The 72,089-nt window shown below is 37.5% G+C and overlaps 1 long non-coding RNA gene across 1 annotated transcript; it reads right to left on the reverse strand.

Annotated features, from left to right (window-relative positions):
• Nucleotides 1–29,343: 29,343 nt before the first annotated feature.
• Nucleotides 29,344–50,049, reverse strand: LOC110676906. Its single transcript, XR_002500818.1, has 3 exons — nucleotides 49,904–50,049; nucleotides 49,047–49,119; nucleotides 29,344–29,765 (listed from the first exon to the last, which is right to left on the reverse strand). It is a non-coding gene; the product is annotated as an uncharacterized LOC110676906 (long non-coding RNA).
• Nucleotides 50,050–72,089: the final 22,040 nt, after the last annotated feature.

Genomic DNA, 72,089 nt, shown 5'->3' on the forward strand with positions numbered 1-72,089 from the left:
CGGAGCCTGGTGGAACAAAATGAACTTTGTTTTACGATTGTTTGAGCATAACGCGATTTTCGGTTCGTTAAACACCATTAGAATGTGTTTTAAATTTTTACAGTGAGACATTTGAGATATTTGTTTTCTTCGCGAATCGAAATTATTATTTTTTATTCAACTTTTCTTCGAAGTAATAACTGACAACATAAAAGTTTGTACCCCAGGGAATTTTCATTTTAATCAAACTACCTCCAGAACCTAGATCAGGACTGTTCTCCATCCTTCATTAAGTCACCCTCCAAATCCTCGATTGAAGGTGCTTGATTAAATTTCATTAGCTCATTACTATTCCCCCCCTCAAACGCAAAAGAAAACCAAGTCACGCATTCAAAAAACACCCAACAACTTACTCGCGAGGGTTACTATACAACCCAAACCGAATTAACACATTTAATTCCTGCAACGCTTATCTGCTACCCACCGGATGGATCGTAAAGCCAACAATGACCTAGGCTTTCCATTTCTTGCTGTCGTAATGTTTATTCTGTTCCAGGAACAGGGTGCAAAAATTGTCGTAAAAAAATGGGAAACCATTTTCCCCGGCTGATGTGGTTGCCTTCGGGGTAAAATAAAATTCCTGCAGATAAAAATTATTAGTCGGTCTTTAGAGCGTGGACGGTGTTTAATGTCCTTGGGAGGGTGCCATGCTGAATACCTTGGTCATTGAGGAAACTAGGTTGTGGGTGGTAAAAACAGCTAAGCTAATACAATAAGTATAGCTTTGAATGCACAAATGTTGGCTTACTTTTATTTAGGTAAAAACACAAACGTAAGTTTGCCTATTTATATCACACCGTTACACTTTTAAATATTTTTCGTGTTTTGGAGTACTATTACTATTCCTTCGCATTAAGCCTCCACTGGGATTGAACATGTTTCTCTGAGAGCTTTCTTTTCCAAAGTTGTCATTTTTGCTTTCATATATCGTATGGCAGTTGTCATTCTATAACAAATACCCGAAAACCATTTATCCAAAAAACGTTTATCTCAAATACATTTACCCGTTTGTAACACTTACTCAAACAGGACATTTACCCGACTGCAACATTACCCAATGTTTTCAATTCTCTAATTAAAACAAACCTTCAGTTACACCAACTGTACATACTTCATCGTTGGACTGTCTCTTGAATTCTCATTTGGCTCGCTCACTAATCAAATAGACCAATAAAGGATGAAACAAAATCTCTTGTTTCGCATTCAGTTGTTGTGTTGCCGAATAAAATCATTCGGAAAGTATACACCATATTGAGTGTAGTACGCACTTACAGCTCGATACTGCATCCCATAAATTGAGTCCTTTTTGTAAAAGTCATACAGCGTTGCCGCGAATCAGCGGCTTATAGAATTTTGAGTGGCCCCTCTTTGAAATATGGTTCAGTGGCCAAGGTTCCATACCATCCATGGATGGGCTATGACAAATTTGCTTCAAATTGTGATCTACACTTTGATATGGAAATGAGAGCAGTGGGTACTTGTTCTTTGTAGGCCTCAAGTGCTGGTGTAAAATAGGTCATTCGCACAATATTTTTTCTTGATTTTTAGGCAATACAGTTACGGATTATTGACGGATTTCACGCCAACTCGACACGCGATTGGCAGCACCCCTTCAGAATTCAATGAAACTTTTTGGATGTCAAAAGTATGTGAAACTAAGATACTTTGCATATTTTGTTTTTTTTCAAAACCGATCTAGACTAACATTTGGAAAGGGTCAAAGTTTTTTTTTACTTTTTTTATAAACCCGTATAACTCAAAAACAGTAAGACCTACAAAAAGTGTTGTATTGGGGACTGTCGTGAAATTTCCTGACGTTTTAGAGAAAAAAAATTGAAAAAAAAAACACATTTTCTACACTGAAAAAAAAAAAAAGATTCAAAACTTTAAAGTCGATTTAAAAAACGGCCACATCAGATTTTGATCATCCTAAAGCAAAAAGTTTCGTAATTAAATTTACTAAAATTCGTCCATACATTGCAAATTGGGCATATTTTAGAGAAAAAAGTTTTTCTAACACCGATTTTTTTAAGTCCAAAATGATTTTTTTATTTTTTTTTATTTCGCTTTAAATATTCTAGTATGATCATATTTTCAAGTGATAAATGAGTTTTATTCACAAAATAGATCCTATTTGTTTTATTGGGAGTAGTTAAAAGAAATAAAACGGAATACTACAGAGTTTTTTTTTAATTAAATTCAATTGATCGCGCACCAAACCGCTTCTGAGAAAATCAACTCCGTCTAACAATCCGATGGGTTTTTTGACATTTTACGGTGCCGGGTGTTCTCTTTTTTCATTAAGCTGTGTTTATTCTTTCTAAATACAGAATCTGTGAAACATCAAACAAGTCTACTTGCGTATTCCGTGCATTGAATAACAATGCAACGCATTTCGACAACTTCTCAAACCAGCAACTGTGTTTTGTGCGCAGCAACATCGTACAATTTTATCAAATGGATTTATATTTGAAATTTCATTATTTATCAGTGTTTTTATATTAAAGACACATCTCACGGAAGCACAAATGAGTTGGATCGCTGAAATACTGGGATTATGACGTCAAAATCTGCCTGAAATGTATTGGTCGTGGAATTTCGCACCAAAATTTAACTATTTGCAAAGGTTTAAAATAATCACTGTTTCAGTACACCTTTGCGGAAACTGAACAGGCTGTATGGTAATGGAGATGATGCTTTGAATACAATTTGAGGGAAAGAACAAGAAAATTTATGTAAACTTGACGATAAATGTTGGGTTTACATATTTCTTCTCATAGCTCTTCAATTTGTTGGTATAATCGTTCTTTTAAGTGGGTTTAGCATACATGATAAACATCTTAGATATCTTTTTGTCTTGTTTGCATCGTATTTCATCAATACTTTTCGGTTGTGAATGGTTTTGCAATCATATTCTCAAAAACAAGATATTTCAATTACAGTGACCCAATGTCACCCCCTCTATGGGGTGAGATTGGGTCATTTTTCATTCACTTGTGGTGCCGCTGTGAATAAATATTTTTCTTTAATTTTTGAACAGTAATTAATGAACTATCAAAGTACATACACACCAAATTTCAAATTTATTGGAGTTTAATTGCGATTGTTATTCAATAAATAAATCGTACATATCCCTTTTTGACCCATTTTCACCCCCAACGACAGTATATTAACTTTACTATGGTAAATCTAGAATTGGTGTATCGTTGCTTGGGAATTATTCTAGTGATATCCTTCAGCAGCGTTATACAGTCATCTCACCCTTACTCGATATTGAAGGGACCATCGAGTTAGGGAGGTATCGAGTTACAGAACACAATAGCAGTGCAACTGCGTTCCAAGGGACCATCGAGTTAATCATGAAAACTAACTTTTACTATGGTTCTCTAACTCGATATCGAGATACGGAATATCGAGTAAGGGAGAGTCAACTGTAATTTTCAGAAAAGTCGCTAATTACCAGTATTTAACCTTGTTTCAAGGAGTCTTTTTTGTTTCGTAGAAAAGCAGACTTTTATTTGCAAATAAAATCATGAGTTATGAGCTTATCAACTTTTTTAGGTAGATAACAATACAAACATATTCATCATTTCTTATTCATCTGGTGTTTAACACAGGTACGTTTAGTAAGTTTTTTTTCACAAAACTTTGTCTAGAAGAGAATTTAATGGGGTATGGATAAGGTTGTTTCTTTTCAATGTTTGCAATACTGTTGTGATACCTTTCAAACCACAAAAATCCGTCTGATTGTTAGACGGAGTTGATTTTCTCATAGGCAGAGGCGAAGTCCATTGATTGCCTGCATTTAAAAAACATAATCACTGTATAATTTCGTTTTTTAACTATTCTCAATAAAAAATTTAATCTATTTTCTGATTCAAACTCATTTATCACTTGAAAAAAACACAATCATATTTGACGGTTTAAAACAAAATCTTTGAAAAAATAAATTTCAGTTTGGGACTTAAAAATTTGAAGTTAGAAAAACTTTTTTCACTAAAATATGCCCAATTTGCAATGTATGGACGACTTTTAGTAAATTTAATTACGAAACTTTTTGCTTAAGGGTGATCAAAATTTGAAATAACCGTTTTTTTTTAATCGACTTCAAGGTTTTGAATAACTTTTTTTTTCAGTGTAGAAAATGTGTTTTTATTTTTTCAATATTTTTTCTAAAACTTCAGGAAATTTCACGACAGTCCCCCATACAACACTTTTTTGTAGGTCTTACCGTTTTCGAGTTATACGGGTTTATAAAAAAAGTAAAACAAAAAACTTTGGGACTTAAAAAATTCGATGTTAGAAACAATTTTTTCCTTAAAATATGCCCAATTTGCAATGTATAGACGACTTTTATTAGATTTAATTACGAAACTTTTAGCTTAAGGATGATCAAAATCTGAAATGGTCGTTTTTTTAAGTCGACTTTAAAGTTTTGAATTTTTTTTTTCAGTGTAGAAAATGTGTTTTTATTTTTTCAATTTTTTTCTCTAAAACGTCAGGAAATTTCACGACAGTCCCCCATAAAACACTTTTTTGTAGGTCTTATCGTTTTCGAGTTATACGGTTTTATAAAAAAAGTAAAAAAAAAAACTTTGACCCTTTCCAAATGTTAGTCTAGATCGATTTTTAAAAAACAAATTATGTAAAGTATCTTAGTTTCACACAGTCTTCACACCCAGAAAGTTTCATTGGATTCTGAAGGGGTACTGCCAATCTCTTTGTCGAGTTGGCGTGAAATCCGACCATTGCCTTGGTACTCTACTGCCATAACAATGGCTTTGGTACATGTTTTCAATAAAAAATAAATAAAAATACGGAAACACGCTATACATTTTCAATTAAGGCTGATACAAATATTAATTTTCTTTTATGTCCGAGACGACTTGGAAGGTACGAGGGGGGGGATAAAAATAAATAAGGAACAAAAAAAATAAAAATAAAAAAAAAGTTTTTATTTTGAGTTTTTATTTTTAAAGATAGTTGTTGAACTTTTTGCAATCCACCTCTGGATCATTATTTAACCTGTTTTTTAATTTAAAAATTGAAAAAAAACCTAATTTTTGTCAAAAAAATTATGAATCTTTTTTTTTCTCCCCTTCAAAATTTTCGGATTTTTGAAGGGGGGGGTGACATAAAAGAAAATTAATATTTGTATCAGCCTAACTAAAAGATTGCTGATAAGAATGAAATTTTTAAAAATCTCGAACAAATGAACGGTACAAAATGAACAACAGATCGAAAAGGTAATGTTCTAATAGGGGGGCTTCCCTAGCCGAGTGGTTAGAGTCCGCGGCTACAAAGCAAAGCCATGCTGAAGGTGTCTGGGCTCGATTCCCGGTCGGTCCAGGATTTTTTCGTAATGGAAATTTTGGGCATATAGTATAATTATACGTACCACACGATATACGAGTGCGGCAAATGGCAACTTTGGCAAAGAGAGCTTTCAGTTAACTGTGGAAGTGCCCATTGAACACTAGACTGTGAAACAAGCTTTGTCCCAGTAAGGACGTAATGCCAAGAAGAAGAAGAAGAAGAACAATATGTTCCAAAAGGATTGGGATTGAATGACAAAAATCAGTTTTTGAATGAAGGAAAACCACAACGCTCAACATTTTCAATCTTTTGTCTTTCGATATTTTATTTTTTCAACGTTGCTTTATCTAAAATATTCCAAAAATATTTGCCTGAAATGCTAAGCTTCCCCCTTTTCAGATATATTTGACAATAAAACAGACACATAGGGTCACCCAAACAAAACTGTCCAATAATCCCATGAATTATGTATTGGCCTGATAGAGTTTCAATGTACCGAATAATGAAGCGCCTAATGACGCATTTGAAGTGGACCCTTTTGTCTAAGTCCCTACGCTGTATGAAAGTTAAAATCTAACAACGAAATGATTCGCACTGCATTTCCAGGTACTTACTCCTACTCCGCAGGGAGTGCACCCGCCAATAATTTAGACACAACAATGAAAAGCCATTTCGAGACGGCCCATTAATTCACCCTCATCCGGAATGATCCCTGTTATCTGTGGCCCTCAAACGAATCCCATTCACCGGAATAGAAAGGCAATTGGAAATTGGTTCGCCATTCAAATTGGCAATAAGAGGGAATTGCAATTTGAGCATTTGGATTCCTTTTTGGTGCAAAAACCGAGTGTCATCCAGAATAAAATTAAAGCCACCGACCGCCACGAGGTTTTTGCACATCATTTATTATCATTCCTTATGGGTCGAGTATCCCTATTAAGGGTATGCGATATGGAACTTTTTCTTTTTGATACGAAACGAAATGATACATGGAACTCCTGTAATTGATAATAACGAAACGAAACGAAAAATAAAAATGTTTCGACAATCTCGGAACAGAACGAATTTTAAGTTTTGTTCTGCGGTATATATTTTTCAACATTTTTTTATCTTTTGAAATATAATCATGTACCCTGCACTTGTAATCATCAACCTCCTTCCCCTTATCTTACACATTTTATTTGGAACCTTTAATGTTCAAGGATCGTAATCAGTGTCATCATCGAAACTTCAAAAGCTGTTTTTCTATTCGAAACTTATATTTATTCTATGAAAATGTCTTCACAGTGACTCGGTTGGCGTATAGACCACAGTGAACAAAATTTCATGTAAACTTCCATAATTTTGATCGAAAAAAACTTCTTTTGAAAATTCTCAAATTGATGACGGATCCTGCCCTCTTGAATATTTTGTATGAATGGCTGTTTATATACTACGTGAGCTATTAAGGGAACGTAAAGTGGACAAATAAAAGTTCAGGAGAACCCAAACTTTTGCACGATGCCTTGAATGTCTGCTTCATTGATTTTGAATTGTTTTCAGATTTCTCCTCCAAAAATTCCTGATTACTCTCCAAAGAATATTAGATTAAGATTCTTATGACAAATTGATTTAAAATTTTGATCGATCCAATGCTGAAGAAATAAGCCATGTTTTTTCAGTTTGTTTTTTGGTAAATGTCACAACTTTAAGTAAAAATTCAGTGAACAAAATTCGAAAATGTTTTTGGAAGAATACCTACGAAGTATGAATAATTCATTGCCTTTCGAATGCGCCATAGAGAATGTCAATTGGAAGTGTAATCACAGAGATGTGAACAAAACACTTTTGAATGTTTTCAAGCGGGTGAACCCTAAGTTTTGCAAGGGAGTGTATATCTGTAAAGCTCCCAAGACTGGTTCAGAGGATTCTAAGCCCCCTTAGAAAAAGTTCAGTCCCTGTCCCCGAGAAAATTTTGTGAGTCAAATATTTACTTTGCTTAACTTTTCGGCTGTCACTAAAAATTTTATAACGCAAATAGTTGTGCTTTGTACTTTGTACAATACTCTTGGTTCATCATATACAGCATGAAATACTTCGCAGTCTATAATAGAGCCCTTAAGCTACTGGACAACTTTTCTGAAGACGCCGTTTTCCTAAGTGGAAACCCAAGTAACAATGAAAGCTGAACAGCAAGAGTATTTACTGAACAATGGCTGATTAATGGTGTACAAGGCTGAACACCGTGACAGCTGAACAACAATTTGAAGAAAAGCTTATTAAACACTCTTATTCAGCAGTAATCTCAAAGCTGAATATCAAGTTGAACAAGCTTTTTTCCATCTAAAATTTTAACCTTTGTTCAGCCATCCTGAATGATATTGATTAAAGGTTATTTAAAGCTTTAATCAAATCAACAGCCATTGTAGAAAGTGTCCAGCTGTAAGTTGACAAAAATATACACACCAACGTTTGGCTAAAACACTAAATTAATGATTTAAAAACTGTTTCATCGAACTCACCGAACAACAAATTTTCACATCCCGTAGCGGACATGCCGTAAACACACATGGGCCTAGCGTTTGTCGAAAAAGAAAAACACCTGAATTCGGCATCCATGAGCTTGAGTAACAACAAGATAGAACAATACACTCGCTCATGAAGATTTCTTCGTCACATTTGTAATTAATTGTACAGAATCGTAATAATTACTAACTTTCGTTGACAACAATTAAACAGCAGTAATTGAAGATTATCGAGAATTCAATTTCAAAACAAAAATCACAACAAACAAAACACTAACTTCAGTGTTTTTGCCTAGCACAGATATCCCGTCTCCAGCCTCAATGCAACCTTTAACATAGCCCTTATTCAGACAAGTCAATAAGTTATTCCCTTGCTTTTAATAATGCTCACACAGTCTCATGTGGAGCAGATGTCAAGGTAAGTGGTTTTAAATCAGTGGATCCCAGTTCAATTCTCAATTGTTAATATTTACTAATCTTCATCTCTAAATTCCAGCACACATCTCCCCTATGTGTTTGAAATTGTAAGTTGCGTTTATAAAATCCAAAGCTATGAACCTGTAAATATTTTAACATTTTTTGGTTTATCGTTGAATAATGGATGAATAAGCGATTGTTAAGCTTTCGAAGGCTGCCATCTGTTCTAAAAATAGAATTATCGTTATTGAAAGGAGGTTGAATAAGCGCATGATAGACCTTTATTCAGCCTTCCATGTAGCTTCAATTAAGCTTAAGGCTGAATAAAATCGCCAGATTTAGATGTTTAACAGCTGTACAACAGTGTATGCAGGCTATGAACAGCTTTTGTTCAAACAAAGGCTGAATTGAATTAGTTATAGAAGCGTTTGAACAGCTTCAAATTGTTACCTGGGGTGTTCCTAAAGTAAGTCTATACTTTCAGTGTCGAACCATTCAAAACGATTTCTGTATGGAAAAATGTTGGATAAAAGATAAGGTATTGTATTTGAATTTTTTTTTAAACAAAAACAAGAGTTTTTGCCGACACTTATTGTGACAAACCATATAAACCATATTTTGTTAAAAAAAATACATAAAAGTGATTATTCTATCGTTGCCATGATTAAAAAGTGTTTCATAAAAAATATACATTAAAAATAAAAGCATGAAACGAGCTCACCAATTTGATCCTTCATCCTTGACGGAGCACCCATAAGCTACTTTATCAGCATACTTGATATACACCGAAACTAAAACTGAACTAGCTTGCTTGGGCCTAAAACTGCACTGTTCAGCAAACGAAACACATGGCAGAAAAACAAACGTCACTTCAGCGACGCGAAAACCGAACTCAACAACAGGAAAGAAGGGACTAAAGGACGACAAACTTTTTCCAAAGAAGGAAAAATTTCCCACCAAACAAACCATTTTCGACCTTTTGTCTTTTCGACGTTTTGTCTTTCGACCTTTTGTCCATAAATCGTTCTTTCTTTTCCATTCCAACTTTTAATATATTGATGGATTATATGCATATATACTGCAAGTCAATAATTGTGTTGTGTAAGTGAATTGCGCAATGAATTGCTTGCGCTCTTTGCGTCTCAGGATTAAATGAAATAAAAAGGCGAATCCTCAAACTTCGAATGCTAAAACAGCGAATGTATTTGGTCGGCATTCTCTTAGTAGACGGTTCCCCATAGCCGTACTAGTGGTTTTTTACCGTCGTTTTGCCTTGAATGGTTGCAAAATACTTTTTTCACATGACGGTTTGGAGCTTTTTATCTTTTTAACATTTAAGCTCCCATGCACCTATAGTATACCTATTGTTCTTATATTAGCACTTCTAAAAGAGACTTTTTTTGATGAAACAAAATAATTGATGAATTAAGAACTTTTTTACATCAATTGAAAGCTCTTGATTCAAACTCCGATCCGGACCATTTGTTTGCTTCGCGGACGACATGGATATTATTGGGAGAAAATTTGAAACGGTGGCAGATTTGTTCACCCGCCTAAAACGCGAAGCAACAAAAGTCGGGCTAATGGTGAATGCGTCGAAAACAAAGTACATTCTGGTTGGTGGAACTGAGCGTGACAGGGCCCAGTGTTACGATAGACGGGCATACCTTCGAGGTGGTGGACGATTTCGTCTACCTCGGATCCTTGTTGACGGCTGACAACAATGTTAGTCGGGAAATACGAAGGCGCATCATCAGCGGAAGTCGTGCTTACTATGGGCTCCAGAAGAAACTGCGGTCAAGAAAGATTCATCCCCGCACCAAATGCACGATGTACAAAACGGTAGTTCTCTATGGGCCTCTATGCACGGATAAAAATCTGATCCCCAAATCATGATTTACAAATCATGAAATTCATAAATTCGTTAGGTCATAATATCAGGATCACAAATCATGGTTCCTGGAGTCATAAACATCATTCTTCATAAGCGTAACATCCAGTGTGAAAACACTAAGTGGTGCACTTTGCTTCACTTCATTCGGATCGATCACTCTTAATTCAAGTTTACGATGTGGTTGAGTGGTAGGGTACGTGGCTATCAATCGGAAGGTTCTTAGCTCGAATCCAGAGAATGCTATTTATTTTTATTTTTTTTTATTTTTTGGCATTTGAATCATGATTCCGAGCAATCAGCAACAAAAACCTAACGCGTGTGTTGCGTTACGGCAATCTGACTCATGATTTCTTGAGTAAAAATCATTGTGTATTTTCATAAGATGAAAACACGCTGGAATCATGATATCATGAGTCATAATCTTGTTTTTGGATTCTGATTTCTACCCGTGTGGGCATGAGACGTGGACAATGCTCGAAGAGGACTTGCAAGCTCTTGGGGTTTTCGAACGCCGAATGCTTAGGACGATCTTCGACGGCGTGCAGGAGAACGGCGTGTGGTGGCGAAGGATGGACCACGAGCTCGCTCAACTCTACGGCGAACTCAACTCAATCGCGAAGGTAGCTAAAGCTGGAAGGATACGCTGGGCAGGGCATGTTGCAAGGATGCCGGACAACAACCCTATAAAAATGGTGCTCGCTACGAATCCGGTCGGAACAAGAAGGCGTGGGGCACAGTGAGCTAGGTGGATTGACCAGGTGCACCAGGACCTGTAGAGCGTGGGTCACAGTCGAGGATGGAGAGAAGCGGCCATGAACCCATGAATTGGCGAAATATTGTTGGCAAGGCTTTATCAATATAATTGATGTAAAGCCAAATAAGTAAGTAAGTAGCGTTAATAGTGATTTATATTTCAGTATATTAAGAGAGGATTTCAGTAGTTTGTCATGATTTTTCTTTTAAGGTCACTTACGTTCCTGCCATTTATCACTAATAATAAGAAAGATATTGTTTCTTAAAAAAGTATCAGACAATGTGAACACATCAAAGTTGATGAACTACTATCCAAGTTTCTATGATCTTTGAAACTCTTCAGAAATTTCACTTTTTACTTCACGAACATTTATTCAAAGTTTTTGTGAACTCCTTACCTTCTTCGCTCCTTCTATGGTGCATTGATTTTTAATGTAAGACAAGCTGCTTTGGATGAATATTTGGCAAAACATCACATTGTTACGTGGTTGACCTATTTTACCAATATGATTATTTCTATTCTTAATTTATTATTTAATATACAATGTTATCATAGCTTTCTTCAAAAGTGAAATTGTCGTCCTGAAAAGGACGACCAAAAGATTACCAACATGATTAAATTTAAATGCGGTCCATACTACAAACTACAAACACCACCCCCTCCCCCTTAAACGTTACGTAATTTGTGGATCGTGTTATACCGCAAAATTTCATTTCGATTGTTATCTTACGGAATCATTCAAAATATCGCATACCCATACTCTATATCACCCACCCAAGCAGCAGGGTGCTTACGCTTGGCCTCGAAATGGAAAAATACATAAACACAAACAGGAAATGTTTACGAGTCCACAGCGTAGTTGTCATCGTCGGTGACGACGAGATCCTGTTGCTGAAGCTTCCCGGTTGAACCATTCCAACTAGGTATTTGCTTGAAGTGCCACTTGTCCTTGTTTTTCTTTTCTTTATAAAATTGCCGATGCACCAACAGCTGCTGGTATTTGCTTAAGCTTTGCTGGTGCACTACCAACCAGCATACTCATTGGGTCTACGTTTTCTGGTGCATCCTTGGGGCTGCTGCTTGTGTAGCACGAGGAAAATGTCCTCAATTTAAACCGGTGACTTTGAGATCGCACGACTGGAATTCTAGAAGAAACCGTTACTATGAAATTATAGCGAGTGCATTTTCTAAAGTGCCCTTCAGATGCATCAACTCACTTTAATAGTCTGGAACGATTCCGAGACTGAAGTTGCAGTTGTGCATTCATTCGTAATGATTGTTTGTTAACCATTTGATTTGAAGATTTTATCTTTTCATGGGATTCGTCATTGGCTTTGAATGTATACATATAGGTCAAGATTCAAAATTTCACAGGAAAGTTCACTTAATTTTTAACTACCGCTTTGACTCATATTCCGAGGCCAACAGGGACTTCAAATCATTTGTTGCAATCATGAAATATTAATAACTGTGTTAGTGCACATACATCTGAGAAGTGAGTTCTGGGCGTAATGCCAAGAAGTGAGTTATGTGGGCGAAATGCCAAGAAGAACTCTCATGTGACTTTGAAAAAATCAACCTGGAACTTTCTCGAATTGAATCTACGATACAAATCAAAACACAATTTGTAGACTGTTGTTTACCATATCATATTTATGATAGAATGTTAATAATCGAAATTCGGCTTTCACACCAAATCGAAAGATCATTACAACACATTACAGCACCGTCAGAATAGTCGTATCGATTCTCAAATTGGCGTGTCAATAATATTTTCCATCAAGGCACTGGCTAAAACTTCCATTATTTGCTTGATTGCTTCGTTTTCCGCTGAAAACCTCATTACTGATATAAACGAATTTTCCACGCCTCCGACTATTCCCGAGAAAACGGTATCATTCCACTCCATTCCTTCAAGTCTTTCCGATTTGTCACGAAAAAATGACACTTCTCTCGATTCCATTAGCACATCCCAAACCCATTCATCCGATGTCGTTCTATTTTCAAGATCGCAGAACAATCTAATTCCTACAAAGCAAAAAGGATAAAACTGTCTGTTTACTCGGACAAAAGCAATCCCCACCGCACAATGCAATGTGCCTGCGGTAGGTACATGTATGTGGCACTGGCAGTTTCATGATTTGCCATGATTCCACTGACTGTGGGTGCCGCCAGCTTCCGGTTACCCGTTAAGGCCCAGCGTTCAGTTTTGAGGGCAGATACGTTGAATGCGTAGCTTCTTTAAATGAGAACATTGCTTATAGCGCAAATGACTTAAAATCTACACGAAATATAATAGCATTACAATTTGATAACTTGTTTACATGCTAATATCTTCATTTCAGACATTAAGAGCTGTTTGGGCACGTCAGGAGTTAATCATCAATGTTAACTTCCTTTTCCCAAACAGCCTAGATAGCCGTGTAGTGTCGGTAGCGGTTGTTTCAATTGGCTAAGAATTAACACTACGGACTGCCTGTTCCGGTGGTATAAGTCCATCTCACAGGTGACCCCTAATTCATGCCGCTTTAAGCTTACCGTGCCTAAGAATGAATGGTTAGGGGGGTCTAAAAAAAACCTAACCGCAAACGGAGCCTGTGGAGTACCAGGGCGCCCTCTACAGTATTGTGCCCTTCCTGTGCTACCCGGAGCAATGGTGCAGGTGACCTTGTGTTTCTCCGAGACAATCGGCTTCCCTTCTTCAGTCTCAAACCTGAGGCTAAATAAGGGTGGGATTATAAGGATGTTGTAAATTAGTTTAAAATTTTTCACCCTTATGGCTTCGCATTATGCGTTTTTTTTTTCGTTGGGGCAGCAGGGACGACAGTCCAGGGGCTTAACGGACCCCCCCCCCCCAGAACCTCTGCGAGTTGGGGAGTTGCCCAGGATGTGGTGAAGTTCGCAGTGGGCTCTGATGAACCTTCATAAAAACCACAAAAATCCGAATGCAACTCTGTCACAGCGACCGGTGCCGCTTAAAGTACCCTAGCCCAAACTAACAGGAGTGCCAACCGGCACATCAGGATTGATACCAGTGAGATCCTGATTATGGCATACTGGTCGCGATACAAACGGACAAGGCATGGAATTACGAGTAGGAGTGCTTCGAGCACATTGGGACCAACGCCAGTACGGCCCCAATTATGTATACTGGCAGCGCACGACAAAGGACAAGTAACGGTATATGTACTGGATAATATGCTTTGAGGCTGACAGCGGCGACATTCTACTCCCTTAGTAGGGTCGGGTGACACTGGCCCGAAACGGCGAGTGGGTTAATGGCGCAGGCTGCCCCCGTCCCGTAAAACCGTGGCAGGCCTTAGAGTACGTTCCAAATCCGTCGCCTGGTTGTTCCAACTGGGCGGGAGTAGGCTCAGATGCCATTACCTGACCTGCGCCGATCCGGTTCTGAACATAGTACCCCATAAAGGACTATGTCAACCCTAGCATGGCCTCCCTGCTTGCATAGATAACCATGGGATTATAAAGGCGACTATTCCAGCGGAGATGGATAGCGGCTCTTAGGGGGACCCATAAGAGATGATCAACCAAAACAAACAACTAGCGGAATGTGAAGGAGAGGCTTCTGGACCTATCAGTAACCGGCTAAGGTTCCCGCCAAGGAAGGAGGCGACCAACTTTATTGAAAACAGTGTGGGCAAAAGCCTAGATACTGTGACGACGGTAGGCACTGGCCGCTCCAGTGCAACATGTGTGGTGACCGATGGCCCGGGACTAATCGAGGCCATGGATCGCAATAGGGAGTACCTCCCTAAAATGCAGGTAGCTGCCGAGCAACTTGATGTCATCATCGAATATGTTAAAAGCAAAACAAATATCAGCAAAGACTTGAAAACAAGTCTACTGAAATTGCGACAATCAGTCCTAGCTGCAAAGCAGGACTACGAGAAAGCCAATGAACAACTGGGCAAGGTAGAAGGCCAAAAAGACACTAGGTCGTGTCAGACCGAAGTGTTTTCCTTCACAGGCAACGCGAATATATCTGATGATATTATTCGATACGCGATGCGGAAGAGGGAAGCTTCCGGGGATGAATACGTGGCGAAAAGACGTATGGTTGCTAAGGGAAAAGTGACCTACGCGGCCGTCCTCCAAAGCGGAAAAGCTGGCACGAGCCAAGCCCCGCGATCAAGAGGACATGGCAACAAAGGAGAGGCCAACACCAATCCTAAGGCCAAGAAAGCCAAGAAAAAGGAGCCACGGGTTAACCGGAACCAGGCAGTGCATCCACAGGAACCACGGGCGCAAGGCAACAGCAACCCGTGGATACGAGTCTGGCAACACTGTTACGGTTGTATTAATCTTCACAAAAGCTCTGAATAATTACTAAAAAGTGAGGTGTTCTTTGGATAATTAAAAGCTGCACAATCGAAATACCGGAAAATCATCAGGCAGATCTTCGATGGACGTGTTATCCAAACCAACCCAACAGCGATAGCTTACTTATAAGACGAATCAGATTGTCTAAGTTTCTCATAAGTCATCCAATGGTGTCCATATTATTTGTCATCATTGTCATTACTGTATGTATGTCAACTTGAAATATTTCGTACGTCGGTTGAATACTTGTTGTCGGAGTTGCGCGTTCGAGAAATACATGTTGTTGTTGTTCCAGTAAGTGCCGTAAACAATGTCCGAAGAAAGCATCATCTGTATCACCTGCAAAAAGGAGGAAAAGGATGCCAAAAAAGTAATTGAGTGTGCACAGTGCCACAAATGTGAACACTTTAAGTGTCGGAATGTACTCGGGAATGCGATCCGCAAACTGAAGGAGAAGACATATTTCTGCTCGATGGAATGTCAGGATTTTTACCAACGAGCGACCTGTAGCTCAACACCCGAGTCACAAGTTATGATTGAGCTACGTAAGGTTCTAACGGAAATTCAAGGAACCCGTTCGGAGGTGCACGATATGAAGAACACAATCACCGAAATGGAACGTTTCCAAAACTTCCTATCGAACCAGTTGGATTCTCTGTTAGTCGAGGTGAAGTCGCTGAAAGTGGAACAAGCTGCCCTCAAATCTGGAGCATTCGAAATGAAGAAAAAACATCAGGAGCTGAGCAATACCGTGAGTGATCTTGAAATTGAAGTGGATCGTTTGAACAGGATGTCGCTTTCAAAAAACGCCATGCTTCTAGGAATGCCGATGAAGAAGGAAGAGAGCGTTAAGCAAATCGTCGAAAAGTTGTCAACCGTCATCGGGTACGAACTGCCAGATGGTGCCATCGCTAGTGCCAAACGTCTATCCCTGAATGAGGCGAAGCAGCGGAATATGGAGCCAGCCCCGATAAAAATTGTTTTTACGAGTGAGCAGTTCAAGGAAGAGTTCTTTCTCAAAAAACGTAATCATGGTCCTGTGCTGTCTACGTCAATTGATCCATCATTATCATGCCCTGCGAGAAAACTGATGCTCAGAGATGAGATGACCCCACGTGGTATGGAACTATAGCGGCAAGTGCGAGAGCTTCAAGAGAGTCTGAACTACAAATACGTCTGGCCTGGACGGAACGGTGTGATACTGGCAAAGAGAACAGATACATCGAAGCCAGAATTCATTCGTTCTCAATACGAACTTCAAGGGTTACAACGAATTGGCGCCTTGGACCTTGATAAATCAAGTTCACCAGATATCCAGTCTTCACCAGTTCAGGAACCAGCAGCAAAGCGACGTTGAATACACGTTACATCGATGTTCTGGATAATAGATTACAATGTATACAAATAAGGCTTTTGATTGTGTAAATTCATGGTTGAGAAATAAAGATTCGATTAATAAAATTACTTCTCTTCGAATAATTCAATTGAACATCAGGGGCATGAACGATGTATCAAAATTTGATTGTATAGGAGAGCTGTTGGAAAGGTACAGGAAAAGGGTGGATATTGTTGTCTTGGGAGAAACGTGGTTGAAGAGAGATATAACAATGTTATATTCGCTGAATGGCTATGTTGGTATCTTCTCATGCAGGGACGATTCGCATGGAGGACTAGTGATGTACATTCGAAATGATTTACATTTCAATCTTTGCACGAATAGATGTATTGATGGTTTTCATCACATCCACGTTACGTTGCAAAACAAGGGCAAACCATTACACTTGCATGCCATGTACAGACCTCCAAGCTTCGACTTTAGGCGGTTTTTGTCGGAAATCGAACACACGATTACTGCTAAAGGAAGTAGAGAAGACTGCGTCCTTCTTGGAGATATGAATGTCCCGTTGAATCTTACTTCAAACAACGCTGTGTGTGAGTATATTAGGCTCTTGGAATCCTACGGTATGTTCGCAACGAACACGATCACAACAAGAGAAGCAAGTGGTAATATTTTAGATCATGTTGTTTGCTCAGGTCGAATCGCGAGTGATGTCACGAATGAGACAATTAAGACTGACTTAAGTGACCATTGTTTCATTGTGTCCCACATGAACGTACTCAATTCTGCGACAAAGCACACTTTCACGAAAAAGATAATAAATCACGACCGATTGAATGAGCTGTTTAATGAGCAATGCGTACGAGTTCCTCTCACCGGCAGCGCAAACGACAAATTAGTGCATGTGATTAGGACATACACGTCAATACTGGAACAATGCACTAAGACAGTGAATCTGGAGGCAAAAATAAAAGATCACTGCCCATGGATGACCTTCGACCTTCTGAAACTGATTCGCATTAAGGATAACGCACTAAGTAAGCATCGCCGTCATCCTGAAAATGTAGCAGCAAAAGAACTATTGGAACGTGTATCGAAGTTACTTCAACAAAAAAAAGCGCAGTGCAAAAAGGATTATTATTACAAGCAACTAGAAAGAGTTGACACCAAGACCGCGTGGAGATTTATAAATCAAAATCTGGGAAAGCATAAAAAAGATAGCAGAATTTCAAAAATCGAACTTGACGGTCAAGTACTAAACGATACAAACAGCATTTGCGGTGCATTCAATAAATACTTTTGTGAAATTGGCCCTTCTCTTGCGTCAAACATAGTCAGCGATTCCAACATATACAAGTTTGGCACTCTCGTACCACAACAAAATTCTCTTTATCTTCATCCAACCTCCACCAATGAAGTCCTTATTCTTATAAATAAACTGGATATCAAGAAATCATCTGGATCTGATAATATACCAGCAAGTTTCGTTAAAACCCATCATAGGTTCTTCGCACGATTAGTAACAGATGTATTCAATGAAATAATTCACACCGGCCAGTACCCTGAATGCCTCAAGCTCGCTCGTGTTGTTCCAATCTTCAAATCCGGTAGCAACAAAGAACTCACCAATTATCGCCCTGTGTCCTGTTTATCCGTGCTGGACAAGCTTATTGAGAAATTGTTGACTTCGAGGATAATCGAGTTTACACAGCGCTTTAACTTGATATATGCACACCAGTACGGGTTTCGTAGTGGATCAAGCTCGCTAACGGCATGCTGCGACCTTGTCGATAATGTTTATGACTCACTGGACCGCAAAAAGATTGCTGCTGCGCTTTTCATCGACCTCAAAAAGGCTTTCGATACTATAGATCATAGAATGATGGTTGAAAAGTTAGATGTTCTGGGATTCAGAGGAGTTACTAAGTCGTTACTGGAGAGCTACCTAACGGATCGCTATCAATTTGTAGCTATTGGAAATAACAAGAGTGTTCCTGGTGCAGTAAGGACAGGTGTTCCACAAGGTAGTAATTTGGGGCCGATATTATTTTTGTTGTTCATTAACGACGTGTCTAAGCTACGGCTGAATGGGAAGCTGCGACTCTTTGCGGATGATACGTCGTTGGTCTATGAAGCAAACAACGTTGATGAACTTCTAAACCAAATAAAAGAAGATGTTATACTGCTGAAGAATTATTATGATACAAATTTGTTGTCGCTTAACCTTAATAAGACGAAGTACATAGTGTTTCACTCACCTCGAAAACGGGTCCCTCCTCGAACTGCTTTGGATATTCAGGGGTGCATCATCGAAGAGGTTACGGAATACTCGTTTCTTGGCCTTAAATTGGATTCAACGATGAAATGGAGTGGACACATCAACGATCTCAAAAGCAAATTGAGTTCAATCTGCGGAGTCATGAGAAAACTTAGCAACTTCGTTCCGAGAAATTGGCTAATCAAATTATACCATGCGCTATTCAATAGTCGACTTCAGTATCTTGTCGCATGTTGGGGATCAGCAAATAAATCAACGTTGAAGGAACTTCAGGTTATCCAGAATAGGTGCCTTAAAATCATATACGGTAGACCCTGGTTGTACCCAACAATCATGCTCTATAAGGAATCATCTGATTCAATGCTTCCGATTAAAGCTATGTACGAGTATCAAACACTTGTTCAAGTTTGGAAAATTCTAACCCAGAGCTCAACACATCACAACACAGAACTAAGAAGAGTCCCACGTATTCGAGAATCTAGGCAGCACGGTAGTCTTGTTCTAGGACGTCCGCACACAGAATTCGGCCGTAAAAAGTTCTTTTACACCGGAAGTAAACTGTACAATGATCTTCCCCCAGTATGTAAACAGTCTCGAAGCCTCAACTGCTTGAAAGCCAATCTGAGGAAACATTTGAAAGAAAACTTGTCAAAATACATCTTATAAGGAGTCACCTGCCACTATGTTCCAAAAAATTGTCACTATCAAATCGTTTACTTGCCATGTGTCTGCTCTTTTCTTCTCCACCAGCCGCCTCCCGCCACCACCGCCAACAGCCCACCACCCATCACCCACCACCCACCGCCAACCGCCCACCGCCTCAACTCATCACAAATCGCCTATCATCAACCTGTATCAACGATTGTTGTTAGATTTTAGAAAGAAATTGTTGTAAAATGATTTTAATATGCACTTCCTTCAAAGAGAAAATAACATTCTCACTGGAAGTGTCCATGTGTTGTATATTAAGATCGAAAAGAAGAGGAGGTTTTATGCCTCTGGGAGAAGGATCTCGCAAAGAATTTCCACTCCCAGGGGCTTTTCCCTGCTCCAAATAAAGAAAAAAAAAAAAAAATAAGAAAAAACAGAGGAAACCGAAAACGGAGCCCAATGAGAGAGCTAAACCGAAAACAGCGAAACGTAGGAATTTAGGCGAAGCCCTCGTTATCAAAACGGAGGAAGCAAAATACGCCGAGGTTCTGAAGGCGATGCGAAGCACAGAGAAGCTATCGCCATTGGGCGCAGACGTGCGAAGCATAAGGCGAACTAGGATTGGTGAAATGATCCTAGTCTTAAAGAAGGACGCCAAGGAAAAGGGTGCAGTCTATAAGCAACTGGCACAAGAAGTACTTGGTGACGAGGTTGATGTAAGATCCCTTACTGCTGAAGCGACTCTCCAGTGTAAAAATCTGGATGAGGTCACCGATGCAGCGGAGGTCTCGGCTGCCCTCAAAGAGCAGTGTGACATCGACGTAGCCAGTAAGGCCATCCACCTTAGAAAGGGCCCGCAGGGCACCCAGGTGGCGGCGATCAGGCTGCCGGTAGCAGAGGCCAACAAAGCGAAGAACTTGGGCATACTCAAGGTAGGCTGGTCGGTTTGCCGGCTGAGCATACAACAGCCTCCTGAAGTTTGCTTCAAGTGTTTCGGGAAGGGCCATAAGTCGTGGAATTGCAATGGTCCCGACAGAAGTAAGATGTGCAGAAAATGCGGCGCTGAAGGCCATAGGGCAAGCGATTGTAAGCAAATCGCTAAGTGCCTAATATGTGTCGACAGAGCAGACAACGGACACTTAACGGGCGGACCCAAATGTCCGGGCACAAGCGGAGCATCAAAGCAGCCAAAACGGAAGTAACACAGTTAAATTTAAACCACTGTGATGCAGCCCAGCAGCTGCTTTGGCAGTCAGTCTCGGAAACCAAGACTGACGTGGTGTTATTATCGGACCCATACCGCATACCAGCCAACAACGGGAACTGGGTGGCGGATAGGTCTCAACAGCTAGCAGCTATAGGGACGACAGGACGATACCCAATCCAAGAAGTAGTCTCTATCTCAAATGACGGTTTTGCGATAGCAAAAATCAACGGCGTGTTCTATTGCAGTTGTTACGCGCCCCCAAGGTGGTCGATTGAGGAATTTTCCCACATGGTTGACAGGATGATGGCCGAACTAGCTAATCGGCAGCCAGTAGTGATAGCTGGCGACTTTAATGCATGGGCAGTGGAGTGGGGTAGCCGCTGCACCAATCAAAGAGGCCAGCCATTGTTGGAATCCCTGGCCGCATTAAATGTAGAGCTGGCAAATGTGGGTACAGTGAGTACCTTCCGCAGAAATGGTGCAGAATCGATCATCGACGTGACGTTTTGTAGTCCTAACCTTTTAGGTACCATGAACTGGCGCGTTGATGACGGTTATACTCATAGCGATCATCAATCGATTCGATATAGTATAATACCAGGCGGGCAGAAGGCAGCGCGATGTAACTCGACCCAAGCCCGAGGATGGAAAACAGCGCGCTTCGACGGCGAAGTATTCACTGAAGCCCTGAGGCGCGAACGAAACACTCTGGACCTAAACGGTGAAGAGCTAGTTGCTATGATATCACGAGCGTGTGATGCTTCCATGCCGAGAAAAGCCCCTCCTAGAGAGAACAGGCCGCCAGTGTATTGGTGGTGCGAATCAATTGCAAATCTTCGAGCAATCTGCCTTCGGGCTAGACGAAGAATGCAACGCGCACGCACAGAAGCACAAAGAGAGGAACGCGGTGCAGCATTCAGAGAGGCAAAGTTGGCTCTCAAAAAGGAAATCAAGAGTCGAAAACGGGCATGCTTTGAAAGTCTATGCGAGAGTGCCAATTCTAGTCCATGGGGTGACGCCTACAGAGTGGTAATGGCTAAGACCAAAGGAGCCATAGCGCCCCAAGAGAAATCGCCCGAGTTGCTGCGATCGATAATCGATGTACTCTTCCCGCACCATCCCATAAGCCCATGGCCCCCAGCGCCGTATGCGGCAGATGAAGGAGAAGAAGTGGAGAGAGTGACGAACGAAGAGCTGGCAGAAGTCGTGAAATCATTCGCGTCAAACAAGGCACCGGGACCCGATGGTATCCCGAATGTTGCCTTAAAAGCGGCAGTGAACACGGATCCGGACATGTTCAGAACCACGATGCAACGCTGCATCGATCAAGGAATCTTCCCGGATGTATGGAAGCGACAGAAATTGGTGCTACTACCAAAGGCGGGGAAACCACCAGGTGACCCGTCGGCGTATAGACCTATCTGTCTACTAGATACGACGGGCAAGTTATTGGAGAGGTTGATTCTCAACAGACTAGTACCGTATACGGAGAGTGCGGACGGCCTGTCCAACAACCAGTTTGGATTCAGAAAAGGTAAATCTACTCTGGACGCCATCCAGTCGGTCGTTCAAACAGCTGAGGTGGCAATCGAGCATAAAAGGAGCGGCATCCGTTACTGCGCGGTTGTCACTCTGGATGTGAAGAATGCGTTCAACAGCGCAAGCTGGGAAGCAATAGCACACGCGCTTCACCGCCTCAAGGTACCGGTGCAGTTGTGTAAGCTTCTAGAAAGCTATTTTGATGGTAGGATTCTACTGTATGACACAGAGGAGGGGCAGAAAAGCGTTCGAATTACCGCGGGAGTACCTCAAGGTTCAATCCTGGGCCCGCTGTTATGGAATGCGATGTACGATGACGTACTGAGGCTGCCCCTTCCGACGGGTGTTAAGATTGTTGGCTTCGCCGACGATATCACCCTAGTGGTCTATGGTGAATCGATGGAGGAAGTAGAGTTGACAGCAGCGCACTCTATTTCCCTGGTTGAGGAATGGATGAAGTCTAGGAAACTAGGACTGGCCCGTCACAAGACTGAGGTGGTGGTGGTCAACAACCGCAAGTCCGAGCAACGGGCGCTTATCTCGGTAGGTGATTGCACCATAGAGTCCAAGCGATCCCTTAGGCATCTTGGGGTAATGATCGATGACAAGCTGAGCTTCGCTAGCCACGTTGAATATGCCTGTAAAAGGGCATCTACGGCTATAGCGGCGCTTTCGAGGATGATGTCTAACAGCTCTGCTGTAATTGCCAGCAAACGCAAGCTGCTGGCAAGCGTGGCGCTATCCATACTAAGGTATGGAGGACCAATCTGGTCAAAAGCGCTTAGAACGAACAGAAACCTAAAGCGGTTGGAAAGCACGTACAGGATAATGTGCTTAAGAGTAGCAAGTGCATACCGGACGGTATCTAAAGAGGCCGTGTGCATCATAGCCGGGATGACGCCCATCGGGCTCATCATCAAGGAAGATGTTCAATGCTTCAACCAAAGGGGTACCAGAGGAGTCCGCGACACGTGTAAAGAGGAAACGCTCAGAAGCTGGCAGCAGGAATGGGATAACTCCACTAAGGGTAGATGGACCCATCGACTAATACCAAATGTGTCAGATTGGTATGGTAGAAGCCATGGGGAAGTGAACTTCCACCTGACGCAGTTTCTGTCAGGACATGGTTGCTATAGACAGTACCTGCATAGGTTCGGGCACTCAGAATCTCCTGCGTGCCCCAATTGTGCTGGTGTAGAGGAAACAGCGGAGCATGTCGTGTTCGATTGCCCCCGTTTCATTGTTGTGAGAGGTCGCATGCTCACTACATGCGGAGGGGACACGTCCCCCGACAATATTATAGAGAGAATGTGTGCGGATGCCGAGTGCTGGAATGCAGTAACTACGGCTGTCACTCACATTATGTTAGAATTGCAGCGTCTATGGCGCGCCGACCAAGAGTTGGCTGCATAGGATTAGCTTTGCCGAGGCTGGTCCCTTGTAACATTGTTTAAGTCGGCTAGGAGAAGCAGTTTGCCTAGGCTACTTCTGCTACACGTGTTGTGCTATATGCACTGGTCCCTTCCCGAAGAAATACCGTAAGGTGGTTCCGGGGAGATGAGGGTCTGAGTCCAAGGGTCATGTCGATGCACTGTTCACCACTTGAGCAATTCTAAATGAATTGCTCATGCACAGTGCATAGGCTGGTTTTAGCGGGTCGTCGTTGGTGCGTCATCCCCGCATTCCCTGAGTTATCTTCTCAGGGGATCTGTTTGCAGATTTCCCCCTTGTAAAAAACAAAAAAAAAAAAAAAAAAGACATTAAGAATGCTTTGGAATTCACTTACCAGGTAACACAGTGCAACACACTTAATGTAACCAAGATTCTGACAGCAGTTTTTGAAAGTACACCCATACTAGCATAACCCTATTTGGATTTTGAAAGAATAATTCAAAATGTTATGTTACGTATTTTTCAATTTAAGCTACATTTTTCCTTAGTACGGCACGTCTCTCGTGAACACATTGCTTTGGTACCGTAATCCGGGGGCAAATTGATCACTATTTCACAAATTTTTGTTATGTTTTTCTTTGGAATTCAAAATTGTCAATTTTTTTTCGGTAAAATCAGTACTTCATCAATCTTTATCAGTTCATGTAATCCATTTTTTATGAAATAAAATCTTAAATTTCTTAAAATTAGTTTTAATACCAAAATATGAAAATGACACATTGGGGCGAAATTGATCACTATATAATAAAAAATATTTTAGAATGTAAAATTTCCCTATCTACTAAATTTGGGTCTCCTAAATCTGAAAATGATGCCAAAATGCTTACAACTCATGTATATCATTATTTTATTGCAAAATTAAACTTTGTAAATCAGCATAATACGTCTAAATGTATGCAATTTTCTTTGAAATAAGCACGTTATTCAACAATAAACGGTTTTTTGCACAAAAAAACTAAACTAATCCAACTGTACGATTTCAAAAATGAGTTCAGCAGTTTGCACTGTAGCTTACACAACATTTTTAACACTCAAAGTTTACATGCAGGCTTAGCACCAGCGGATTGTTTAGTACCGACATTTCCAACAGTATTGCTAACACCTTCAAAAACTGTGAATATTTCTATGCAAAACTGACCTTAATGAAAATGAAATAGTTTAAAATCATCATAAGACATCTATAAACTAGAAAATATGGAATGTCTGTGATGGCAAAGAAGTATTAAGCATCCTTGAAAGGAAATACTATTGTGTACCGACCTGATCAAATTCACCAACTGATCAATTTGCCCCGGATTACGGTACCGCAATCGAACATTACTTTTTGTTAATGAGTAAATTTTTCAACTTTTCCAAGTTGTTATTTATATGATTTTTGATGACATTACCGAAGGTTCATGTCCCACATAAGTTCTGAAAAGAACATAACAAATAAAAATGCCGTTGTTACTAAAAACGGCATCGCTGAAAACGATTTCGTCAATAAAACTTGGATGAGTAGTTCAAAATTAACAAAATACTTTGAATAATACAGAACTTTCTTAAGAAAATGCCTACCTTGAAGCGTATTCTGGGGTATTTATAATTTTAAAATAACTGAAACAATAAATGACTTGTTAGAGTTTGCCTTCATATTCAGCTTCAGGAACCTAGAATCTAGTAAATAACGACATTTCCAATATTACCGGACGTTGTTTACATGGGTGATCAATGTTATCCCATATCAGCTAGCTAAAAAAATCGCTTAGTTGTTATAAACATGATTAAATCTTTCAGAACACACATTCCTGTTTATAGTCTCCAGCGACGAGTGCCAGTTCTTGTTTTGGAAAGTAAAACTTACAACATTAATATATTCAAATGAAATTTATACGAAATATCCACATAACTAATCAATATTGTCTTCCGCAATAGGCGCCATCCAACACAAGTAAGGGGCCATCCATTAATTACGTAACGGGTCATGGGGGGAGGGGGTTTGAGAATTCTTACGCGCCATACAAATTATTTTTAATTTTCGTACAAAAAATCTTACCATGGGGGGAGGGGGGGGGGGTTGAAAAACCGCCAAAAATGTCTTACGTAATTAATAGATCGCCCCTAACGTTGCTGAACATGATGATTACCATTGGATTTTTTTTCCGGAAAAGGCCTAGGGGGGGGCCTAGCATATACTTGTTTTACAGATTTCATGTCGGTAATAATCACGATTTCCACAAATTTCGAAACCAGGACTGTTAAATGTCATGAATTTCACGTGACTTTGACATTTGAATATTCACTTGTTTTTAATTAATTATGAATCGTGGTTTACGGCTAACCAGCCTAGTGGAAGTTTAACATCTACCGGAAATCTAAACATCACTTATACCTTGCAATTGAATTAAATAGACAAACTGATGTGAAGTTAGCGAAAAAGATACACGTCTTGTCGGTGAGAAACGAACTCACGACTCCCTGTTCTCCCTGTTTGAATATTGCCAATATCATCGCTCCTAGTGGAAAAAGTAATCGGAAAATATTTTTTTTTGCTGATGCGATATTTCGCATAAGAAGGTGCTAAAAGCATTTTAATTTTTCCAAAATTTCGAAATTTAACAGCACTGGTTTTAACAGATTTGTATTAATTTTAATTACCGTAAAACGGGGTAACTTTGATAATGCGGGCAACTTTGATAGTGTAAGGCTCTCAACATACTAAACGAAATAACAAAGTTTCTGTTCATCTGTTAAGCAAAACGAATGCAAAAGTAAAGAGTATTAGTATGACACTTCATGTTAAAGCAACTTTCGTTGAAATCAAGTATATTTGAGGATTTATATGCAAATATTGAAAATTTATAAGCAATTTTGAAACGCTCTCAAACAATCTGTTCTACGATTACTATTTCATGAAATCATTACGAATTCGTCACTTATACTTGACAGCCTAGTTATAGTAGAACATGAATTCGGTTTCAAAACTCTTAGCGAAAACTATTTTTACAAACTGGGGCCATTTTTGTAATCTAAGTCAGAAATTTCCATATAGCGTTAAACGCCTAGAGGTATGCAACGCCCTATAAATGTTTTGTAATTCATTCAATTTTGTTCGATTGATGCTCCATTATCAATGTTACCCCAAAACAGAAAACCGACTTTCGATTATATGATATCCATTCAGAATAAATCTTTTGGCAATCTATCAAATGCAGTCGATAGTTAGGATACCAGTACTGGTTTTAAAAATATGAATTATAATTTTTTGAAACAGTGTGCATAAATATTCAAGTTTTCTTCGAAAAATCTATCAAGGTTACCCCGTTTTACGGTATTTGTCATTTTGTCTCATTTGCGGCACATCACTTATGTTATGTTTTATTTACAAATTCATGCTTTTTGTAGTCGGGTCAAAAATTCCTCAAGAATTTTGGCAAAAAATCACAAGGAATGTCTATTGTAATTCTTCCACGATTTTGTGGTAAGAGGTTTCTCCTAGAATTCATACCGAAATTTCTTTATGAATTATTTTCGTACTTTTCAGTGCTGGTTTCAAGATTCCACTGGTGGATACGAGTAACTGACACTGAAGAAGAGTGCAAGTGGTAGTCGAAATACGCGTATCTGTCAAAGATAAGCATTTAGGAGTGGAATTAAAAGGTACACGGTACTCCATCTACTTTTAAGTTTCTCTACAATTGTTAGTTAAAAGTATCCTCCAGTTGCTCATTGATAATTTGTTTAGAATTTTCGGAAATTACTGAGAATTTCTCCAAAAAAAGTACAAACAATTCTAGGAGTCTCACCAAAAATGTCTTCAAGATCACCAAGCAAGGATTCATTCCACGAATACTTCAGAATAGTTTGCTTTTGAAGTTCTTCCTAAAGTCTTTCTACAAAATTGTTTGAAAAAATCACAGCTAAAATTATTTAGGCTTCCCGCACAAAAAAAAAGAAACAAATTTTCTAGGAATTCCTTGTAGTATTCCACAAATAAATCATGAGCAATTAAAAATAATTCAATTGGGAAAATGTTATTCATGATTTCTCAAAGAAGTTCACCGCAAAACTATCTGTATTTTATTCACAGATATTTAGTTCTTTTCAGTAGCAAATCAGGCTTCTAGAAAAAATCCAAAATCGAATGGTAATCTCAGGATTCTTTCAAAAATAGTATTTAAAAATGAATCCACTCTACATTTTTCTGATTCAAAAACTAATCCATGAATTATGATTTTCATATTTATAACAACATGGGATGTATGATTTCTCTAATCATGAAAAGTTACAGCGAACAATTCATTGATCTCCCACATGGGAGCTCCGATCATAATGGCAAACTGAACGTGCCGTTTTTGAACAACGGAAGTTTACTGTTTACTGCTTTCTCGTGCAAATTTGGCTCGCATTCAGTTCAAAATGCATCACTGCCAGTACGAATCACTCCATATAAGATTTCAAGAGAAATACATACAAAAAAGGTTTGAAAGAACTTTGTTAGTAACTTTCTGAATAATAACAGCTTAAATATATTTCGGAAAAGTTTACTAAATTCCTGTCGTGAAATTCAGAATTCGTCTATTAAAATAGAAAAGATCGGTGTTAAAATGGATGGAAGTTTTACTGAATTATTATTATTGAATAATTATTATTTGAATCTAAAAGCTTAGATAAAATTTTGTGTGAACTCCAAAGTTTCATGATACTATATAGATAACATGTTCATTTAGATTTTTTGTACCTTTAGAAATTCCAAACAAACTGTTTGAACGGTTATTTTGTAGTACAGTAGAAGTTCAAAAATATTGTTCGAAAATAATGCTGGTATGTATTTTTTAAGAACATTGAAAATTTGTTGAGGAATTATTGATGTACTTTCAGAAATCATAAACCATACGTTTAATAATTTTGTATTTTCTTTTTCTTTTTCTTAATTTGCTTTTTTTAAGATTTCATCAAAATCTTATTTAGAAAAAATACTTGAAATCTATCCTTCCTTGACTTCTGGTTTTCTAGAGAAATTCCTCCCTTATATCGCACAAAAATTCTAACTATTCCAGTTCATTAATATATCGGGGATTTGAAGAAAAATTTCTAGAGAAAACAGAGAAGAATTTTTGACACTATTTTTGATGTATTTTGGAAACATTTCTTAAGGGCTTTCGATGAACTTCGCGGAAGAATTCAAAGAAATTCACGAAAGAATTTCTTGTAGAGCTTTCAGTGAAATATCACAGTATTAGATTTGACAGAATCAATTATATTTTATAGGGATGTCGAGGAAAAACTGAACATTTGAAAAATAAAGTAGCATTTTTGTAACTCCGGGAACATATTCCGGAAACAACTTGTTAATAAAAAGTGGACATAGAAGGAATGAATGACCACCAGGAGGAATTTGCTTTGAAAGTACGAACATGTCCCACAATATTATTTAACTAATTTCCATGAGATTTGTACAAGTGTGGCTTCAGGACTTTCAATATTCTTTGATAATACTTATATTCTGTATAGTAAATCGAAAAGTGTTTTGGAAAATTTCGCTACAAATCGGTTAGAAATTAATCAAGTAATTTATGAAATAATAAGTTTTCTTGAAAAAATATAGTTTAGGCAATGCTGGAATCATTGAATCAAAATGAAAGAGAGCATTTATTACTGGAATAAAACAATATGGTCGATTTTGTTACATATTCTTAGCCATTCATCTGAAGAAAAGATAGCCATGCCGAAATTCCTTGAAAAATTAGCCTTATTTTTCCGTTACGTTTTGTCTGAGAAATTCCTTTAGTAATTTAGTCCATATTTTCAATCATTTTTTTTGGGCATTATACGAGATGAAGTTAATGTATAGTGAATTCTCGATACGACTACCTCTCCACCTCGACGTTTCGTCAGCTTTGTTGTAGATCACGATCATCGCAAGAGACAGTACACGATTTGCGATCCCATCCTTCAGAAATCAGGACTGGCACAGTAGCAGGCAGGTACCGAAACACTTCCATCGCGCCAGGAAGCGACAATGATCATCACCAGACTCTTCGAGCAGGATATCCTTCAAAATCATGACAAAATGGAACGTAGTCAATATGCTGCTTTATGCTGAAACAGAAATATTTGGATTATTCAGAAAACACGAATTTTGAGAATGAAACTTCCAGGATATTGACGCTTTTTTCACCACGGTGTTTTTTGCAACGGAGATGTCCAAAATTGCGCTTATCGCGTAGAACAAGAAGTTAGTTCTAACAGTAACCAATCGTTAATAGCAAGAGTTATGAACATTGATTCCAAAAGTTATGCTCTATCGTAAGTCGCTTTTTATAATGTTAATATTTATAATCAACAAAAATTCTGGAGGGGAGGGTGGTCTTGATGATTCTGGAGCCAATGGTGTTCCTGCGCCACAGTTTGATATGTAGGTAGTTGCCTTTGTTATGTAAATTGTAAACCCCTGTTAGGTGAATTATATTTCTATGGATTCTTGTGGTAAAATTACAGCTTTATTTGCTTTAATTTGCTACGCCACACACACAGTCATAAAGATAATGATTACTGTTGAACCAATACATAGCCGATGCAATAAATAAAGTGCCTCCTCTCCGTCGATGTGGGGTATTTAGAGGTGCGGTCTAACATCAAATTATTATTGTGAAAACTTTAGTATAAAAGTGATCGTTGTGCAATGCCAACTTCGGCGAGCTGAAAATTTCACGAAGTTGCCGCAGATGACGTCACGTTTGGCAAGCAGCGAACACAATTTTTGGTGGGTATGTCGTCACCATCAGCTGATCGTTTGTTTACATCTTTCTCGTGATATAAGCAAACATAAACTATGAACTGAACTTGTTCTACAGAACATTGCCTCCCCGTGTCACCTCAACCACTCAAGAGAGGTTTTAAAATGTGAGTAAAAGTGAGCATAAAATTTCGTGAATGTTTAGCTTAAATTTTACTCCTAGGAAAAAAACTTCGAAATCGCCTCATTTTCGCATCGCAGAAGAGTTTCTGTAAAGCTTGCCCGAAACCTTTGGTTTAAATCAATTTTTTGATGTTAAACTCAGGTTAAGAATAAATTGAGTACTGATTGAGGGTTGTGTAAATATTACAGTTAAAAATGTTTAGTACAAAAAATTAGAAAAATGTCTTTAACTCACCAACGCGAAAAATGCGAAATATTATAAGAATGTAAGACTGGAAAACAAGGTTTGACTCCCACTAAATACAAAACATATTGATTTTTCCGCACAGTATTGATGATTTTCAATTGTTTAATATAGCTGTGAGGAATTTTTTTCAAAAAAGTCCTTTTGACATTAAGTTTTACATATATAAAAACAGTATGTCTTATGGGGCATGTTTAATGTTTAATATTGCATTAAATCAATGTTTCCTACTAAATAAAATCAAAATAAGCCATTTTGGATATTCAAAATGGTTTCTGAAAATTATTACTATTATTGTTACAGTCCAATAAGACAAGAACTAAATTAATTTCGTTAAATTACTTGTTAACTATAAGTCAACGTGTAAGCTCTTCAAAGAATATAAGATTACGATTTTAATGACACTTTGATTTAAAATTTTGGTCGACCCAATGCGGAGGAAATTTGATTTGATTTTTCAGTCACAATGTCACAACTTTAAGTTGAAATTTAGTTTACAAAATTCAAAAAATGTTTTTGGAAAAATACATATGAAGTAAGAATAACGCTTTATCTTTCGAATGCGGCTTAGGGAGTTCCAATTGGACGTGTAATCAAAGAGATATGGACAGAACACTTTTGAATGTTTTTGAGGGGGTGAACCCAAACTTTTGCCCGGGAGAGTATTTTTAAAAACTCAAGACTTTTGAATTAGATAAATCGTTGTGATATGCAGTCGACTCTCCCCAACTCTATATCTTAAGTCGGAAAAAATCCCTTCGGTTCCTTTAAATTCCCATACATCATGCTCTCCATCACAAATCGATATTTATAAAACTAGATGTCACGAGTGAGACAAATTTCCCTCAATAACTCGGTATCTATCTTAAAATCCTTTTTGTACAAGGAAACATGGATTACTTCTTGTTAGGAACTGAATAAAAGCTTGCAAGTTTTAATGAATGTTTAAAAAAATAATACATAAAAATAAAAATATTTATTTTTAGTAAAAAAAATGGATTCCTCGAACGTTCTTTTTAAGTTTTCAAATATTATTTTTCAAAATGCTATCAACAAAATAATATTGCTTTTCTACAAAAGTGATCATAAAAGTATTGGAAATACAGAAAACTGCTTCTTTGATTTTAGTTTTTCGTTTTTGTGTTAGAATGTTTTATAATTCGATAAACATATAAGTCAATGGTACCTTGAATATCGAGTTATGAAAAAGCGATTGAAAAATCAAAACAATTAAAATTGTAATCGACACAGATCTTGTTTTACAAATTGCATTTTAATAACAGGATAGAAAAACGCGTGCCAAAAATTCATGATTTCAGTTAGATTCACGATAACGAAGATCTGCTGCGCGCAACAGTTTGATTTTGAAAACTGCTCTGCGAGCAAAAGATTAAACAATAAATGTTTACGTACTGAATATAATAAAAGACATTTTGAGTATACTACTCTGAGAAAATCGTACAAATCGGTTAAATATTTTTGGTGATATGTGAATATTATGATATGATGTTTTTTTGAAGTTTTTAAGATCTTTATTTGGCCAGCTGAACTGAAGAAATTCACGTGGCTTATGGCTACGCGTCGTTTCCCGGAATCGGAAGATCTCCAGATGACCAATATCGACACATATTCTGAAACTAGAAGAGTTTTTTTTTTTGAGAACTTGTGAAAAATGGAGCAAAAATATAGAGAAACAAGAAAGGTATCGCAATTTTAATATATTTTTGGGGTAAAAAATGAAACTGTAAAACACACATTGTTCGCTCTCGCATCGCAGTTGGCGTCATTGTTGGCTGCTTCAATTACGGTCGAGCAACGCAGCGCAGAAAAGTAGTCCATTCACTATTGTTCGCCTTTGATCGCATAGCAGCAAACAGCCGAGAGCAACAGTAGGCATGGTAATGCTATCTACAGCGCGCTGCTTCTCTTGTGTTATAGGGTAACTGGGGGCAAAACGCGCCCTCTAAGGAAGGAAGCATTTAATCTATGAAGAACATTATTATAAGCTCTAACATTGTTTCTATCAAATAGCAGAAACAGCCGATCATTTTCTTTCTTCTGGAGTTAATAAATCATTTTTTATAAAATGCTTGCTTATCTACATTTTTATTTTTTTCGGGGTAAAACGCGCCACCTGAGCTCGGCGTTAGCCGCACACGCGTGCGCATGCGTAATCATGGCGTTTGATCAGATGTTATTGTTCAGCTATTGTATACACGCTGATTCGAAAAATGTGCATTTGAGAGGTTCAAATTGGCATGTAATAAACGACAGCGCAGCATTACGTTTGCAGATATTTGAATTCGCGACAACGAAGGTAATTACCACAGTTGACCCTATGCGTGAAGCTCCGATTTTTTAACATGGCAAAGTATAGGAAGTCAATTTTCAAATGCTTCTAAAAAAATTCAAAACACAATTTAATTTAGGTCTGTGAAGTGTACGAGGTTTGACTTTTGATAAGCTATGAAATCAGCAGCATATTGAAAAAAAAAATATAAAACTCAAAATATTATGCCTATAATGTAGCCAATCAAGATATACTGAAAAGAATTTAAATAACTTTGGTAGTTAATTTTATAATAGCATTTGAAATTTCACTTCTTATACCTTGTTGGGTAAAATTGTCGACGCTTCACGCATCGAGCAAACTTTGCCGAGATGGCAGCACCGTACCTTCGTACCATCGAATTCAAACGGCTATTTTGGTGTTATGAAATAGGAGTGGCCGTTTTGCCCCACGAGTTGATTAAAGTTCAAGTCCTTCAATACGTTTTTTAAGGATAAATTCAACACTGTTTTTGCATGGAACACAAACTATGGGAGTGCACAAGTCGACTCTCGGTAATAGTTTCAAAAGTTTTGTTGTTTATCGACCTGAAAAATGACTTAAAATCACACAAAATTACAACGAAAACAGCGAAGAACTGTTTCACGATTTTCGGTGGGAAAACACCTAAAAATTTATATGGAGAAGCATTTTAATACAATTTTTATTATCTCGGGTGAAAAACAGCGTCCCAAAGTATGTCGGTTGTTCAAATCAAGGGTGTTGCATTTTACTCCAACGGCGCATTTTACACCCAGTTTCCCTATTCATATCTCAACCGTACTGCTTGCACCTATATAAGGCGCAAGAGAATCAATGTATTTTTAGTGTGCTTATCATATCCCTCACCGAGCAGGAGCACTGCCTCTCGGTGGGTAGCACACACTTAAATCAGAATGCCGATCTCAGCTGTGCCAATCTCGATTAAAGTTTGTTTGCTGACATCTCAGCAAAAGTGACGTTTGATGTCAGCGGCACCCACAGGTGCTGCTATAAACAAACTTGATTTTTTGCTGGTATATCAGCTAAAACTCACTAGCTGACCGCACGGCTGTGCGGATCTCGGCAAAAGAATGAAAAATAGCCGAGCTCAACTGAGTGTGCAATAAATAGTAAATCAGTTAGCCAGTATTTGATCGTGTTTCTTTCTCGTCACCCGGAGTCCTATCGGAACATTTAAACACAACGTAGGGCCGTCGCATCCTAGACGAAATGCACATAAATAAATAAAAACCAGTTATATTTTATAACATGAATTAATTTTGAATGATATTGAAAGAAACTACTGAAACATATAATTTCTGTCTTGATCTCCTGTCCATTAGGTTCGGACGAAGAGATTTTCTGCAATATGCTATCGTGACCTATGTTTCAAAATACATTCAACATTCATTGTTTTTGATGATCATTCTATACACTTTGGAATAGATTTAAGAGACATAATATTCATAACAACATTGTTAAAGGGGATGTTTTCATCATGTTTTCTTCTTCTTCTTAGCATTAACGTCCTCACTGGGACAGAGCCTGCTTCTCAGCTTAGTGTTCTTACGAGCACTTCCACGGTTATTAACTGAGAGCTTTCTTTGCCAAAGTAGCCATTTTCACATTCGTATATCGTGTGGCAGTACACTCTATGCCCAGGAAAGTCAAGGAAATTTCCATTACGAAAAGATCCTGAATCCGGGAATTGAAACCAGACACCTTCAGCATGGCTTTGCTTTGTAGCCGCGAACTCTAACCACTCGGCCAAGGAAGGCCCCATCATATATTAAGCCATTATTGATAGACGTCGTAAAAGGAAAGTTCAGCTCAAATAACCCATATCCATGTATTTTTGTGTGAAACGAAAGTGATCATATTTAGTAGAAATGGATAACAAGATGACATGAACCCAATCATTTTTTAGTTTCGAATTCATCGGCTTAGGTGTCCGGTTCTTAGGGATCTCTACAATGATTTCCCCCCCTTTTTTTTTTTATTTAATAGTTATTTATGCAACTTATATTGAACATTTTTTCAGCACGTATATATAAGCCTACTATTTCCAACAACAAAAACCATACTTAAAAGTGATACTTTTCATCACTGTTTCTGAAACATGGTTTATTTTATGGGGCGCTAATGGGTTAATGCTACCGCTTCGTTGCCGCTCGAGAATGAGCAGAAAATGATAGTAATTGAAAAAGGAGATTATCCTTCCGGGTGGCGTTGATCGACTGTTATGCAATTATTTTGACAACTTTAGCTGCCCGCTGGGCTCCGTTGCTGGAGAGTTCGCTGCCGAGATTGGAAAGCACGAGGCGCACGTCTCCTATCCCAAGTAAAGTTCTCTGGTGAGTGCCGGCTTCCGGTTTCCCGGGCGAAGGCTGATTTAATATTCATGAAGTAATTGTCTGGTCCGTCACGTCCTTCGGTTATTCTCCGGTATTTTTCCCAGTGTTTTTTGTATTCGTTCTATTTGGATGCCCTTCATGAATATTTTATTTCGCAACGTTCCAGATTGGTTGTAACCAGCCACAATGGAAACCATGTTGCAGCTGTTTTTATTCAATTCCGGGAGAAAATCAATCCCATTGCATCAGCTCAGCATCCGTACTGAGGACGAATGCTAGGAAAATGTTTTTCCCGTCCTCTTTGGCTGCCCCATCGAATCAAAGATTCCACAGTCAATTTATAAAATGCCAATAAAACTCGATGACACTGAACGGGATTCTTATACCACACTTGACAATAAAACTATCGTCTCCCTGTGCAGTCTAGCTAGCTACCTTCTATCATTGCGGAGGAAAAGCCAAAGATGTGCACATATTGATAGCAGGGTCCTTGTTGTGAGTGATGCGTGTTTGCATTGCATTTCTTTTGCCCCACTTCTACTTATCTCCTTGACATTCATCCTATTGCACATCGGGATCAGGACATAGAAGTGCCGTATTGAGCATTGGTACAAAACAAACCGGATCGATGGCAAAGGCTATGCAAGCAGCAATCATGCAGGAGTGGGAAAATGAGATTTTTATTGCATCTACATAGAGCTGGAGTGGATGCCGCCAACCGGTGCGACTCTACCGGGACGCAAAAGTCTGGCGCATTTTCATTGCTATTTGAAGAATGTTTTTCTTTTTGTTCGGAAAACGAAAGGAGTGCACTCGATGTTCGAGCAATTTTTTATGATAGAATTGATCTTTCAAAATGGATATAGGTAGTTGAATGAAGAATGAACGCTTAAAGGCTCCCCTGAATCAACGCGATTTTTTAAGGCGACAGCGACAAATAATCGCCACGATTTCGCTGATGTTTCGCTGCATGCTCAGTTTGATGAGCGTGTCTAAACCACAGCAACGCGATTTCGCAACAATTTTCGTCGCATCAGTCTAGATGGTTCTTTATAAGGGTGTTTAAAGCGACTCAGCAACGAAATCACGTTGATTTTTTGTCACTGTCGCTGAAATCGCGTTGATATGGGGGACCCTTAATGCGTTCAGGAAGGATAATGCAAGGGTGATAATTGGACCCTAAAGCCCTGTCTCAATGTCAGTACCAAATGTTTAAGTTGAGGCCAGAAACACATATTCACTCAATTTGTATACGTTTGTCTTTGAATCAAGGTCAAAAAAAAAATAAAATTTAGGGTTTTTACACCCCTTAGTTCAAACTCAAATGTTGGGTGTATTATGTTTTCCGTGACCCTTCCGAAATGTCAAATAAAAAAAACCTCAGTGTAGAATAGTTAAACCCTGGCGGTGATTTTGTCGACTAAGTGAACGTCAAACATAATCAAAAGTCAAGGTTCAAATGTGGACCCAATTTTAATAATAAAGTTTTAAAATGATAAAGCCGTTATTTGAGCGGAAAAATTTTACAAAGCAGTAGTAAGAACACGCTCTATTGTGTTATTCAATATAAACATCGAGGCATGTCCGAGGGGCCCAGATAGCCGTAGCGGTAAACGCGCAGCTATTCAGCATGACCATGCTGAGGGTCGTGGGTTCGAATCCTGCTGGTCGAGGATCTTTTCGTAAAGGAAACTTTCTCGATTCCCACGGCATAGAGTATCTTCGTACCTGCCTCACGATATACGCATGCAAAAATGGTCATTGGCTTAGTAAGCTCACAGTTAATAACTGTGGAAGTGCTCATAAGAACACTAAGCTGAGAAGCAGGCTCTGTCCCAGTTGGGACGTAACGCCAGAAAGAAGAAGAAGAAAACTTTGCCGAAAACACTACAGCTCTTGGACGCGAAATAAAAAAGTTTACATCCGCAGCGCCACCTATGCGGTGAAATTTCCAACTAACCTTTATCTTCAAAATAAAGAACAAATAAATCCAAAACAAGTCTTTTCAAACACCAGCCCGATAAAATGTACCCCTAAAGCGCTAGAGATTTTGTCTGGCTAATTTATGCTCCTGGCCCAGTGTGCAATGGTTGCTACTCCGTGATTGATCGGAACTGGTAAGAATTGCACTACGATCCAAATGAATAAGGGATGGGAGTATCCGCTTACTCTCGAAGTGCAATTTTAGCAGATCTAATATTATTGATCAATAACGGCGCCGGCCAAGTCCTTACAGTCAGTTGGGATGGGGAAGGAATGTTAGTGTGTAATGATTGTTGCTTCTAGATACCGATAATACCTCTGCATCTCCACAATCACCACGGGAAGGGTGTTTATTAGTGAAGGAGGAAAAGATCTGGGAGTCACCTTTGGTCGGTGATGCGATCCATGGACAAGGGGGAAATATACGACTTATATTTAAAGCTAGTTTTGTATTTTTGTCTCGAGAAGTTTTTGGTAGAAGCTTTAAAAAATACGTCAACATGTATAATGTCGAACAATTCAAAAGACGTTTTTATTGATGACGAAAACTGAAAATTACATGTATGTATTTTAAATTATATGAAACAGGAATAATGCCGACAATTGAAGTGACGAACCATACATAGTTTGTTTGAAAATTACATATGAGTATTACTGTGCATTTTGTCTCGATATGTTAGAAGTTTTAAAAAATACGTCAACATTCACAATGTCGAACGATTCAAAAGATAATTTTTAATAATGTCAAAAAGAGATAAATATATGTATATTGAAATTGTATAAGAAAAAAGCATAATGTCGACACGTGTAGTGACGAACCATACAAAGTTTGTTTTAATATTATATAAAAGTTACGCTTCCAAGAAAAAATGTGTCATCATAAGCATGAAACGAACTCACCAGTTGGTAATCCATTCTCGACTGAACACAAAACTGACACTGACAGCAAAACTTCTTGGCGTCCCGAAAACAAACCGTCTTGCTTGGGCCTTCTCAAATTCCTACCCAGCAAAACGCTCCAAAACAGGAAAAAAAAAATCGGCGACGAAATTACGCGCGAAACTGTGAGCAAAACCTATCTGCCGACGCAAAACCGAACCGTCCTGCTTGGGCTTCACGAAGCACTCTGGTCGAGGATCTTTTCGTATAGGAAATTTTCTCGATTCCCAGGGCATAGAGTATCTTCGTACCTGCCACACGATATACACATGCAAAAATAGTCAATCGGCAAAGAAAGCTCTCAGTTAATAACTGTGGAAGTGCTCATAAGAACTCTAAGCTGAGAAGCAGGCTTTGTCCCAGTTGGGACGTAACGCCAGAAAAAGTAGAAGAAGCATGTACTATTTTCCAAAGAAAAGCACATTTTTCTTGTGTATTCCAAACAGAGATATCATTGCGCGATATCTTAGCCACTTTCGTCATTCAAAGGAAAACGCCCAGGGGCTTTTGGTCTTCTGTTTACTATCGTGGGGCTTGTCAGATGATTATGGTGATATCTGCGCTGTCGAGGTATAATGAATTGTCGGGCACTACTGGTTTGCCTCTACATTTCCCCGGATACCAGGACGAAGCAGAAGAAGTTCTTCACGTCGCTGATATTCTACGAGTATCAAAAGAAGACCATGCCAATTATGACAAGTAAGTTCCATATCGATTTGAGCAAAGAAGAAAACATGGAGTTCGCGGACTTCATGAAGAAGTACCTCAACCTCAAACTGGCTTTCGATTCCACTAAAGCAACCAATCTTAGTAGATCATGCGGGACCTAACGTTCACCCGGAATATTTGTTTGTAGAGCAAGAGTTACCGCTCATGCTTCTTCTTCCATTAACCAGTTCTATTGGCGTTGAAGTGTTAACCGAACCAACCAACAAACAAACCAAACGGCCCTTTTCAGGGCCATGGTGACCATTCAGTGGAAAAGAGTTTTTTAGAATTAGTTGGTCCAAATTAACAAGCATAATGTAAAAATAAATTAAATTAAAGAAATTAAAAATAATTTCTCCAATATAATCGCCTAAGATGCTGAATACATGTGAAATAGTTATTTCATATTAACTTCAAATAATTACACACAGTGTCCATAATTCCAACGATTCATCAGCAATTCCTCAAGGTATTTTTTGGAATCTTTTGAATCCTGTCATAAATTTCCTTTAAAACACAATCAATTGCTTCATGAATTGCTTCAATAATTCTAGTAAAGAACTTTCTGGGTAGTTTAGACGGATTCCTTCAATAATTCATCTAAAATTCCAGTTCAATTAATTCTTTACATACCTATACTTAGTTATTCCTCCATATACTTTTAGAAATTGTTCCTGATAACTCTCTTGGAATTCATGAATAATTCCATAAACTCCTTCAAGGGTATTTTTGATCCCTTTTCCTGACATTTTCTTTAGAAACCCTCAACGAAACGCAACTTTAGAAAAAAAAAAATAAACGTTTTTATCTAATGTTCCTTCCGATGTTTTTACAGAATTTATATTCAACTTATTATTATATAATCTGTTTTAGCAATTCCATCAGAAACTCATAAGATTGTCAAAGGATTCCTATATCAATTATTACATGAAGTTTTCAAATATTCTCAGTAATTTAACAAATAATATCTCCAAGCATTGCCTCATGTGGGGAATCCTCAAAAAATGCTCTTAGGATTCTTCAAAGTAATTTATCTCAAATAGTTTTTGGATAGTATTCTAGCAATTACTTCAGCAATTACTTTTAAGCTTCTTCAGACAAGTGGAAAAAGAAAGGAAGGCCTGCTCTATTTTTTTGTATTCTCGGCAGCTTTCTATTAATTTTATACCACATCAACACATCGTAGTCCTGGACAAACAAAATTGTCAAAAAATCAAATCTGTGGATTCATCATCACGCCACTTCATGACATAGGGGGAGATCCCCCAGTGCCGGACAGCACCCAATACCGGACAAAGTCGAAAAATTGAGAAATCATGGTCCAATCAAGATGGTGTATAAGAAGAAAAGAAAGCTATTATGGAGACTAATGTTAACGTAGAAAAACACATCCTTGAAATATGCATGCCTTTTTAAAAAAGTAGAAAAGTTTGAAAATCTTAAAAAATTTGACGTATCGCCTTAATTTTGAGCCTATTTAGTAAATATTTTGATTATGAAAAAATACTTTGGATCACGCAAGCATGATCGAACATAATCCTAATTTGATAGTATGACTGTATTTTGTACCAAAATTGAACTAAATATAGACAAATTACAATTTTGGTTAAGCGACTCCTGTCCCCCAGTTTCGGACAGCTTGATTTGTTATATGATGTCTTTGTAATTATTGCACCAGTGTCTCAAAATACATTAATTTTTCATGTATTCCGTCGATCATGGTATCAAACATGCAATAAAATGAAGAAGAATGAACATTCAGAACAACATTGTAAAATGTGCTATTTTTTCATCATATATGAAAGAGGTTTTTGATGGACATCTTGCAAACCAAGAAAATCTCAAATTGTTCTTGTAAATGTTGCAAATGCATTGAATTAACAATTTTATACTATTTCTATAGTAAACACATTCGATGATGTTCAAATTTACAGAATACGAGGCATTTCCAGATCGTGTCCGGTATTGGGTGCCACCTTTCAAGATCGATCAATTTGGTACTAAAATATATCATCAAAATGCAATGTCAAAATTCATATTTATATTTTCAAATTTATTTTTGTACACTTTAAAAATGATAATATTTATCATAAATGGGTAACACGAGCACAAAAAACCAATATTTTTAGAATTATGAATTTAGTGGCTTAAGTGTCCGGTACTGGGGGATCTCCCCCTACCAACACCACTCAATTTTTAATTGATAAACGATTCAAGATGGTTCGGATTAGCGTTGAGCAATTTTCAATCGATGCTCCTTAAATCGATGTTTTCATTCCTATTAATCGTTTTTGTGAATTGATGTAGATAGCACTACAAATCGAGTGTTTTAAGATTCTTTTTAGATTCTTCTATGATTTTTTGTTCGGTTTCAATATAATGGAATCTGAGGAACTGAGGAACTTAGTTTATCGATCCTACGTGTTTTGTAGACAAATTCTACACGTTCCACTCTGAACCATCTCGATTTTCACTTTTATATTGTTTTATTTTCGGAATTACAAAACGACGTAAGTAAGATTTTCAATTTTCGCAACCTAACCAATACTGTGTAGATACAAATTGACTTATTTATTTATCATTCATATCTTCGACTTGGTCGTACAGATTGTAAAATATAATATTACGATATCACATTTTTGAAAACAGCTTTCGACACATCAAAATCAAACAACACACTAACATTATTGAATGCTCTTACGCCAGCGGAAAATGGATTGTTTTGACCATAACTGGTTCTGTGGACTAGAATGGCGAGGAAAGGTGCATTGCGAAGACTTTGTGGTGCAACAAAGAAAGGTACCACAGAAAGAAGCATTGAACAATCCAGGTTTCCGGTAATGATGTCAAAATTGAAAACTTGTTGCGATTTTGCTCTTCTTTCCGAGAGAGTCTCTAAGTTAATTAGTTGGCATCGATCAGGGTTCGCTTGCTGAAACACAAAATATCAATACTTTTATGACGGGCATACTTTATATTAGCCGTAAACTTATGTTTGCAGATGAATACAGTAATACCTCGATATAACGTAACTTGATTTTTATTTTCATTACGTTATATCAAGGTTACGTTATATCGAAGCAAAATATTTTTTTTTTTCTGAATTTCGTACATCATGTATTGTTCGGTGAGAGAATGGGTCTAACACTGATATTATTGAACTAGTAGGCACAGTTTATCTCACATATGTTTTTAACTTATTTTTCCGTATATATTTTTCTTTTTGTTTTATTTTTTACTTTTACCTTTTTATTGCAGTAATCCCTAATGAAATGTATTCAGGAAAAAACTTTTAAGGAATCCTCGGAGAAACTATAAAAGAAATTCATAGATGAGATCTTTCAGAAATCTTTAAAAATGTTAATGTTGAGCAAACCATGAACATTTCTAGCAAGCAGTTATGGAATTTCAAGAATTTTGTTATGAAGAACTCGTGGTAAAACTCCCAAAGCAAATCTTTTTGTAATTTATGGACAAAATTTATGAATGAATGACCCAAGAATTCTTTTAAAAAATGTTTTTTAAAGAAATCATGAAGAAATCACTAGAAAACTATCAAAATCAAGAACTATCTTCGAGTAATTTTTCAAGCAAAAGTTCCTGAACGAATACGTTGTGGAATTTTCGGTAGTATTTTAGGAGAAATTTCTGGGGGATCTCAGGAGGAGGATGCTCAGTTTTTGAAATCCCTGAATATATTTTTGTAATAAAAACTATGCATAGAAAAATTTCTAGACTTATCGTCTTCAAGAATTACTTGAAGAACCAAACGAAAAAGAATCATTGGAATCTTTCGAAATTCGTGATGAAATCAATGAAATTCAATGAAAGATTTCATTTCACATAGAATCCTTGAAGAACCTAAAGTAGAATATAGAATGGTTTCTGCATAAATATTTGTAAAAATTTCTGCAGAAAATCATAATTAAATTGGTGGAGAAATGCCAAGAAAATTGTTCTTCAGGTTTTTGGACGAATACATGTACGGTTTTTTAAATAATTTGTAGAGCATTATAACTGGATTGTTCTTTAAACGGGCCGCTGGAAGAATTCATGAAAAAATAATTTTGTGGAGCAATCGACTGTAAATTTTAATTGTGGAATTTACGGCTAAGCAGTCTTGGAATGATTAAAACGAGTTTTGTTTCAACCCAACGTTTCGACACGGGGATCACAAACCATTCGAAACGTTGGGTTGAAACAAAACTCGTTTGAATCATTCCAAGACTGCTTAGCCGTAAATTCCACAAATGAAAAAATAATTTATAAATTTCTAGACTGCGGAAAAATATAAGGTATCATATGTGGAATTGTTTGAGGAATTCATAGTTGAATCCACTTTGTATCCTGGAGAAATTACACATGAATATCAGGAAGGTTAACTTGTGGGATTTCTGGAATATCCATGTCGGAATTATTTTAGGAATAGGTTATAAGTTTTATACATGAATACCAGTAGAGTTTAAGATAAGCCCATGGAGCAATTATTAGCGGAATATCTGGAGGCATCCTCAGAATCCGTCGAGAAATTTCGATATAGATTTATGGGTTGTATGACATTTGCCAGAAAACCATTTGCCAGAAAGCCGTTTGCCAGAATCAATTTGCCAGGATGGATCATTTGCCAGAAAACCATTTGCCAGAATGGACCATTCCCCAGAAAGTCATTCCCCAGAAATACCATTTCCCAGAAAAAATATTACTACATTACTTTGCTTTGTGTAGCAATATTTAGGTATGTAAAATCTTTCGAATCATTATGATTTTCAGCGTATAATTATATGCAAAATAATTGTGACGTAAGTTTTTAAGCTTTTTGTTTGATAAAATGTTTTAAACTAATAATGATATTATAAACTTATTATATAGATAGCTGTAGGGGTAAACATGCAGCTATTCAGCAAGCTGACGGACGTGAGTTCGAATTCCACCGGGCGAAGATTTTATTGGATTGAAAATTTTCTCGATTTCCCAGGGCATAAAGCATATTCATATCGGCAATACGTTATACACATGCAAAAATGATCAATTGGCAATAAAAGTTCTCAGTTAATAACTGTGGAGGTGCTCGTAAGAACACAAAGCTGAGATTTGGCTCTGTCCCAGTTGGGATGTAACACAAGATAAGAAGAAGAAGGTGTAATAGATTTCCGAGGTTTTCATAGTTTCTGAGAAATAACTGTTTTTTTTTTATGTTAAAATAGTCATCAATTTTATACAAGCTATTAGGGGTCGTCCATTAACCATGTGATCATTTATGGGAGGATGGAAGGGGGCCTGGCCAATGACCACGATACAAACAATTCTTTTTAAATTTTTGTATGGACGAAAGACCCCGTGGAGGTAAAAAATCCGAAAGAATTGACCACGTTGTTAATGGACAACCCCTTATAGGCATCTGTATTTTCAACATTCTATTAATGATTTTCCCTTCTTTGAAGATTAGGCTGTTCTTTAGGTCTTTATAATTGTACTGTGTGTTTCTGCCTGCAGTTAACAGAAGGAATGGAAGTAATGTAAACAAGGTTATGTCATCTCAAAATTAAATAATTACAGCTAAAAAAAATCAATATAGGACTGCTGTCAATAAAAATGTCTGTAAAAAGGATTTATGTAAAAAAATGCAAATATCGGGAAATGGACAATCAATATATGTCCTCAAATAAAAAAAAACTAAATTGAAAGTGATTCAATAATGGAATATTTACCATGACCTTCATCTAATTTCTCATTGAAGATTACTCGAGTGATTCCGAAAACATTAATCTTCATAACCGACTTGTTTCGTAGAGCAAGCGACAGAATATGAGAAACCAATATATGTGTGTTTTTTTGGTTTCCACCATTAATCATGGCCACGTAGCAGTCCTGCTAAGAATATCAAAATATCTCCGGTTCCAGATAGCTAAAACTAGCAATCAGGGTAAACACTGAAGATTGAAGAGTTTTCCGGCAGCCTTTCGCAAATGTTGTAAAACTACTTTAAAACAATAAATAATGCGGTTTAAATTATTATTAAGAGTAAAACAGTTTAACATTCTTTTCAAGGACTGAATAATGTATTTAAATATATGACCGAAAGAACATTGGGTAGTCATTTGAGTTATATTGTTCCAATGATTATTGGCGCTAAACTGATCATATTTCAAACATAATTTTCCCTTCTTTCACTCAAAGGCTGTTCTTTTTAGTTGTTTTGCAATAATTTTCCGCAAAGACACACTATTCATATTTCAGAAATTATTCAACTAAACTAATTTGTGTCAAACGTTTCAGCTTTTTTGTTCTCAGACTTGCTATGTAAGTAGTGAAAATTACATAAAATTGTATGCGAAGGATTTTAACAACATAGACTAAATAACAGGGATCGATCAGTTGCGTTGTTTTATACTTGTTATAATATTACAAAGATATAAACATTATTTGGAGAAATATCTACGATGCGAGTGAAGTACTGTAGAAGTGACGCTAAATTTTAATTAATTTTGCTCTGCAGCTGTGCAGTGCTAGTAGTCCAATCCTCTTGATGTAAATAATGTGAAAGTTGACTACACAATGTTTCATGCTATAAATGCGAATAATATTAGTATATTCAAGATACAAAAATGACAAATATCGAAAATTTCTGTAGGCTTGAGGTGAAGATGCATCGAAGCCAAACCTCAAATTTTCAAGAGCGTAAACCTCGAGAACCAGCCAGCAGTTTGAGCTGAAAACTTAATCGATTGGTCACACGCTGGTGGTGACCAATCGATTAAATTTTCAGCTGGAATGGCTGTTTGGGTTTCTAGATTTGGGCTCTTGAAAATTTGAGGTTTGGCTTCGGTGCATCTTCACAAACATGTCGATCAATTGATATCAAGGTTGAAAACGAATTACAAAAAATGATTCTGGGGAATGGTTTTCTGCCAAATGGTCCATTCTGGGGAATGGCTTTCTGGCGAATGGTACATTCTGGGGAATGGTTTTCTGGCAAAAATCATTCTGGCAAATTGATTCTGGCAAATGGTTTTCTGGCAAATGTCATACAATCGATTTATGACTATATTCAGTGATGGTAAACGCTTAAATTGCTTTGATTTAGTATTGGTTGGTGTTTGAATCTTGAAAATCGTAAAATTTTGGTGACTTTTTTTCGCACAATCAGGCATATTTCCTTTAATTAAAGATAATTTGTGGATTTTAGGAAATTTACAGTCTTTCCGCGAGATAACATATAGTTCGAACTGTTGCCTCACTATGGGGTTGATAATTTCCAAGAATTTATGCAAAAACTAATATATCTCAAAGCATTTTTGTAATAAGCTTAGGAACGCCTTCACATGAAAAAAATTATGGCATTTTATTTTTAAATTGTTCCATGCAATGGAAGTTTGACCAAAAATTACAATGTTTATGTCTAAAAATACCATATAGCCCTTAATTTTTGTTCATTATTGACTCCTGAGTACCTTAAAAAAGCATAAGGGTATTTTTGGTTTACTGGGGACAAAAAAATGAATCACAAATCTACACACACTTCTGATGTTTTTTATTTAACCTTTCCTAGCCAAACTAACTCAGCTACAAGTAATCTGTTAAATCACAGGATAAAAGGATACTGTACATCTGAAACGAAGTATAAATAATAATTGTTTATGTTACTCTGATGGTTCTTTTTCTTGAAGTTTGTGAATTAAAGCTCCATCAGCTTTATTCGCTTGGTAGACGCTGCACCCTTTTGCAGGCGGAAGTATTTGCTCTTATCCAGAGAGAACAATAAGTACTTTAAAAGCACGCAATAGGCTCAATTGAATTCAGTCAATGCTGTAAACCTTGTAAGCGTGCCTCTTTAGTCTGTAAAATGTTTGTATCCACTTACTTATAATAGGGAGCAGGATCCTATTCTTGATACTTTCGATTCACTTCGGTAGTGGGGTTTTTTGAAAACTACTGAGCCACAATATGCGTCATATGGAAGTGCTTCCTATTGCAAAGTTTGAGATGATTCGGTCGAGAAAACCCATGCCAAAGTGAACCATGGAAGTGCCCAAGTAGGTCTGCACCCTACATAAAAACTTTGTAATAATTACACGTCACTTTCGTTTTTTTTTTGTTTTCAATGTCAAACATTTGTAATCTTGAAATCTTCACTAAGCGATTTGTCATGAATAGCACTATTGCATATTACAACAACCATGAGTTGATAATACGCTCAAGTGCGGTGGCGTAAATAACAATCCACACAATCACGAGTGCCATCCAGCGAATCCTATCAAATTTCAAACAACTGAAGCGAATGATCTATCCTCTCGAAAAAGTTTACACAATTGTTCGGTGAAAATGAGTTTCTGCTTTTGCCACCAGTCCCCCGGTCACGCATTGTGGCCTGCTTTATTCCATTCCAGAGCAGACCCAGAGTGCCAAACAACTCGAAACTCAAGCTGTTTCGGTAACTGTACTCGAAATAAATTTTCACTGGGTTGACGTTTAATTTCTAGAGCAAACAGTTGGACTGATTTCCATTTGAATGGGAGAAAGATTTCGAGAACAAAATATCACAAGTTTCTGGAAATGATTTAAATTTCTGCTTTTAAATAAGTGTTTAGAGATTAAGTGTCATCTATGTCGTTGATTAAAAATCGTTATGTATAGCTCACATTGATCTCTATAATCGTGATTGTACCTAAATTGAACTTTTAAAGTAGTAATCCAGAGGCAAACACTACCCCCACGCATAAATCTGCCCTATTTCCAGGATCAAACGAACCGAAAATTGTTCTCCATTTACCGCAAAGGCTTCAACTTCTTTTATGCACCCCTTTTTACAGCTCAACTATGAGGTGCTCTTCCGGATAAAAATCCACACTTTCATTTCCCTTTTCATCGAGGCTGGTGACGACAACGCATTTGGGGCGACAACGACGGTAATCCAAACTTCATATTCATACCCTGGCCATAATTCACAGCAAATGGTTTTTATCATTAAGCATAGTATAAGGGCTGACTGGCTAGATGAGGACTCCTGGATGGGGGAGGGTCATTCGCCAAAAATATTTATTCATTGTTCATTGCTCCTTGGCATAGCCGGTGTATCCCTGGGGAAATGATAACGGAGGTTTAGAGATCTAGGGGAGTTGTACGTTGACCACTTTAATAGAGTTGGAGATTGGTGAGGGTTGAAAAGTGTTCACATTTAGAAGACTTGAATCAAAGGGAAGTTTATCAAATCATTTTAAACGAAAAATTATATATTGTTCCTTTTATGCTTCTACTAGATAACTCGAAATTTAGATTTTAAGAGTTCAATTTGCCGAAAGATAAATCTAAATTAAATCTGCCAGATATTCACAGATCATAAGCAAGTGATTCACAGTAAATAAGTTAACGAATACTTTTCAATAATATTATCTGTGATTATCCATCACCTTGTGAAACGGTCAAACTTTCAATGCTGATATGTTCATTATACTATACTAAGCACAGAATTTTTAGAATTATTCTAGAGCGTGTGCAATAATACAAATATAAATGTCAGAAATGATTAAAAAACCGATACCAATGAAAATATTTTCGAAAGATTTTGTTTTTTTTCTGAATGTGTCATCTATTTTTATTCAATTCCTTTATTAGTATCATTCAAATCATGACATTAATTTTGTTTCCGACGGGAAACCAAAAAATTCGGAGCAGCAGATTGGTTTACAGCAACGCTCAACTGCAATTTGTTTATTTTGAATAATTCCAATAGTTCTTCTTAATGAAAAATTTACTACTTACAAAAAAGTGGTTTCTTTCCCACAACTTCCAGAATTCCAGATGCCAATACTATTTAGGTTTCAGATGTTACAGTTACTATTTAGAAGTTATTATTTTCTCATTTTACCTCTACTTACTATTTCGATTGGAACTATCGGGAATGGTAATTTGGTTCCTGATCGGTTTTTAGGTCACCGGAATTCTTTGCAGCTAGGGAGATAGTGAGTAACACAATAACACAATTAAATTGAACCTACAGTTGTGTTCAGAATAATAGTAGTGAAAGCCGATTTTCATACAAAATGCTCAACTTTGGCATGCTGTAACTTTGTTTCCATATGAGCAATCGGCATGAAATTTTGGCAATGAACTACAAATATGCTCAATTTCATTATCACAAAATTTGAAAATTTTCACACTACCGGCTAAAAAGTTAAGCACCAGGTGAAATCGCTCAAAATAATAGTAGTTTTAATAATTTAAACATCTGCTGTATTTTGAGTTTTGGAATTTTTCTTTACTCATCGTTTCAACCATTTCCACCCAAGCTTTAAATGTATAAACAATACAATTTTTTACAAAATTGTTGCTGAACAAAAAATTACAAAAGAAAAACTACTATTATTTTGAGCGATTTCACCTGGTGCTTAACTTTTTAGCCGGTAGTGTGAAAATTTTCAAATTTTGTGATAATGAAATTGAGCATATTTGTAGTTCACTGCCAAAATTTCATGCCGATTGTTCATATGGAAACAAAGTTACAGCATGCCAAAGTTGAGCATTTTGTATGAAAAACGGCTTTCACTACTATTATTCTGAACACAACTGTACGTTCCACTAATGGACCTATGCACGGGTTCATTATTTGACGTTTTAGCGTTGCTGTGTTATTTATGGCACCATAGCAACCAGTGAATTCGGAACCGCTCAAACGTCAAATCAGTGATCTCGTGCATCGGTCCATACAACTTCTTCTACTTTCAGGGTGACTAACATATTTTATATACTGGATTCACAAATTTTCTGGCTTTCCAGTGTTATTGGCACCGCACTAGTCAACTTAATTTTAGCACCAAATGAATCATTATCCTCGAACTACAGATCTTTTTACAATGGCGAAATGTTTACCTATCAACTACCGAAAGTTATTTATTTTTCTATGCGCATACAGTATTGGACAAAACATTTGCAACTTTTTCGATTTTCCATACAAAATGACCAACTTTGGTAAGCTAGATTGCTGTTATTTATGGACCGATTCGAATGAAATTTTCACATAACATCAGATATAACTTGAATTTTAACATATATTTTTGAATGATTTTTCCAATCACGTGATTATAAGTAATAACGGTTTGACTAAAGTGTAATTTTTGACAAAAAATTCAAAACAATTTATCTCAAAATGTGATAGCCTTACACAAAAACTGTCTTCAGCAAAGTTATTCATCTCGTTAAAATCTACAACTTTGCTGAAGAATCCATGAAGCTATTCCTTCAATATGCTTAGTTATGCCATTTATAAAAAATCGTCAAAAAATTCACTTTAGTCAAACCGTTACTGCTTTTAAACTTGTGATTGGAAAAATCATTCAAAAATATATGTTAAAATTCAAGTTATGTCTGATGTTCTGCCAAAATTTCATTCAAATCGGTCCATAAATAACTGAGATATAGCTTACCAGAGTTGGTCATTTTGTATAGAAAATCGAAAAAGTTGCAAATGTTTTGTTCAATACTGTAGATTCTCTTAATCTAGTACTACGACGCGAACTGTCATGTTGGGCTATGCTCGCGACTAGAGCTGTTCACAGTCTAGGCCTATTCAAGCCGCGTCGCAACAAATTTCTTGTATCTAGGTGTTCTATGTTATTAGACAACACTATCATCCTAATTTGGTAAAACAAATTTAAGATTTAATTAACGTTTTGTTAACAACATATTACATTTCATTTGCCGTAGCAGAGAAAAAAAAACACGTTTTCAATTTACTTAACCTAACTTAACCTAAATATATACCGCATTAATCGTGGCAATAGAAGATTGTTACGATTTTTGCCTGAAATTATTGATTATTTTATTTGACATTTGTTCCAATGTTTCAACATTGGATATTCTATGTAACTCATTGGTACTATACCAGGAAGGAAGCTTCAGAAGCAATTTCAAAATTTTATTTTGAATCCTCTGCAGAGCTTTCTTCCTAGTATAATAACAACTAGGCCCAAAAATTTGTTTGAACATCAACAGCTTGTTTTTATGACAATGTTTTGATTTTCTGTTAATAAGTGGATAAAGACATTTTACATATTTGTTACATTTGGCTTGAATGCCCTCAATGTGATTTTTGAAAGTAAAATTCTTATCTAGCATGAGCCCTATATACTTAACTTCATCTGACCAATTTATTGGAACCCCTCTCATCGTGACAACATGTCTAATTGTCTACTTAATGGTTCCAAAAAAAGAGTTTTTGGTTTATGTGAGAATGTTATAAGTAGAGTTTTGGAAGCATTTGGAGAAATTTGCAAGTATGAATAAAAAATGTCCAAACTGTTTTGCAATCTAATACAGATGACACGCAGGCTTCGTCCTTTGGTAGAGAGGCCTGTGTCATCCACAAACTAGACCTGTGCACCGTCGCGACACGCCGCTGCCGACGATTCATTTCACGTTACGCCGCCGCCGATCAACATCGCGTCACCAATTTTGTACTTTCACGACGATAAAAAGAAATCATCTCCAAAATTTGTCAGTTGTTGCATTGCTTATGGAATTTCTTCAGATACACATCAAGGCAATTCCCTAGAATTTTTTCAGGAGTTCCTCCAGGAATTCATTTACGGATTCCATCGAGAATCTTCCTTGGGATGTCTCTTGGAATTAATCCTGGGATTTTTCCAATGATTTCTCTCTAACGAATCTTTCAAGCATTGATCTGGGGCTCCTTAAAGAATCCCTACAATGATTCTTCCACAAGTTCTACAAAGATTTTTTTAATTCTTCAAAGTGTCCTTTACTTTTATCTACATAAATTCATCCAAAGGACTTCTGCGTGGATTTCTTGAAATATTCATACTAGATTTTTTTTAGGATAACTAAAACTTGTTTTGATTTTTATTTGCGATTTAAATCCTCCTGAGATTTCTACTGTATTCTCTTCAGAATGTTCTAAAATGATTAATTGAGGAATTTCTCTATAGATTTTAGCAAGACTTTTTAAAAAATTACGGTATCCATGTTTGTTAATCCATCAATATATTACAAAAATTGGTTAAAGAATCACAAGAGTTGCTTCAGAAATTTCATCAAGAAATAATTCAACTATTCATTCGGAAATGTTTCCAAAGGCTCCACGAAGGTCTCCTTTTTGAGTACCATCAAGTAATTGTTGAGAAATTTTTCCAAGAAAAATCCTTCAGGGCTTGGATTTTAATATTTTCAATGTTTTATCTAGTAATTTTTCCGTGAATACCCTTATAAATATGTCTGAGAATTACTCCGGGAGTTTATTATAAATTCATTTAAGAAGGTTTTCGATGATTTTTTTTAGAAATTTAATTTCTAGTCTATGTATGAATTCCAATGAGGGCATCTTCAGAATTTATTTCGTGATACATGAAACATTTTCCTGAGTTTTCTCTGCAACTCTTCAAATTCATTAGAAAAATATCTCCTTTGCTCTAAGAGAAAATGGTCAAAGCGGATTAAAATACAATAGGAATGCATATTTATACTTCCAAAGATAACTGAATGAACTATTTAATATATTTCTCTAAAAAACCTTCGAACATTCTTGTAAGAGATTTTTTAATCATCTTTCCAGTGATTCTTTTAGCATTTTCTACAGAAGTTATTTCAAGAATCACTCCATGGATTCCGCAAAGACTTTACACTGAAATGTTTCAATGTTTATGTTGTTTCTTCTGAGAATACGCCAGAAATACTTCAAGAGATTGCTCTTTCTTGTGAATCTTCCAAAACATTGTCTTGCAATGCAACCAAACGTTCCCCTCAGGTTCACCGATTGGTGCATTCCACGACGCCTTCGAAAATATTTCCAAAAATGCTCACTAGCTTTTCCCAGAGGTGGTGGAATTTCTTCAGAGATTTATCCACAGGTTTTTCTAAGAAGTTTGAGGGAATTGTTTCATGTTTTCCTGTTAGTTCTTTTTCAGTATCTTCTTACATTTTTCAGAAGTTCCGGAGAAAATTTTCAAAAGGAACTATTCAGAAATTTTCAATGAGTTATTTCAGAGATTACTTCAATCATTCCTTGGGAAATATCTACAATAAATATTTATAGATTCCTGCAATTATCTATTTGGTAATTCGTGTAAGACCATCTTTAGATTTTTCTATGATTTTAACATAAACTATTGAAAAAACTTTCCAATGATTACCAAAAATTCCTCCAAGTATTTCATACCAGAACTCTTGCAAGAATTCCTTGAGAGGAATCTTCAGATATTCCTTAAAGGAATAATTTTTGGGATTCCTTCACAAATTTATCTTTGTGCTCTTACTTGAATTTTAAACAAAATCTTCATGAGAGCTCCTACTTAAACCACTTATGTCTCCAAGGTTTTTCTCAGGACTTGCTGCAGAAATTTCTGAAGACATTTTTCTAATGGATCTCATGAAGAATGCTTGAGAAATTTTGAAATTCTCACAAGGATATTTTAACATATCCTTTCATTATATGACCATGTTTGGTATTGTTCATAAACGGTTTCATGGAATATTTTTTTGAAAATTTGTATATTCCATATTCTCTGGGCCGACTCACTCCACCTTCAAAACATAGTAATGGCATGGAGCCGATAACGCCACTGCCAACTGAAAATAATTCGGCACCCAGGTCTCACAATCAAAGATTTTTGACATCCCTGAAGTAGATGTGAAAATATTGTATACTATTGGTCCCAAAATGCTGCATCGAGGAACACCAGCTCTTACAGGTCTTACAGCTCTTCCGACATGGAGATCTGTTATTTAACCTGAAGTGTACGATTTGACAGATAACTTTGGATTATGCACGTTTTAAGATGGATCAAGAATTTAAGATCATCCATATGTAATCACTTCGAATTTTACTTTACAATTCGGAATTGCAATGCCCCTGTCTTCAACAATGGAATTAGTTAAAGTTTCAAGAGCATTGTCAGTATCAAGTTTTGTTTGTAAAGAAGTGTTTGCATCAAGATTACAATCGATATATGTTTCATATATATACCAGTTGGCTGGAAAATAATTGAAAGTGGAGCTGATAGGATTGAGAATCGCTTCATGGGATATTTGAAATGTAACAGGCACATGATCAGAATCAAAACCAGCAGTTGGCTACAAAGGTGACTAGAGTCGGTTATGACCAAATCATTCGTAGAAGAATTTCTTGAAGAAAAATACCGTGTAAGGCTATCAGGATAATCAATTGAGGAATATCCTGAAGAGCACTCAAATCAAAATCCGGCGGTGGAATTACTATGCGAATTATTCCCTGAGCGTCACCAATGCCAAAATTTTTTGACTTATTGCGAGTCAATTTTCGCATGTCAGTTTGGAGCAAATTAACTTGCTGCCTAGAGCATTGAAAAGGCAAATAGACAGCTATAAAAGTAAATATTCCAAACCGTGTTTCAACTGAAACACCTAAAGTTTCAAAAATTTTAGTTTCAAATGACGAAAACCGTTGATGTTTATACGCCTATGAATGATGATTGCAACTCCCTCACATGTCCCATCAAGTCGATCATTACGATAAACAAAAAAGTTAGGATCTATTTTTAGTTTGGATCCAGGTCTTAAATAAGTTTCAGTAATAACTGCTATATGCACTTATTTAAATATTGAAATTATTATTTATTGGATCCATTAGAAAAACGAAATCCAATAACAATTTGATAAGTAAATTTTATACCGACTTGGACTGCTTTGAACATTGCATCAATCATTAAACTCAATTGTACAGTTAGAAAATTAAAATCAGAGACAGACATATCACTTGAAGTGGGTATGTCATCTGATGATTTTGCGTTAGATTTTTCGGTAGACGAAGAGGCAGAGAAGAAGTTTCCTGTGAGGCAGGGTTTTTTTTTTCATTTGACTTGAAACAAGTAGAATGGGTACTCATAGTACGAATAGGGGAGCATGATTATGATATTCCTGATGGGTATGATTCCTAATCAAGCGATCGTTCACTGAAAAATGAGCAATGTTTGATACTCTACCAGGAAAATTCCGGAAACGACAATTATGGTAACGGACATTATTGTTTATCTGCCTGGCACGAGCCTCGACGACTCGCATACGCGAAGGCCAAGCCCAGAAATTTGACTTTTGATTGCCCCCGCAATTTGCGCATATGAACTTATCGGTATCTTCCTTCACTGGACAGACGTCCTTAGCGTGAGAAGAACCTCCGCAAATCATGCATTTAGCATCCATGCGGATTTTTTTTGTACCATAACCCCACTTTTGGCACCGACGGCACTGAGTGGGGTTCTGGTAAATTTCCTCCAGGTTTCTGGAAATGTTCCCATGTCACACGGACATTGAACATAAGTCTAGTTTTTTCAAAAGCTTTGATATTATTTAGATCTCTTTTTCAAAGTGAACTGAATAATAATCTTCAGAAAGCCCTTACGAACAATGCTAGATTGGGTTCTCTTTTTCATAATGATTACTTGGACTGGAAAAATCCAATGGAATAAATCATTTATTCCATTCTTGATCTCTTCAGGTGACTTGTAGTCACTTGAGAGACCTTTCAAGACGACTTTTAACAAACGTTCAGTTTTGTCGTCATAAGTAAAAAATGTGTGCTTCTTCTCTTAAAGATGTTTGAGAAGAAGTTTGCGATCTTTAAAAGTTTCCGGCAAAATGCGACAGTCTCCTTTCTTTGCGATTTGGAAGGAGACCTTGATTCCACTAACGGAGTTCAAGATCTCCTGCCTAAATCCCCCAAATTCGGAACAACTGACCACGCTTCTTCACTTGAATCAAAGAGCCTGGGCTAGAGATTGCTTCGATTCGGTGTTCGGAAAATTTGTCTAGAGCATCGAACTGATTGCTCATTTCGATGCAATTATCAGCATTATTCATTTAACCCTTGGTAGAAATTTCTCATTCTGGAGAAACGTCCTTTCTTCCATTCTTGCCACGTTTAGTGACCGTTTCAAATCCCACTTTTGTGGAAGGAGGTTGTGGATTCAGAGATTCATTCTCTGTTTTGTTTGTAGTTGCAACCATGTTTAGTGAATAAAGAAGACGTTACCTTCGAGAGGTTTTTTTCCAAGGCGGTGTCCAAGAAGGATTCTGGATTACCACCGCTAGCCTTCTCCAACGGGTCCAACAAAAAATCGAAGGCACGGGTCCAAACAAGGATCGTAAAGGGATCAATAGTAGAAGAAATAGTACTGAAAAGAACTGTTTTAGTAGCACTGAAAAGTACCGTTTTAAATTTTAGCACTAAAAAGTACTGTTTTTGTAATTCATTTTCAACAATTTTTCATTTTCAACAACCTTAATTAATTCATTTTCAACAACCTAAAATAAACCGTAAGAGTTGCATACATGTTTAAAAGTTTTGATTGAATAATAATCGTTGTAAAGGGCATCACCAACGCTTTGTTTGATCTTCTAGTAGATCAATTTATTAGAAAACAATTCTTCTAACTTACATTGGTTTCAGTTATTGCAAATTGAATTTATATGTACTTCATAGAAATCTTTCCCCATTTCCCCATAAACGCCTGCAAGCAGCGTGTCATCACAATCTCACAGCACTCTACAATTAACCGTAGCATGTCGACTTGCGTTGGTCGACATAGGACGTAACGCTCCGAACCAACAGCACTGTAAAATACTGCCAGCACAAAACATATGACTGCTATGCTATGCTACGATTATGTTAGTGCGATCCGAAGATCGCCGGGTACCAACACAAGCATGACAGCGATGCTAAACAGTCCTCTGGTACCTTCGGTCGTGTTTTGATCCACGGGGAAAAGGCAGCATAGATTCTATGTTGCAACGATTAGTATCAGCTTGGCTGTCTTTCGCGTAACTACATGTGGTTGGATGCGATTGCAGTTTGCTGTTGCTCGTAATATCAATGACGAAAGAAAAATAGTAATACCCCTGATATCTCTGGGAGTTCAGATTGATTGCCAACAAAATTAAGTTTTAAAATGTCATTTGTCACGCTATTTCAGGAGTAAATTTTCGTTTTGTAAACATTCATTTCAACTATGTATAGCTCGGGATTATAAAACTAAAACTTTTAAAATTTTGTTTGGACTAATACCTAATTACATGTTTCTAACAAAACTGAATTTTAATTTTGTTAGTATTAAGAACTAACAGTAATGAACAAAAAACCTCGCATGAATATCGCAAACTGGGACTGACACTTAAGGGGACTGCAATTAAAATGACAAATGCTCTCAACTGCGGCAGACGACCGACCATCATGGACCGAAATAAATAGTGTCGAACTAAATGGCGGGACGCGATGATGGATATATGAAGGCACGTGGTCCCCAGCGCGATTATTACCTTCTATGATTATTATAATTGTAATGGCCCCGGGAGTTTTATCTAGTCGCAGTCGCTGACTTTGTTGTCTGGTGATTTTTTCATTGGAATGCATTCGTAGGATACCTCAATAACGAGAACATATCGTTCAGCCGATGATGGCTTTTGACGATGGAAACATAGTTATGAGCTGTCAAGTTTTATGAAATCTCGCTTGGATGGAATTTTTTTCATCCTCATCAAGAAACTTCCAGAAAGTAGCTTATCATTCTTCGTTGATTATTCAACAATTATTTTCAGTATATTTTCCTGACAAATGGAAAAATGCCAAGATTGTACCAATTTTGAAACCGAACAAAAATCCTGCTGAAGCTCTTAGTTGTTGTTCAATCAGCTTGCTTTCCCCTATTGGTAAACTTTTTGAAAAAGTCATTTTGAACAGAATGATGGTCCGCAAAAGAAAAATCAATTTTTGCCAATGAACAGTTCGGATTCCGACATGGCCATTCGACCACTCAACTTTTAGTTGCAACAAATTTGATTCGTTCCAAAACATCTTAAGGCTATTCTACTGGACTTGCTCTCCTGGACATAGAAAATGCATTTGACAGTGTTTGGCATGAAGGCTTGATTATTCAATTTAAAATCTTTAATTTTTAAACATACATTGTAAGAAAAATCCCAAGTTATCTGACAAATCGTACATTTCAGATTAAATATCAGAACTCCAAGTTTGACGACCTTCCTGTAAGAGCTAGTGTTCCTCAAGCCAGCATTTTGGGATCAATATTATACAATATTCTAACAACTGACTTTCTTGAGTTACCTCAGGGATGTCAAAAGTTTTTGTTTGCGGATGACACAGGTCTCTGCGTCAAAAGACGAAGCCTACGGGTCATCTATAGTCGATTGCAAAAAAGTTTGGAAGCTTTCCAGCATATATGTAGAAATGTAAGATTTCTCCTAATTCTTTAAAACATTTCTTCAAATATTCCCACATAAACCAAAAGCTCTATATTTGAAACCTTCGAGAAGATATGTTGTCACGAAGAGAGGGGTTCCTATAAGTTGGTCAGATGAAGTTATACATCTAGAGCTCATGACAGATAAAAATTTAATATTCAAAAATCACATTGAAAGCATTTGGCTCGAATGTAACAAATATACATATAAAATGTCTTTATCCACTTAACAACTTAAAACTTTGTCTTAAGAACGAGCTTTTGATCTTCAAACAAATTTTCAGTCCAGCCATGTTGTATGCTGTAAAATTATTAGCACTTAAGACATTTTTTTTGCAATATCCTATTGCCACAATTGAGGCGTTTTACATTAAGGTTCAGTTTGGTTAAGTTAATTGATTGCGTTTTATTAAACTCACCTGAAAGTATTATGAACTGCTACGGCAAATGAAATGTTATCTGTTGTTAACAAAATGTTCATAAAAGCTTATTTGAGTTTTACAAAATTAAGATGATAGTGCTGTCTAACACAGAACACCTAGATATAAGGAGTGCATGTTATGTTGAAATGATCCTTGAAAACTGAATTAAAAAAAATGCACATTAAAAAAAACTTCCCATCTTTTCCACGAAGTGCCACTCATCTATTGATGGTAGCCCGCCCGCAATCGGAAAATGGGAATCGAATGAACCCCGTACCGATTTCATTTCCTTCCATCATCGCCCCATTTCCGGGTCTGTTTTCCGCAAAACGTTTACCCGCTTTTCATCACTTCACCGACGATTTCCTTCATTTTTTACATCTCTCACTTTCCACGTTTCTCGTTCGAAGAAACAGACTTCTTCAATACACTCGGAGCTGTTTTTTGTTCCTTCGTTGTTCCAAAGTTCTGTTCTTTTTTAAGGGAAATTTTCCTCTTTTGAAAAAGGTTGGATTGCTTCCCTCTTTTTTTCTCTGTCGATGGAAATTCGACCCATTTGCGGTTGACTGACTGATTCGCGTGCACAGTTGTTACGCACCGTGCATTGATCAAATAATGCGATTAGCAGGAAAAGAAAGACGGCCGTGCGCTTGTAATCAGCTCATAAATTCTGGAATAGAAACTCAATCAAACTAAGCAATGGGCATTGTGGCAATATATTTGAGATGGAACTTCTGGGGAGCACATTTCCTAATGACAGAACCGTAAAACTGGGTAGCTCTGATACACACTTATTTATTTTCCTGTAAAATTTATACTTATTTATATTCCTGTAAAATTTCAACAGCTAAACAGTTCGGTGAAATAAATTAACGGAGTACGGAAAATTTTTACAGTAGGGGAATTAGGGGCATAATGGACACGTTAAGCAAATGTTCGTTTTAAGACCATTAAATGGCAATGTTTTCAATTTACCCTCGGCTAGTTTTCAAGTTTGATGTTAGTACGACGTGCCACATTCATTCATAGTGATAAAAATCATATCATATGTCAGAAAAGCGAGATAGAAAATAGGGTCGAAAACAAGGCTGGTAAAAAGGTATCGGGGCGAAATGAACACCTGCATGAAATTTAGTTATTCCAATATATTCAATGACTGTCAAACATTCCGATATGCAAAAGGGCTCTCCCTCAATCATAATAGCTAGTAAGAACCTTTCTGGGTTCGTTACTTTGCTCAAAAATTAGATTCTTCCACGGTCTTGCTTATATGCCAATTTGAAACTGAGAAAAATTGTAAGTCAAATTTTGAAGAACAATTGAAGCAAAAAATAAACTTGTATACCGTCAAACATTTCAAATGCATTACAGATTTCATGCAGTGAATGAATTTTTGATGAAATATGCGTATTATCAGATATTGAGAGGGTGTCCATTTCGCCCCTAATCCCCCTATTTGGTGAAAAATCACCGGAATCCGTAAAATTTCGACGGAATTACGGTGTTTTGTTTCACCGAACTGTTCAGCTGTTGAGATTACGGTGATATTCACCGTATGAGCTTAGTGTGTATGATTTTGAAAGAAAACCTAAAAATGTATGCGTTCTTTCTTAAAAAATTCAGTCAACTCTCGCTTAGTTGATATTTCGTTTTTCGATATCGAGTTAGAGAACCATGTTATAATTTGTTTTTTTTTTGCAATTTCTCATCATAATAGGCTGTTTTTCATCACGCCAATCCGTGATGAAACGGCGTACTTTCCTACACTGAAGTATACAGTGCGGAAATGGTCATAACGCAATTGAAACCAGTGCTGCAATGATTCATTACGCATCGCATTCTCATTACGCAACTGTTTTGAGTTGCGTAATGAAATTGGAAAATAATTGTGAATGCATTCCGATATAATTTATGATACCCTCAAGTGGTCTTACGAAACTGCAAAAAATGTTGTACGTGTGGACCCATTTTTTCAACATGCTTTTCGCTGAGATATATGGCTGAATATAAGTTCATATTAAAATAATCCACCAAAAATAGAACACGAACACATTAAACCTTCATGAAATAATGATCGTAGAACAGTTTATTTGTAAGCGTTTCAAAAATGCTAAAATTTTCTGGGCTTCTTTTATTTGAATATAGAGCTTTAATTGTTCTTGACTCATTGAAATAATTTCTTGCATGAAGCGTGAAACTAAAACTCTTTGCTTATAGAGTAATTAAAAATTTTATTGTATGATTTAGTTAGTTGTGGGACCCACTCTATCAAAGATACTTCGTATTACGGTATGCGTTTATCAATACCAATCCACGTGTCAGAATGGAAATAACAAATTAGTGTTTGGTCAGGCGGCGCCTTTCATGGCGTTCATTTGATAACCTATCGTGGATTAACTGCAGGGACATTACACAGCGGGTGCTACCGAATGCGTCGTTCCTATCATCCTATCATGTGATTTTGGTAATGGTAGTGCATCAAGGCGGTTTGGAAATTAAGTTCGAATAATTACTTCTTATCAATGCATGGTGTTAAGAGCGACAGCTAAGGCGACAGTATTGACTTGTCAGTGCTATGAAAAGACATTGCTTATATGTTTAAAATTTTTAATTTATTTCAATAAAATGATTTTTTATTCATTTTCGACATTGCTGTAGAAAAAAAGAAGAGTTCTTCGAATGGATTGATATTCAAAAAGATATTCAATAGTACACGAACCGTTGATCGACAGAGTAAGTTCAATTATTTCTGCAAATTATTATATTGCAATTATATATGCAACTTTTACTATGGCTATCTAACTCGATATCGTGATACTGAATATCGAGTATATGTATATGAACAAGTAGGGTTGCTAACTTTAGGCTCATAACAACTGGTTTACATCGTTTCAGAACATTTTTACAATAGAACCATATATTCTTAGAAGATTTAGATTTTTTTAAATTTATTACTAAATTAGTTATTTAAGTAAATATGCATACAATTCTTTAAAAAAATGAAATAAATGTGCATGGAAACAATACCATTCAAAATTGTTTCGAAAAAATCCTACAATCAGTGGAATTATTATAGCATTTGGAGTGCGAAGAGATGGAGCAGCTGTATCGTTCTCAAGAAACGCGAAAGTTCTACAAGAAACTCAATGCATCCCGCAAAGGCTTTGTGCCGCGAGCCGAAATGTCCCGGGATAAGGATGGAGGTATTTTGATGGACGAACGTAAGGTGATTTAAAGGTGGAAGCGGCATTACGATGAACACCTAAACGGCATAGAGGAGGAAGACCAAGACAGCAGGAGGAATGACTTCTTCAGTACGGCGGATGAGGGAGACGTGCCAACTCACACAATAGGTGAAGTTAAGGATGCTATCAAACATAATCATTTTTAACAACAACGCTGAGGTTATGTCATGAAATTTGAGCAGTCACATGCCTAGTTTTGAGCTTCATACTTGTTTATTTTCTGATTCACCGGCAGTGTGACCATACAACCCAACTTTGGCCAAATGGTAAAACTATAATATTGAGAGTTGATGTCATGCATTGGGTTTCTGAGTCCGGAAAGGTCCTGGCTTTGTTCCGAAACTTGGGCTTGGCCCCACCCGAAAAAAAGGAATAGAAATAACACTGTTTAGTATCAAATATGCCCTTATGATACTAAACGCGATATATGCATGTTGAATATAAATTTCTGGATGGCCATTGTTTCACAGGCAATAGTAATACGTAGTTTTACTATTAATACGCTCAATAATATTATTAAAATTTGTCTTGGTTCATTATTTTACCAAGTCCAATGAACAAGCCGTTAGTTATATCTATTGTTCAAAACCTGATGGTTTTCAAGAATCAGCTCATGTATGGCCGGATTTCTATTAGCCCAAAGTTTAACAACAGTTCCAAATAACAAACAATAAAAATACCTTCCATCCTGCATACTTCAAACAACTTATTTCGTTCAAATTTCATGCCGACAGCTTTATTTGAAGAAAAAAAGTTCAGTTTGATGAAAGCTTTAGCATGTGAAGGCTTTAATATACAAAACGATTCTACCCCATTACCCCGAATCCCATTACCCCAAATGCCACTAACCTGAACGCCATTACCCCGAATTCCAAAACCCCGAACGTCCCATCACCCCGAATGACATTACCCCGAATTCCAATATCGCGGGGAAATGTCATCAATATCATCATGTCATGATAATTGTAAATTCGGGGAAATTGCATTCGGGGTGATGGAATTCGGAGTAATGGTACATTCGGGGTAATGGAATTCGGGGTGATGGCAATCGGGGAAATGGCATTCGGGGTAATGGGGTAGAATCATATAAAACAAGGTATTATTCAACCCAATGTTCAAATTTTGGATGTTTTTTTTTTAATTTTATTAGTGGCACCTCCTGTATTTTTCGAGAGATTAAGAGAAATTAATCGCTCGCTACTGAAATGCTGAGCAACGTAAACCCATATTTTCAAAACTTGCAATCGTTTTTGGCTTTGAAGCGTACGATTTTTTGGCTTTCCGGCTTCAAGAAGTTAGAATTACACATTGATCTGGCACCTTAATTCAACTGATCCAACATATAAAACGTCATATTGTTTTATAACTTTGCTTGAATTGTAGTTCAAACCAAATTGGAATGTTGGTTGATTTCCTTTAAAATCTTTGTGTTTCATTTATTTGGTCGATTTTAGACAATTTTCAGGTTTTGGTCTTCCTCTGTATGTAAGTACACCACTATGCAAAAATATGATCGAAACAAGCAATGTAAAGATTTGTAAATCCGGTGCGACTTATACCTCTCATGAGAAGAGGCCGTGCCTCCCCTCGCTTCCCCTCGCCGCCCCCTCAAGTCTGATGGCTAATTACGTCTATGGTAACCGTATTGTTATATTGGTCTCGGTTCCTATTCGTAATGTAATTTCGGAACCAAGTTCTTTTCGTGATGGGTGACATACAGAGGCGCGTAATTGGGTGGTGGCCGATCAATGAGAGAATGTGCAAATTGAGGATCAAACGCCAGTTCTTCAACTTCAGCATCATAAACGTGCACGGCCCTCACTCCGGATGCACTGATGATGATAAAGACGCTTTTTACGCGCAGCTCGAACGCGAGTACGATAATCGGCCAAGCCACGATGTTAAAATGATCATAGGAGATCTAATCGCACAGATTGGCCATGAGGAGGAGTTCAGACCGACTATTGGAAAGTTCTGCGCCCACAGGCTAACGAATGAAAACGGCTTACGACTAATTGATTTCGCCACCTCCAAGAACATGGCCATTCGTAGCACCTACTTCCAGCACAATCTTCCGTACCGATACACCTGGAAATCACCACAGCAGACAGAATCACAAATCGACCACGTTCTGATTGATGGACGGCACTTCTCCGACAATATCGACGTCAGGACCTATCGTGGCGCTAACATCGATTCGACACTATCAGGTGATGGTCAAACTGCGCCCAAAACTCTCCGTCGTTAACAACGTACGGTATCGACGACCGCCCTGGTATGACCTAGAGCGGCTTAAGCAACCGGATGTACGCGCAGCACCTCGAGGCTGCATTACCGGAAGAGGGTGAGCTGGATGAAGTCTCTCTTGAGCAGTGCTGGAGAACAGTGAAAGCAGCCATCAACGATGCAGCTGACAGCAACGTCGGGTACGTGGGACGTGGGACGGAGTCGACGGAACGCTTGGTTCGACGAGGAATGTAGGCAAATTTTGGAGGAGAAGAACGCAGCGCGGGCGGTCATGCTGCAGCAAGGGAACCGGCAGAACGTGGAGCGTTATAGACGGAAACAGCAAGAGCAGACCCACTTCTTTCGGGAGAAAATACGCCACCTGGAGGAGACGGAGTGCAAGGAGATGGAACAGCTGTGCCGGTCTCAAGAAACACGTAAGTTCTATCAAAAGCTCAACGCATCCCGCAACGGCTTCGTGCCATGAGTCGAGATGTGCAGGGATAAGGATGGGAGCATTTTGACGGACGAACGTGAGGTGATCGAAAGGTGGAAGCAGCACTTCGACGAACATATGAATGGCGCTGAGAGCACAGGCAATGAAGGTCGGGACAACGGAGAAAATGCCTTCTTCGGTACTACGGGCGATGCAAACCAACCAGCCCCCACTTTGAGGGAAGTTAAGGATACCATTTACCAGCTCAAGAACAATAAAGCTGCTGGTAAGGATGGTGTTGGAACTGAACTTATAAAGATGGGCCCGGAGAGCCTGGCCATTTGTCTGCACCGGCTGATAGGCACAATCTGGGAAACAGAACAGCTACCGGAGGAGTGGAAGGAAGGGGTAATATGCCCCATCTACAAGAAAGGCGACAACTTAGATTGTGAGAACTTCCGAGCGATCACCATTCTAAATGCCGCCTACAAAATACTATCCCAGATCGTCTTCTGTCGTCTGTCACCTGTAGTAAACGAGTTCATGGGAACTTATAAACCGGCTTCGATGACGGCCAATCGACAACGGACCAGATCTTTGTTGTACGGCAAACCCTCCAAAAATGTTGTGAATACCAGGTCCCAACGCATCACCTTTTAATCAATTTCAAGGCGGCATAGTATTGACCGCGTAAAGCAATGGAAATAATGGACGAGAACAGCTTTCCCGGGAAGTTCACGAGACTGATAAAAGTGACGATGGAAGGTGTGCAAAATTGTGTGAAGGTTTCAGGCGAACATACCAATTCGTTTAGATCCCACCGGGGATCACAACAAGGTGATAGACTTTCGTGCCTGTTGTTCATGAAACGTGGACGATGCTCGAGGAGGCGTTGCAAGCACTTGGAGTCCTCGAACGTCGGGTGCTTATTACGATCTTTGGAGGTGTTCAGGAAAACGGTGTGTGGCGGCGAAGTATGAACCACGAGCTCGCCCAACTCTACGGCGAACCCAGTATCCAAAAGGTGGCCAATGCCGGAATGATACGATGGGCAGGGCATGTTGTAAGAATTTCATACGGCAACCCTACAAAGATGATGTTCGCTTCGGATCCTGTTGGTACAAGAAGACGTGGAGCACAGCGGGCTAGGTGGGCGGGTCAAGTGCGTATCGATTTGGCGAGCGTGGGGCAGAACCGAGGATAGAGAGATGCGGCCGCGAACCGAGTATTGTGGCGCGAAATTGTTGAGTCAGTGTTATCTGTTTAGATGTTAACTAAATTAATTAATTGTTTCCGAGCACCAGTCGAATGCAAATAAAAGGCCTGTCTCGTGGCTTTGAGGGTTAAGAAAGCAGTAAGGTTTTTTGAATAATCTCAAATGATGTATGAAGTTCTAGATTTTTAATAATAAATAAATACTCTAACAAACAAGTATATAAATTGCACCTGATAAAATCAACTGCCCACTAATTCAAGCAAGACCACTCAATCGCACAGCAATGATTTCCATCACGATTCCAAACTTATATTACAAACTTCCTCTCATGACATTTTTCGGTACTCGTTCCAACTCTTTCGTGAGTTTCCCCACCGAGTTACAATCTCGACTGCATATCAGTATGTACAGTACATTCTCCGAAACCCGCTTCGCCATGTGCAGTCGAAGAAAATTGTACTACCCAAAAAATTTATGAAACGCCATCCATCTCCTACTAACCGAAAGCCTACCACCCGTTGCTCTTATTTCGACTGCACTTGGCGATGGGGCGTAGGTGCAATAAAGTAACACTCCCGTGGCAGATGTGCATAAATATGTGATTAAGTGTCTGGCGGCATGCGATAGTTAGCAGCACTGGCGACACCGCTGCCTAGAAGTTCCCTCTCCCACTCGACCGGGGCCAGGACCAGTTGGAACCAGGCAAAAGTTTGAAAAATATCATCCAATGGTCTTCCCTCGCTGTAGCACACAGTGGTCATGTTTTTGAAAATCATGTCAAAAATTCCGTATTCTCAATACATATCCTTATATTGTTGGCTATGAAAAGTATTTTTTAGCATGATTAAGGGTTGAAGACTGTTTTGTACATGATCATTATTTTGTGGTTCTCATAGAACTAAATTCTAACAAAATTGTTGTTTTTCATACATTTTTATGGTTTTAACTTTTTCAAAAACTACTAAACGTTAGCAAACTTAGGCAAAAGGATTGTTCTCAAATCTATTTCTTAGTCTTGCAAGCGCGTTTGAGCAAGATATCTACGTGAGGACCGAAGATTTGGACGGCAAAAGGAAACTGCCCTTGAATTATTTGGCCTACCGTGTCAATTCATACAGTTTAAAGATGCATAAAAATGAATTTGTATGCATGCCATATCTAGGTAGGCATGAGTTTTCGTCCAGAGAAAAAAGTTCAAATTGAATTCTACATTTTTTTTCAGTGAATATCAATTAGATGAGTTTTGAAGCAAAAAATAAGGTTAATTTGAACATGTCCAGCTGATTGGCGTCCAAAATTGTTGAATAAAAACTGTTTATATGTGATCCTTACTACCTCATATAATATATGAATGTTTGATTTTTTTTAATCTAAAACTGAGTTTGAAAATAGGGGTTTTGACAGCTTTTCTAAAAAACTGAACGGCTGCGCAGCGTCTTGTTCATTCACGAAACTAACCTCAAACCATTTGGCGCGTACTTTTCGCAAGTGCGGCACACCGACCAATGGAGCAAATCTGTGGCAGCCACGGGCCGGTCCAAGTCGAAGCCAATTCACGGGACCGAAATTCCAGAAGACTGCCTTGCGAGTGATTTATGCACAACTGCAACAATTTTCCGTCACGTTTCTCCGAACATTGTGTCTTTTTGGGATGGCCGCGAAGAATATTGCGGCTCGGGTTGTGGTGGAAGATACTTTTCGTTATATGGACGATTTCTTACAGTGTATATTCATGCCGTGTTGGAATTTCCTTTTGGGTTTTAGGGAGGGTATCCATTTTTTGATAATAATTCTAATACTGACCTACAGTTAATGCTTGGAAAAAAAAAATAGTTGAGCTTAGTTTGTTCAATCTACATGGTTTATTTTTTAAATTATTCAATGAGTGTTTTTAGGATGCAATTATTTTATAAAATGAATGTTGAAGATATTTTTGAGAAATTCAAACACAGGGTGAATTTCAGAGGTGAAATTGTTTCCATCGATCACCGAGGAACGAGGTAGAAGTCTGATTCTAAATTGGACACTAAGAATTCTTCAAAAAGTGTATCATGATGCAACTTTATATAAATATCAATGCTGAAAACAATCTTTAACAAATTCAAACAATGTATTAACCTTCGTGACAGTCTAGTTAATTTCGATTGTTTTCTGTCAGCCGGGAGGAAGGGGGTGGTTTCAACGGCCCACCCCTGCCCCCTTTGATTACGCCTATGGGACTATGAGTTTTTGCAAACAGTTTATTTGAAAAATTCTGACTACCAAACTATTGTTTTTTGGAGGAAAAACGTTCTATGGAAGAATTGTTGGTAATCATATATACTTCGTCCTCTTTTAACGACCATTCTTTTCACGACCACTTTTTCACGGCCTATATTCAAATTAATGACCGTTTTTATAAATTTTCAATATCTTAAAAAGTTATTGAAACAGTGGGTAATGATTTTCGTCAAAATTGTTTAGTACAGGGGTTGTAAGCCTTTATGGCTCGCGGAGCACTATTTGGAATAAAATTCTTGCGCGGAGCACCTGTTCTCACACCGTTTGAAATCAGGATTGTTATACGCTTATACCGACCCTATTTTGATTTCTTTCATTAATCTTGGTTTTGTATGTTTTGTTTGATTGTATATTTTTTTTAAGTTCAAGGTTGAAAATTCACAATTGGACATCTAAATGAAAATGGTTTTTCATCAAATATTTAAAATTTCGTGTCTGGAATATGAATAATTGAAATACCTATAAGTAGATGAAAAAACCGAATTTAGTACTATACCATTTAATTCCAGTAGTACAGGACACTGAAGACGGCATTACAGTTAAAATCTAAATACGCGTATCTGTCAAAGGATACAAACTCTAGTGGAATAAAATGGTGTAGTACTAAATTTGACATTTGAGCTAGTAATTTCTTTTTTAAGCATTTATTAATTTGTCTGGAAGTTCAGCACTCTCGGATATATTCACAATTTTGATAAAAGTGGCAAAAAAAATCTTCATAAGGTGACGATGAATTGAAACCTACTAAAAATTTTCAAGAGAACAGTACAGAGGTTTTACATGAAAATTCAATTGATTGGACGCATGGAAACCGCTGGTTTAGTAGATTAGGGACTAGCATGCGGTGGCCATTGATATGCGGAATCCTGCCACCAGGCGGCGCTACTGGGCACCGAAATTTTGTATTTCTGATATCTCAGAAACTTTTCTTTTGCGGATATCTCAGGATCCTGACTACTAAAAACGATGATGTCTTCGGCAACGTTGTTCAGTAAGTCAAAGACTACTATTATTAAAGCCATGAAATTCACGATTTTGCCACCAGGTGGCATTAGTGAGTATGAAACTTCTGTTTGAAGAGTATCTCAGGGTTCTGACCACTTAAAAATAAAGGGTATTTGGCAAAGTTGTTCAAAAGCTCAAGGTTTGGATATTTTGAAATTCGACATCAGTGTTGTCAGCGTAAAAAATGGTTGTGCTTCGCTATCCCGTGTAACACAAAACGCATACTTGAACTTTGCTTAATATTCGACATCAATGACGTGCAGAAAATTTGATACATCAAGTTTTATCAATTTAATTTGAGTAGTGTTGTGAGCTATGACTGAAATTTGAACCCTTCATGGAATAGTAGTCTACAGTTGTAGGTAGAGTATTATATCTGGTCATATAAAAAAATAATTTTAATCAATATTAAATCGGTCCATTTTAAACTATGTCACAATGTTTGAATCCTGTTTTGTCTTGTGAATGGGTAGAATTACCACAAAAATGATAAATCAATCTCACGTCTTGTTTCGTCTCTAAATAAAATAATTGTTTGAAATAAATGGTTTAAAAATTTTAAGAACGCCAGAACAACAAGTTTAGGGTATGATAGCTTACGTTAAATTGACATTCTGATATAATTTCATTTGGAAATTAAATTGGGCTAAACTACTATCTTATTTTTTATATCCGGGACATGTGAAAAAAACACATTGGAATCAAATAATCGTCCACAGGTTTCTACCATTATCATATCAAGGGGGATCCTTCACTTATTTCGTAACTATTTTGATATTTTTACAACACAATTTAAAAATTTAACAAAAAAGATAGATGAAATTTTAGGTTAATTAAAAGAACCAAAACTTTCCCTGATCAATCAAATTTCACATTTATTTTTCTCTAATTTTTGCAGCCGAGTGGGGTAACTCCGCGCAATAAGTAGTTTTCTGCCACATCTATCTTAAACTAAAGGAATTTCTTTTTAATTGTGGTATTGATAAAAAATTTTTGAATGTAATTGTTAACCCGAATCCTCCCAGCAAATGTAAAAATAAGTTCAAATTGCTGCCATTTCAGGAATTCTTGACGGATTTCCTTCATTTCGTTCGAATGGAATCGTCTGGATGCCTTGTTTGTCAACCTTCTTTGTAATTTTTAGATATATCCGCCGGTTACGAGAACTTTATTCCGGTGGGTCGGGTATAATTGACCCCAACTTTCTTTTCGATCAACTTCTATCCAACATTTCTGACTCAAACTCAGCTTATGTTCATAGTTTCTCGACTACTCCATCATTTCTAGAGCTAACTCAGACATTAGTCGTGGGAAATTATTTAAAGGATATTGGCCACCTACATGACAGGTCCAGTTACTTAGTTGTGAATCAGGTTTTTTATAAAATGAGAAAATTTCGAGCTTAAGGAATATTGTCAAGTATTCTCTTATTTCTAGATGGCCAAAACCCTTAAAATGATCTTGTTTCATCAGGTTTGAGCTGTTTTATCAAAATGATAACATAAATTTACTAAATTTTCCAGTTCAGACAAAAAAAATGTCTAATTTGGGCCGGTTTCACGGAGACACCATAAATATCCGACTTTATTTTGGTTCTGACAGGACGTCCGTAGTTAAAACTAAAATAAACAAAATAAAATGGAGTCCGGTTTAAATTATCTATTTGAATAAAAATTTATTGAAAAGGATGTTGGAGTCATTTTTACCCGACTTGACCCAGTGACCCACCGGAATAGCTCAGAGCTGGTGGACATTGCCAAAAAATTAAAAATGATCGAAAAACTAGATACGATACCACTTAAACTTAAACATCGTAATCATCCCGTGCAAATACCGTGCATTATATTTGAAAAAATATGTGTATTTGGAAATTATACTGAATAATTTATCTGGAACGCCCTTTTTTCTGGTACTTCTTGCCCAGAGGCACCACTGTACAATCTTATTTTACGTATTCTAGTACAACCCTACTTTTAGTCAAATGCCGAAAGGATATATTTTTCTCCTTCGTTTTCCGAGACTGCACAAGGATTTCGCCATTCCTAAGAAGTGCAGTCGTTCGTGAAATAGTTCCTTCTCCTGCAATCGAAGCCATTCCAAGAAAGCGAAGGTGGCAGTCTGTTTCTCCTCGGTGGCGGAGCGTTGTACCGTTGCCGGATGATGGCGCTAAGCCAACAAGGCGATTTCAACCGTCCTTCGGCTTGGAACCGCTTCGTGTGAAATACGGAACAAACAAAGTCAGTCTGTTTTCTGCCTTTCTTCTTCCGGTTCCACCTGGTCCGTCCTTCTTGGGCAGCCCAAGGATGGCACATTTGATGGCCTCTGCAGTTCAGGCTAGGGTCAGCCACAGCTAGTCGTTTCAAAACTGTGAGCTCCTTTTCCGTTTTCCTTTCGGCCGAGTCAAGGCAAATACCTAATAAATTTTAAATCCAACGGATTTGTATCCTTTTTGTTTTCGAATCGGATCGTTCCGGTCAGTCAGCGGTGGAAACGGTATGCGAAGTTTACTTCCGGCAGAGTAAATGGTACAAGATTTGTAAGGAAGTGGTTGTGCTTGATGAAATGTACTTTAAGATGCATAGGGAAGCTGTCCTAATTTTAATAAAACACGAAGCATCGCTTTCCTTAACCTTAAGTTACACTGAAAACACCCTCCTTTAAAAATACCATGTTTCTGTTTCAAATCAAATAAAAAACACCACATTGTTTGAAAAGTTATCATGTGATAAACCTTGTTATAAGCATTTCTTTATGATGGGAAACTTATGAATATGTCTTAATTTGTCTTAATTTACCACTCTGCTTTGCAAGGTATATGAGTGCAGCCATTAGGCCGAATGCTGTTAGGCC

Source organism: Aedes aegypti, chromosome 2 (assembly GCF_002204515.2).
Source record: "Aedes aegypti strain LVP_AGWG chromosome 2, AaegL5.0 Primary Assembly, whole genome shotgun sequence".
Lineage (NCBI taxonomy): Eukaryota > Metazoa > Arthropoda > Insecta > Diptera > Culicidae > Aedes > Aedes aegypti.